The 57,457-nt window shown below is 35.2% G+C and overlaps 4 protein-coding genes and 1 long non-coding RNA gene across 5 annotated transcripts; 2 read left to right on the top strand and 3 right to left on the bottom strand.

The window, feature by feature from the left end:
• Positions 1-18,243: 18,243 nt before the first annotated feature.
• LOC145564025 (uncharacterized) lies at positions 18,244-18,876 on the bottom strand. Its single transcript, XR_014094719.1, has 3 exons — positions 18,691-18,876; positions 18,542-18,606; positions 18,244-18,354 (listed from the first exon to the last, which is right to left on the bottom strand). It is a non-coding gene; the product is annotated as an uncharacterized LOC145564025 (long non-coding RNA).
• A 2,780-nt stretch (positions 18,877-21,656) lies between these two features.
• Positions 21,657-24,042, bottom strand: LOC145564024 (NEP1-interacting protein-like 1). Its single transcript, XM_081624389.1, has 5 exons — positions 23,634-24,042; positions 22,985-23,163; positions 22,397-22,480; positions 22,115-22,282; positions 21,657-22,020 (listed from the first exon to the last, which is right to left on the bottom strand). Exons 1-5 carry the CDS (start codon positions 23,785-23,787, stop codon positions 21,898-21,900), a joined length of 708 nt encoding a protein of 235 aa, XP_081480515.1. The 5' UTR covers positions 23,788-24,042; the 3' UTR covers positions 21,657-21,897.
• Positions 24,043-34,310: 10,268 nt separating this feature from the next.
• Positions 34,311-35,859, bottom strand: LOC145565312 (uncharacterized). Its single transcript, XM_081625358.1, has 6 exons — positions 35,700-35,859; positions 35,516-35,618; positions 35,275-35,429; positions 35,161-35,211; positions 34,872-35,092; positions 34,311-34,661 (listed from the first exon to the last, which is right to left on the bottom strand). Exons 1-6 carry the CDS (start codon positions 35,857-35,859, stop codon positions 34,311-34,313), a joined length of 1,041 nt encoding a protein of 346 aa, XP_081481484.1.
• A 10,640-nt stretch (positions 35,860-46,499) lies between these two features.
• Positions 46,500-47,081, top strand: LOC145565311 (uncharacterized). The gene has a single exon (XM_081625357.1). It carries the CDS (start codon positions 46,500-46,502, stop codon positions 47,079-47,081), a length of 582 nt encoding a protein of 193 aa, XP_081481483.1.
• A 9,426-nt stretch (positions 47,082-56,507) lies between these two features.
• Positions 56,508-56,846, top strand: LOC145565310 (uncharacterized). The gene has a single exon (XM_081625356.1). The coding sequence runs from the start codon at positions 56,508-56,510 to the stop codon at positions 56,844-56,846; it is 339 nt and encodes a 112-aa protein (XP_081481482.1).
• Positions 56,847-57,457: the final 611 nt, after the last annotated feature.

The raw sequence follows: 57,457 nt of genomic DNA, 5'->3' as shown, positions 1-57,457 counted from the left end.
TTTAATTTGTAGATCTTATTCTTGGAGGGGACCATACATGGAATACCTTCATCACATTCTTAACACAAGGACCTGATACCTCCAAAGCCTTTGCATACTCACCCACCAAACCTAAAAGCCTTTAAAAAGGCCTTCAAAAATACATCTTCCACAGCAAAAATTCTCTTCTCAAACAGAAAGACGTTTCTTTTGAGCCAGACACCCCAAAGGATGCACCAGAACAAATCCACCAAGCTTTCTCTTTAAATATTGACATTAGGAAACTGAGCCAACAAAGAAAAGAGCTCGAAACAGTGGTAGAAACTTCCAAGTGTAGTGGGGAAGCGTACCCGATATACGGGCCTCCTGTCAGAGAAAGAGACCATGCATCAAAGTTTCGGGTCCATCATCACAGCAGGGAAAGATCACATCAATAAATATATACACCACGTTTCAACAGCAAAGTCCGAACATCAATGCTATCAGGAAGCAATCTCTGAAGCGTATCCAAGGCATCAATATCATCATTTAATTATTTTCTAATATTATTAGAAGATATATTTTCTATCAGGAAGCATTCATCTATTTATCATGAGGCTGAGTGGCGCCAATCCTAAATTTACGCATGATTAATTGAATTAGAGTTTGAGTAGAAGTAGTAGATTGATAAGATATTATTTTCTAATATTATTAGAAGATATATTTTGTTATTTAGGATTAGTATTTAGTATTTATATCTTATATATTTTATTTTCTCTTTTAGTTATCCTAACGGCATGAGATGTTATAAATAGTCTTTATTTTCATTAATGAAGGTATAGAAGTTTTGAATTATAATTGATCAATCCGTATGAATTGTTTTTGAGCAAGAGAATTTCATATGATATTTGCTGAGAAAGCTACCAATGTAGTTGTTATTAAGTCTTGGTTAGATTAAATAGCTTAATATCCCCGAAATTCTTGAAGAGCCCATAAAAATACGCATCAAATTGGTGTGGCTGGTTCTACTGCTATTAGGTGAGGGAAACGGTGCACTTCTTGAAGTTTCGTGCAAAATTTTGTTGACATCGGGCCTAATAAAAATCAGTTTTGTAGGTCAGATTGTTTGACTTTGTTCTCCTTTGTTTCTAAAGCTTTTGAGGTGATTATTTTTTCCAAATTTGTTAAATTTTTGATCAGTTTTCACCTGAAAAATTTGAGAATTTTTTAGGACAGTAGATATTAAATTGGATTCGTTTTTTGCAACTGGTCAAAAATTGAACTAATCTTGCAGCGTTGAAAAAAAAAATCTGAAACCACTTGGCTTGGAAGTTCTGGCTAATTTTTTGGTTGAGTATTGTAGACATATAAGGATAGCATCATACAAAATTTCAGACATTTTCAAGATGTTTCTATTGGGTTTTTGTCCTCAAACTTTCGATCAATTTCTGGACTGATTTTATGTGTTTTCTTATTCACTTAAACATGGTGAATCAAGCTGAATTTGCGGCATTGTTGGATGAGCTCAAGAAAATTAATGCTCAATTGGATAAGTCGGAAGAAGTTAATGCGACACTCTAGCAAAAACTACATAACCGTGACTCAACTCCACACACACGCAATCACACAGTTGAAGAGATCAAACTTGCTGATTTGCCCAATTTTGAAGGTGATGGAGACCTAGAAACTTATTGTAGACACCTGATTGTGTCTCCCCAAAAACCAAATCCAGTGATGAATATCTTTCACGTCATGAATATCGAACAAAGCGAAATGTGAAAGAGTCTCGTGAATTCCTTTGTTTTTAATAAAAAATACTTCTTTCTGTTTTCGAAAATCTTTCTTTTCGTACCCTGTTTATGAAAAACGTCCAGTCCAGTTTAGTTTGGTCCATGATATGGGTCAAATAATGGTGTAGTTGGATAGTGCTTGAAAATAGATTTCCAACAATATATTATAAGCCCAATTCCGATGAATAATGAGGAAGTTATGGCCAAAATACTAAACTGGGCTCAAACCGGATTTTACCTACGGCCCAATGATCATGTGGAGGGTCCAAAGGTTTAATACCATCCTTAAACCAATTAGGATTAATTAGAAGCTTCTATAAGTTTTTAAAAGATCTTAATTATCCTTTTTTGAAAAGATAAGATCAAAGAGTTTGAAATTGAATAAAACTTCTCTTTTTGAGAGTCCTTGTTCTGTGCGAAATGAAATATGTTCAGATATTATTTTCTTGCCTCATAATTTTTATCTAAATCTTACATTTTTGGATAGATCTTGAAATTATCTTTCCAATGATATATTATATTATTAATTCCGAGCTATAATGGAAAAGATATGAAAGAAATACGAAACTATATCCAAAATTGACACCCTTCCACTATTTCTACCATATCTTTTATTCTACAAAATATTTTAATCTGATTTTAATTGGGTTGAAAAGTATACTTCAAGATCTTTCCAACAACATAATATATGCCTTATTTGGACGTCTAGATCAAAAGTAATGATAAAAACCAAATCTGTAAAAAACTGTTTTTATCGCTCCGCGATAATCCTATCGCGTCGCGATACTTTTTATCTTGCCGCGTCAAAAGGAATTTTAATCCAATTCGAATTCTAACTCTTTTCTAATCGTTTACGGTTGTTTTTCTCTATAAATAGGGTCGATTTCCTCCGTTTTAATCACCAACAATCATCAACAATCATCTTTCTATTCTATTCTCTCTCAAAGCTAGAAGCTTATTCTTTCCCCCTCTTTCTAAGCCTTCCCTTTTCAAAACAACATTCGTCCATCACGAGACTTAGACACACATAGCCAAGCTTGAAGTTGTCTTCGCCCAGACATGAAAGGTTAATAATTTCCGAGGGTTTGGTCCGAAATCCCTATTTTAATTATTTAAATTAATTGTTTGATTTAATATTTCATTGAAATTACTAACGTGTGTATTGTTTTGATAGAAAGAGATACAAGGCAACAAAGTAAGTAGCTTTATTTTTATATATCTTTAGAAAGCATGTTTATATTATTTTAATTCCTAGTATCATGTTAGGATGTTATTTATTGCTTTCTAGTATCATGTTTAGGTTGCTTCTTATTTTCTTCTATCATGTTAGGGTTAAAGCTTTGATCTTTATTTCTTAGTGACATGCTAGGATTTGTTATTAATCTTGTTAGTATCATGCCTGGGATCTTGCTAATATTATGCTTTTATGAGATTGAGATTATTTTGATGATGATGATTGTTGTGTCAATAATTATTATGTTGCTTGATATTGTTGTTATTGCTTGATCACGCCCTCTCTTGCAAGTTTAAAGGGAATTTGTACTTGAAATCACGCTTAATAAGATAATTAATAATTTTATTTAGGCTAATATGATTTTAATTTAAGTGATCGCCAATAATAGATGTGTTTGTGCATTAATATTCAACCAACATAATTAAACAGGTTTAGGATTAATATATTGATTGTATGTTAGTCAGAAAGCGCACATGAATATGAGAAGAATAAAGTAGATGCCTATTTTTAGGGCAAGTTCAATCTCTTTTAGGTTGGATTTGTACCTTCATCCCCGAATATCCATTCATGGTTCATGACCACTATAGAGTTAGCGATCTCATGGATCGTGAAGGGGTGTAACCTTCACCTTGTGAACGGTTTACAAGTTCCTAAAACTTGTTGGCGACTCTTTTGCTCTAGCTTCCTTCCCTTTGGACGCCACCATGCTTAAGTGTATGATCACAGTGGGGCTCAAGTGTGGGATGCTTGAAATATTCCCTACACTTATCTTGATCGGGAACGACCGTCTCTTTAGATATAAGAACCTAAATGATACTAAGAGGTTTCACTATGCTATCCTCAAACTGACCTATATACATCTCTTTGGTTTTAATCCTTTCAAAACCAACGAGAACAAGATAGGAAAGCACAATTTGCAACTTGCACTGAATTAAAGCAAAATATGAAGAAGAAATTTGTGCCACGATCGCATAAACAAGACTTGTTTTTGAGGCTAAACTCTTTGCAACAAGGGTACATGACAATTGATAATTATATCAAGGAACTCAAGTGGTTATATATAGCATGTGATTGTAAGGATGAGGAGGAACAAAAAATTGCTAAGTTTGTTCTTGGCCTCAATGGTAGCCTAAAATTTAACTCACGACGTTCGATGTTCGGCTTCAACGCTCTAATCTCGGAATCCGACGTCGGAGTACGTATCCTTTTGTTTACGTATTAAGACTTTCGGCTTCATTCGTCATCTTAGTTTGGTTGCACGCTTGGGTGTGACCCGTTGGGTTCAGTTGAAGGAAAGCTGTGAGATTAATATAATAATTAATCTCACTGATCGGGGATGGCCTCTAGCCCGACTTTCCGATCACTTAACTTCACTTAATAATTAGCTCCATAATTGATTCCGAACCCTCTATCGGAATAATACACTTGTTCGAAGGACATCAATCCTTTCAATCTCCCACTTGTTCTTCCGGACAAGTGTGCTGATTGTGTATAGCCTATTTCCTATGTCAATTAATGCCTCTTCATGAACTATAAGGTAAGATTCTTCGTCATCCTTATTAATTCTAGAAGTGTTTCTCGATTTCCGAGTTTGACTGTCAATAAATTGATGATTTCTAAAATCCATCTAAGCATGGCTATGCATTTTCACAGTCTCTCTCTTCGAGAGGCCTTGTAAACAACAAAAACATATTCCCTATTGTTAGTAGGGGGACATTCCTGGTCTTGCATTGTTAGCTTCCCTTACTACGAGTCCCTAGCCGCCCAAGTGTTGCCTTTATAATCCCCTTGTATGGTAGACGTTTGACAACATCAAAACAGACTAGTTCTCAAACAAGAGAACTTACAATCCTCATGGTTGAGGAAAGTAGTCTCGATAGCCATAATGAGTAATATACTTATGACGATTGTTAGATCTCTAAGTATTCTCATAGATCGATCCAGTATAGTTCCAAACTAATACATGTGCAAATGATTAATGACTTTCTTGTCCTTGTAGCTCAAGAAACGGTGCTATAAATCATACTACACACTAATCTTGCGCGGTCATTAGTCATCCAACTTTCAAATGACCTTGATTAGGGATGCTTTCAATATGATATTCAATGTTTACTTAATAGGTGTTTCCTTATCCAAGACATTGTCTTGATACCCTATTTTGAATATTCTCAAATTGAATGGACTCATTATTTAATTTTAAACCACAATTAAATAGAATTGGAATAATAATAATTTGCAAAAAATTTAAATTGCAACATAAATGAATGGTTCAACTTAGTGTTTTACATTAAGATCTCAAAACTTAACTAAAACACACAAACAGGGAATTTAAAGCCAGCCTCCGACATGCCTAATTCCCATTGCCTCAACATGCTTGTTGTGTTTCATTTGAGGCAAAGGTTTAGTGAGTGGATTGGCTACATAATCGTTTGTTCCAATCCTACAAATTCTGATTTCACCCTCGTACTTCCTTTCTCTTATCATGTGAAAGCCCCTCATGTCATGTTTGACTTTCTGATGTTCTCTTAGCTCTCTGGCCTGACCAATTGCTCGACTATTATCACAATAAAAGTATATCGGTCCCTTTATTGAGGGTACAACACCAAGTTCACCAATAAACTTACAAATCCAAACTACCTCTTTAGCTGCTTCAGAAGCTACCAAGTATATATTCAGCTTCAGTTGTATAATCAGCATTTGTGCTTTGCTTAGAATTCTTCTAAATAAACTCTCCTCCATTAAGACAGAAGATGTATCCTGATTCCGACTTCAAGTCGTCTCTGTCAGTCTGGAAGCTTGCGTCGGTGTAACCTTCAACAACCAAATCCTTACTCCCACCATAGACCAAAAATTTCCCCTTATTCCTTTTTAGGTAATTTAGGATGTTCTTGACCGTAGTCCAATGCGCCTTTCCTGAGTCTAATTGGTATCGGCTCGTAGCTCTCAAGGAATACGATACATCCGGCCTTGTACATATCATGATCCAATAAGCGAAGCATATGTAATTTGATCCATTCTCTCTCGCTCATTAGGTGTCTTCGGAAACTGTTTCTTGCTGAGAGTTACACCATGAGACATGGGTAGGTAGCCTCTCTTGGCTTCCACCAAACTGAATCGTGCTAATACCTTATCAATATAAGTACTTTGGCTCAATCCAATCATCCTCTTAGATATAACTCTATAGATCTTGATGCCCATTATGTACTGTGCCTCTCCCAAGTCCTTCATTGAAAAACACTTTCCAAGCCAAGCCTTTATATACTCCAACATTAGAATTGTTTCCAATGAGCAATGTCATCGACATATAAGACAAGGAATGCGATGTCACTCCCACTGACCTTCTTGTAAACACAAGACTTATCTGGATTCTTGATAAAACAAAACTCACTAATGGCTTCATAAAATCGCAGATTCCAAATTTTCCTTGCCTACTTTAGTCCATAAATGGACTTCTTAAGCCTGCATACCTTCCTAGCATTGGTCGGATCTACAAAACCTTTGGGTTGTGTCATGTACACAATTTCTTCCAAAGTACCATTGAGGAAGGCGGTTTTGACGTCCATTTTTCATATTTCATAATCGTAATATGCGGCAATTGCTAGGATAATCCAGACGGACTTAAGCATTAAAAATGGTGAAAAGGTTTCATCATAATCAACGCCGTGAATTTGCATGTAATATTTTGCCACCGTTCTAGCTTTGTATACATATACATTTCCATCTTTTTTGGTTTTCAACTTGAAAATCCATTTGCAACCGATAGGTGTGTAACCTTCGGGCAAATCAACCAAGCCCCATACTTGATTTTCAAACATGGAGTTCATCTCGAATTTCATAGCTTCTTACCATTTTGTAGAGTTGGGGCTCGTCATAGCTTGTTTTTAAGTCGTTGGCTCATCTCCATCCATAACTAGGATGTCTTGATTCTTGGTGAAGACAACACCGAGGTTTCTGTCTGATTGAGATCTTGGCCTTTGCGACCTATGCAGGGTAATAGATTGAGCATTTGCATTGTCATTTTAACTTTGAATATTGTCGGTTTGACTATGACCATTGTCAACAGCTGGTTCTAAAGCACTTTGATTGTCAGTTTTATTAGTTTGACTTTGTTGCTCATCTTCTCCAACTTCATCAAGTTCGATTTTCCTCTCACTTATCATTTTGGGAAGATGCTCCTTTTCCAAAAAGACACCATTGATCTCGAGCAACAAATACTTTGTTCTCAAATTGGTTGAAGAACTAATACGTACCCCTTTGTTTCTTTTGAATATCCCACAAAGAAACATTTGTCAGATTTTGGTGCAAGGTTGTCGAACATGAGTCTTTTGACATGTGCTTTTCAACCCCAAATCTTAAGAAAAGACAAACGTGGAGGTTTCTTCGTCCATAATTCATATGAAGTCTTTTTGACAACTTTTAACGGAGCACGGTTCAGTGTAAGTGTCGCGGTTAAAAGTGCATGTCCCAAAAGGAGATAGGAAGATCTCTAAGACCCATCATTGATCGAACCATGTCTAAAAGTGTTAAATTTCTCCTCTTGGAAACTCCGTTCCATGTTTGAGTTCTGGGAGGTATCAATTCTGAGAGAATACCATGTTCTTTCAGATGATCGTCGAATTCGTAGCTCAAATACTTTCCAACTCGATTCGATCGAAGGGCTTTGATTTTCTTGCCAAGCTGATTTTCCACTTTACTCTGAAATTCTTTGAATTTCTCAAAGGATTCAGATTTGTGCGACGTGAAGTAGATATAGCCATATCTAAAATAGTCGTTCGTGAATGTGATAAAATAGTGATAACCATTTCTTGCGGTTGTGCTCACTGGTCCACATATCAGTGTGTATGAGGCCCAATAAGTCACTTGCCCTTTCTCCCAACTTGGAGAATGGATGCTTTATCATCTTGCCAAGTAAGCATACTTCGTAGTTTTTAAACAACTCTAAGTCGAATGAATCAATAATCCCTTCATAAAGAAGTTTCTTGATGCGTTTGATATTAATGTGGCCAAGACGACAATGCCACAAGTAGGTTTGATTCGACACCACAGTCTTAGCCTTTTTGGTGGTATCATTAACATTATAAACCTGCTTGTCTAGTGAAATACATTTAATTGCTACAAAACATATAAGCAAGACTTTCAAAACAACCCATTATTATATTATCATGATCAAATTACCCGGTGTCCTACGCCAAAGATCCAAATATGTTCCATGGTCAACAAAACATAATAAAACAGGTATTAGTTCTATTACAAGACAAACAATGAGCCTACAAACATGGTGAAAATACCAACTTCTTTGTCCAGTTATAGATGCACATCCACTTGTGAAGCCCTCTCACTTGGTTCCTGAAATAGGAGCATAAAGTGAGTCATATATGGTATCCAATACCTATGAGTTTCTTATACCCAAGTGTTAGGTTATGATGAAGATACCTAAGGTGGAAGGTGCATTCCCCTTTTCCTTATCTTCTCGGAAGACATTGCATTCCCTCTTGTAGTGGCCTTGCTCACTACAATAGAAGCCTCGCATCTTCACGTTGTTCTTGAACTCCTTCTTCGCTCTTAAGGCAATCCTGGTAGCCCCACAAGGGTCGGCCCTATGAAGCTCTTGAACAACCTCAATTAATGAGAATTTCTCCTTTTTGGCCGTTAAGTGCATTCTAAATGCATTAAAGCCTAAGTGAAGTGAGCTTAGTAGCATGTTAGTCGCTCTTTTGTCCTCCAACGGCATACCAAGAAACCCCATATGCTTGAAGAGCCTTGTCATTCTAAGCATATGAGGTTGGAGGGGTATATCGGGCTTAAGTCTAGCATTGTAGACATTAGTACATACTTGGTATCTTTCCTTGGCTAGACAACCTTCCTCTGGGGACTTGATTTTTATGTTCGTAAATGACCTAATCTAGTTATGAACACTCAAGTCCCTAGTCTTAGAAGACATTGTGACAAGCTCCTTAAGACTATTAAGAAGCATGTCCGGAAGATATGAGGTGAATTTTTTCTTCCAATCCTCCGAAAGGGAATTCCACATCAATTTTGTGACCTTGTCACAATCCAAAGACCAAGCTTCATGAGTTTCATCACTCATGAATCCCTTAGAGAAAAAGCTTGGTATGGGAGTATCTAGAATATACTCCATTGAACAATTCCATAAAGTTTTCCAGAGTTCCTCTTTCCATTCGTTGAAGTTTACCAAATTTAGACAAATTGCCAACTTCTCTGGGAGTTCTGGATACATGTAGTTGTTATCGGTATTAGTTGCAGACATAATTCTACAATTGAAAAACTATTCATAATACCAATAAGTTTGAAAGTTAAAGCATAAATGAAAATTTTCAATCTTATTAAGCGTTTTATTCACACATTAAAATTTGTCCCTTTAGGCGAGAATAAAACGATTCCAAGACCCCAAAAATCAAAAAGGGATTAAGCATGCTTTGGCTTGTTTTATCATTTAATATTTTAAGGTAAGAAATCCAATTTCTAATAGCTCTAAGCTATTCTTGGTTCGATAAAACGTCGCATCTAATGCTTCCATGACGTTTATCTCCATTGCCACGACATCTTAGGACTCCATACCGATATCATTGAGTTTAACCAAAATCAACTTTTGTGCCTAGTATACCTTATGTTCCTAGGAAAGTAGGGATGCCTTGCTTTGGCATACCCCATCACTATTCTCATTAGTTCGGTAAGTGTTATTTTGGAATGGCAAATTTTAACTCAATTTTATAAGGACCTAGGGTTTTTACGTTGGTTGATTTAAGTGAACTAAATTAATCATTCAACATTCAAAATCCTAAACATGCATATAACATCGCAATTATATATAAGCATAAGCATAAATAAAGATGCATTTGGCAACTAGCATGACCCCTTGAAACTTGAATCTACAAATCTTCAAGGGCCTTTATTGCATCTTCTTGGCTTTGTCTTCTTAGAAACGTTGTCTTCGAGACATCACCACCAATTATGCAACTACTAATAATTAGACTAGGACTAATCTAAATATTAAGGTACAAAAATACTCAACGGCACGTAGTCGGTATTTAGATTTACAAAAATACAAAACGAAACGCGGTCCGTATTTACTATCCTAGTCAGGCCCCACTAGTTGCCATTTTGTGGAACCTGCATTTGAATATCTATTCCATTCATCCATTCACTTCTAAAGTGAATGGCCCAGGCATTTTACAAAATAAATCAAGCAACAATGCAAAACATGTGCAAACTAGTAACTAACTTAGGTGGTTAATCTAATTAACGCGCCTAATTAAAACTAGTCAAAGTTGTTATCCGATTATGTGAATTAATGCAATAATAATAGCTCAAACGATTAATGAAGCTCCCACTAAATTCCACATCCAACTTAATTACAATTAATCCAATTAAAATAAATTAAGCAGGTTAACCCATAATTTTGCCAAATTATTTTGCAAGTGCCGGGAAAAATCGAGGCCTAGCCTTGCTTTAACTAAAACAAAAATCGCCAAAAAATTGCAAAATAATAGCCCCTCAACGGCCGAGTGCACAGCATCCTAGCCTTGAGGCTAGGCTTGCTAGGCACCCAAGGCTCGTAGCCGTGCGAGGGTGCTGGTCGCACAAGCACAGCAGCGTGCAAGCCACTTGCTAGTCACTGGAAGCGTCGCAGCAAAGCCACCTGCTAGTCACTGGCAGCGTCGCAGCACTTGCATTACGCTGACGCTAGCAGCGTGCTTGCACGCATGCATGTACTAGCCGCAGCCTTGATGTGGGCTGGCGCTTGGCAGTTGCTCTCCATGCACCACACGCACACCGTCACACACACTCGCACACACACAATCACGGACTCGCAAGCACCAACTACAACAGCCACATGCGGGCTGTTCGAGCAGTCCAGCTAGCCGAGTTGGTGCTTCGAAGCTTCATGCTTCGATTTTAATGCTCATGCTTCGGAATTAATATTGAGCAACATTGAAAATAAAACAAGTCCAACTTAATTAAATTCAATTTTAGTGTGTTAAAAAAAAATCAATTTTAGTCCACAAACCAAAATTAATTCAAGAACCATTCTTTTAATTAAATTATTTTTGGCTCAACTTGATGCTACAAAAATTAAGGGCTATTCTCACAATTAATTTAACTAACATAAATTAACAATGAGATTTGACAAAATGTTGGAAAAATAAATAATCATCCAATGCAAAAATTTATCCAACAATTATGCACATATGAATATTGAAATCTTCCGAAGAACAATAATATTTCGAGAACAAGTATGAACATTTAAGATCTTAATCAACTGAAAATGATTAAAAGCAAAAATTAGTTCATTATGGATTTTAGCAAGTTAAGATCCAACCAAATAAATTAAAGATTGAATCTTTAACATTTTAGGGGCTTCAAAAATACATATTCAGCATAAACATTCACAATCAAAGAAATTAATTTGCAAAAATATAAAATTGAGAATTTATGTGAAATTCATAACTCGCCAAATTAAGCACCAATTATGACTTCATAAACATGCTTAATAAGGGTTAAAGCTGCAGAAGATTATTGGTATAATCAAACACATAATCCAACAATTACATGCCATAATTAATCAAGGTTTAAAGATTTAAAAAAAATTCATTAAAAACAAAAAACCCCTCGAAAAACCACTTTTTGGGTGGATTTTGGCTTCTGTAAGGTCATTTTTAAATACTTTGTGAATAAAGAATGATTAAGAACATCAATTCCACACAAAATTCACTAATTTCAGGTCAAAATCAGTGTTCTTTGGCCAAAAATAGCATAAATACGATTTTAATCTAATTAAAAACGAGCTTCAAATCTAATTAGGAAGCAAAACCAAAAATTTAATTCCATTTAAATCACCTTATTTACTTAATAGTCACAATAACTAAATGCATGCGGCTCAGATCGTTGTTGGGTTTCGCGGTGTCTAACACCGCGCGGAAAGGAAACCCGCCCAAAGATCCGTGCATAAATTAAAGCAACTAAACATGCATACAATTATTTAAATAACAAACACTTAATTAATAACAAAGAAGAGAAAGAGGAAAAGATGATCATACCCTTGATAAGTGTTTTCCATGCCCTTCGCACGAACATGAAGTCACGGACGGAGAAAGAGCCTCAATCGCGACCCCTCCAACGTGGTTCACCCACGCGCCCAAACTTGGCTAATATTACCGGCTAGGGCAATATTAACACCACTAAACAAGAAGATCTCTTTTGAAGGTTTTCTCAATAGAGATGCCTTTTATAGAGTTTAACTTTTACAACAATTCCCAAGGGAGGCCTTGGCTATTTATAGGAGAAGCATCTCCATCCCTTTCATTTCCAATCAATGCGGGACTTTGCAAAGTTGAGAAATAAATGCGTTTAATTTAATTCTAGAATAAATTAAAATGCAAACAACAAATAATCAAACAACAAGTGGCACAAACATGGGGGGGGGGGGGGGGGGCTAGGTCAGGACCACAAGGCCCTCCTTGCTCCCCAAGAAAAAATCGGGCCCTATGGGAAGCGACCAACAAGCGGCTTGCCTTGCTGGTAGCCTTGTGCTCTCGAATGGGCCTGCCAGCCAAAGCCCATCGCAGTGAAGCAAGCCTCGCGCGCTTGCGGGCCGCTGCTGCTGGTCGCAGCACTTGCTAGCGAGGCCCAGCACATTACGCTAGCTGCTGGCCTTGCTAGCTCGTGCTAGTGATGCCCGCACTCGGCCAGCACACCCATGCGTGGCTTGCGGACAGTGCTGGCGCCTAGCGTGCACTCGTCCAGCAAGCCTAGCTAGTGCTTGCTTGTGGTTGCTAGTGCTAGCCTAGCCCTTACATGGCTAGGCCATTTGCGAGGCTAGGGCTATGTACTTTGACTGTAATTTTGAAGTTTGACTTATTTGTACGTCTCGTAAATTCCTAGAATTTAACTCGATGTTCGACGTTCAACTTCAACGCTCTAAGCTCGAAATCCGACGTCGGAGTATGTATCCTCTTGTTTGACGTATTAAGACCTTCGGCTAAATTCGTCGTCTTAGTTTGGTTGCACGCTTGGGTGTGACCCGTTTGGGTTCAGTTGAAGGAAAGTTGTGAGATTATTGGAGATGACCTCTAGTCTGACTTTCTGATCACTCAACTTTTCACTGAATAATTAATTCCATAATTGATTCCGAACCCTCTATCGGAATAATTCACTTGTTCGAAGGACACCAATCCTTTCAATCTTTCCTCACCAAGGGTGAAAGGATAAGTCTCTAATCTGTTATTCTATCTTATTAAACACTCATAAACTCTCATCTTATGTGCATGCATATAAGATGATGTTTATTTGCAAGATCGTATTTTGGAACATGTGCTCACAAGGTCAACTGCATAGGCTAATAAATACGAATAATATTTGTTCAACTATTCAAAAGATACAACCAATAGTACATGGAAAATTGTTCACTTGCTTTGCCATGAAAGAGAATGATTTACAATTATCCTCATGTCCAAGATTTGCTTAAAAAAATATATATTTTTATCTTGAGGACATTTCACCAAAAAAAATTAAAATTAGGAAATAATTAAATTCAAATCAAGCTAATAAACTCAAGTATTCTCAAGTTTAACACGCACCACTAAATATGGAGCACAAGTTAAGTTCATAGTTTTACCGTTATCAAAACTCAAGGCACTACATGTACATTAATTGTTATGCTAACATACATGATACATCTGTAGGCCCAGATACATCATCATTATGTGAATTTGACATGTCATCACATAAGTGATTACATAATGTATCACTGGATTTCCAAAATATGATATACATAATAAAAATAAGTAAACAATAGAGAAACTACCACTAAATCAAAGTTACATATACTACCCCCGTTTTATATTATTTGCAACGATTTGATATAAAATAAAGAGGAAAAATATCTAACCATTGCAAATAATATGAAACGGAGGTAGTATTTAAGTTGAATATCAAAACATATAAAAGATGGATAAAATACTAATATCTCTAACTTAATTATTGTTGGTTTTGAGTTCGAACACTACATATTGAAAATCATTTGAAATCGTTATATTCTTGAAAAAATACACTTTAATAATCTTAATTTTGACCGATTTATTTTGAATAATCCCCACTTTCACCACCGTTTTCTTTCTTCGATCCCAAAAATCGGTTACCTACTGAAAAGGATTTTTTTTAAAAAAAATTCTTAATATGCCACGTGTCTCACTTTAATTGTTCCAAAAAAACACAAGTTCAAAACAAAAATCATCCTGCCACCCCTATTCCGACCTCCGACCACCGTAGTTCACTCCCCCTTCTCAGCCACATCCACAGCCCCATCGGAAACCAGTCGTCCCTCCTCCACCTCCAAAACCAACCCCAACATCCACCTTCTCCATCCCCAATCACCACCCCACCCCCTTGCCGCACTACCCAAAGGCCCAAACCACCCCTTCTCGACCCACCTAAACTGGAAGCGACTCCCCTTCCCAGCCTTACCCCGAAATCGGCCATAACCCTTAACCCTTGCGGCCATGCCCTTAGAAACCACCCCCACCCTCCAAACCCGTTTTGGGGGGTAGGGGCGGTTTCACGAGCAATGTTTAAGGTAATGGCCAGATTTGAGGGTGGGATTAGGGAGGGGGCTTGTTTCCGATTTTGTGGATGGAGAAGGGGGTAATTTGGGGTTGCGGTAGGAGGTGGGGGTGGCAGTTGGGGTTGGAAAAGGGTGGCTGCCATATTTTTTTCTTTTTTAAAAAAAAAATTGAACTACTCACACGCTGACACGTATCAAACAACCTATAATAATACGTTGTTGACTTTTGTTAACCGATTTGGGATTGAAGAAAGAAAACGGAGATAAAAGTTGAGATTATTGTAAAATAATTGATAGTTGGGATTATTCAAAGTAAATTGGCTAAAATTGAAATTACTAAAGTGTACTTTTCCATATTCTTTATATGGCCATGTTTGGGTAATTAGTTTGGTAGTTGACTGATATAACTAGTTGTATAATTGGTTTGATAGGTTGGTTGTATTACTTGTATATAGCTAGTTGTATAAATGTATGAGGATGGATGTAAATTAATTGTTAATTGTTTCAGTGTATGTAATTATGTAATAACCAACAAGTTAAATGTTCAAAAAACTCTTACTATGAGGTTTTTCAAAATAAGCTTTTTGGGCATAACAAATCTTTCAGTAAGTTGTTTACTAAATACCAAATTAGCTTTTACAAAAGAGTCAAATTTCTAATAGGCCTCAGTAAGCTAATAACTCTATCTCAAATAAGTTGTACAGCCCACTAGGGCATCACCTAAACCATGACTAGGATAATTAGGTGGAAAATAAAGCAATGTATGTATTATAGAGCTGTCAATTCATGACCCGACCCAAAAATTCAACCCAGCCCGAAGTAAACTAAACTAAACTTGACAACGAAGTTACTCTAAGAGAACTAGAACTCGGCCCAAACGATCCAAACTCAATCTGATTTGACCCATTTATCATCTTTTGAAACGATATTACATCGTTAACACTATTTGGGAGATTTTTTTTAACACAATTCGAAATCTAACCCGAATCCAACCTGTTGACAGGTTTAATGTAGTACGAAATATAATATTTCCTCCGTTTTTATTTTATTGCACCATTTGGATTTTTACACTATTCACTTAATCTTCTTTTACCATCATTTGTGATTTATACGTTAGGAAAAATATAGTCATGTGGGATCAAGTTAGATTCGTATCGAACTCTACTTTTCAAATATCAAATTTTTATAATTTTTACAAAAGTATAATTGAAGATATTAATAGCTAAAGTAATGCATTGGTAAGCGTGAAATCCCTTATGGTGCAATAAAAAAAGAACGGAGGAAGTATGATAATCTCATTAAGGAGAGAAGGTTTGTGTTCTATGTAGACCTGGAAATCCTGACCCAAACACGAATGACCCGACCCATGACCTGAAATTTCCCCAAAAACATCGACTCGAAATGACCCCAAATTCGAAATCAACCCGACCCGTACCCGACCAAAAAATGGAGTTGACCGGATCCTGACCTGACACCCGAATTGACCTGACATGAAGTGTTCGATCCGAACAAACCTGATACCCGAACAGACCCGATGTCCGAAATGTCCTGAACCAAAATTACTTTATAATTGAACAAAAAATGTCTGGTACCACAAATAACTCAAATTGTTCATCTTTAACTGTAACTAAGCTCATAAACCGATTTGATAGCTTATAACAATAACAAAATATAAAATTATTGATTTAAGCTTGATCCACAAATGGAACAATCTAAACATTACCTAGCCTGATTTTGACCCGACTCGTATATGATCAAAACATATTTGTTCCGAAAATGGTTTAACCGGAAATGACCCAACCCAAAATTGCCTAGAATTGAACTCAACCCAAATCACACCCAAAATGACCCAACCCATACCCGACCAGAATGTTAACTGATCTGAAATAACCCAACTCGAAATTGACCCGATCCATACCCATTCCGAACGACCCATTTGCCAAGTCTAATTGTGTCAACTAACATCAACTTCTTAGTCTTGTCTTATTCCAATCAATGGTGAACTACTAATTTGTCCCGTCACTCAGAGCCTAAGTTCTACAAAACGACACTTCTGAAAGAATTTTGGCTAATTTAGCAAAGAGAAATATGTAGTTTTTATATTATCATATACTCCGCATTCCATATATAGGAATTGATAGGGGTGTTAATTCGGGTAAACAGTTTGGGTTTGGGTTGAGTTTATCATTTTTGGGTTATAACGGGTTAAAATGATTAGCGGGTCGTTTTGGTTGGTTTTGAAAATCGTCGAGTCAATTCGGTTTGGTTTTTTTTTATTGCGGTTTCTATTTAGGTCGCGTCTTAATCGGGTCGGGTTGTAGTTGGTTCGGGTCATAATAATCAGTTTGGGTTGAATCGAGTCAGTTTGAAAACGGGTTTAGCCAGTTTAAAGTGGATTTCAATTAAAAATAGTTTGGGTTCTAATCGGGTCGGGTTGTAATCGGTTCGGGTTATGATCAATTTGGGTTTAACTGAGTCGGTTTGAAAATAGATTTCGGTTCAAAACAGATCGGGTGAAATCGAGGGTGCAGTCATTATCGGTTCAGGACATAATCGGTTTGGATTGAACTTGGTCGATTTGAAAACGGGTTTACCCAATTTAAAGCAGGTTTCAGTCCAAATAGGGTTAAAATCAAGTCAGATCATTATCAAGTTGAGTTAGTCAGATAATGGGTAGAAACGGGTCATGTTATAATCAAATTAAGTCATAAATAAGTTGGGCTTATCGAGTAGTGGGTTGAAAGTGAGCAGATCATAAACATATTAGGTCACGGGTTGTAAACGACTCAACCATTATGAGTTACGAGTCGTAAACGGGTCGGTCTCAACGGGTTACGTGTCGTCAATGTTTCGGTCTTAACGGGTCACGGGTTGGAAACGGTTCGGTCATAACGGGTTACATGTTATAAATGGTTCGATCAACGTGTTACGGGTTGGATTGGTTCAGGTTTATCGGATTTTTGTCAGGTTTAAACGGTTTTTGGTTTAGAATGGGTCAAGTTACTATCGGGTTCAGACGTAATTGGTTCGGGTTGTTTTTAGTTTCGAGTTGTAACAGTTTAGTTCAGTTTTGAGTTAGAAAAAATTAGGTCAGGTTGGTTTTCGGTTTCCAAAAAACAGGTTTTTAACGGTTCAATTCCTTTTCAGATCGGTCGATACAATCGGGTCTAACAGTTTGGGTTAGAAACTGACAGCTCTAGGAATTGACTATCAGTATTTTCCCTATAATGACAAGATGTTAAAATCAACCACAAATTATTGTTACTACTCCCTCTGTCCCATAATATAGTTCTTGTTTTCCTATTTTAAAGATCCAAAATGTTTTTCCTATTTCTATTTTTGGATAGTATGTAAAAGACTATTATACCTTCACTTTTTTAACTTTATTTATGTATTATACTTTCTAAATTATCCTTTAATTTTGCACATGTCTTATACTTTTTTTTCACTTTATCTCTCTAACTTTTGTCTATAATTGTATTTTTCACTTTTATTAAGAGTAAACACAAATAGAGAATACTAATGTTTGGGAAAAGTCTTGAGGGAAGGTACTGACTCTTGAGAAGTTGGAGGGAGGGTACTCATCACAAAATCAACCTACAACAACAGATTACCAAACGAAAAAAGAAAATAGGAAAATTAAATTTCTAACATTTAAATCAGAAAGTACTAATGTTGTTCTTTGTTCAATGTTTTTAGCAGTTACAAAATAGCCGTTAGAACTCCAAAAATAACTGGCTTCCATTTATATTGTTCTCCATTGCCATCTTTTCTACTCACAGACCCTGCCGCTATTCACAAAAAAAAAAAAAAAAAAAAAAAAAAAAAAAAAAAAATCAGAAGAAGCATTTACAAAAATTTCACAGCTAATAAGTCTAATTATAAGTTTCAGTAACAAATCAAAATTATCCTCAAACAATTCAAATTCAGAAAACAATTTGAAAAGATAAATTTGTAGATAGTAAGAAATCAAATTACCAGAAATAGATGAATAATCACTGGAGTAATTGGATAGTACAGAAACAATCGATTTACTTGAGCTTCTGCAATTGTAAATCAATGAATTAGAAACTACATTAAAAATTTTAAAAATGCAATAAAATTAAATAAGGTGAAATTAAAGATACCTTTGGGGGAGTAATGGAAATGGGGAGGTTTTAGTTTTCTGAGAAGCAGTTGAAGAACAAGTAAAATAGGTTGAAATTGAAGCTGCCACCATTTTCGTGATTCCTAGGTGCTTGGAAGAGTGAGTGCGTTGAAGAGAGAGAAAGAAGGTGTTAGCGAAGAAGACGACTCTACTATTCAGATTTTCAAAAAAAAAAAAAAAAAAAAAAAAAAAAAAAAAAAAAAAAATTAAAGGGAATAATAGGGGAAACCAGTATTAGCAAGTTCCCACCTAAAGTATTACCTGCAGACAAGGTTTCACTACCCTCCCTCCAACTTTTGTAACTCCAGTCCCTTCCCTCCAACTTTTCCCAAACATCATCACTATTCATTTGTATTTACTCTTTTTATTAATGCACTTCATCCACTTTTTTCTCATATTTCTTAAATACCGGGAAAAAACACAAATAAGAGCTATATTATGGGACGGAGAGAGTACTTTAAAATGTGAGGTGACGTTTACAGAATATCATAAAAGTATGGTCTCTTATTTAAATACAGTACATGTAACGTTTTAATTAAGGAAAATTTAACAAGAAGTCTTCCAAAATAATCCAACTTTTCGATTAACCCTGAATATTCCTAAATTTACTACTAACTTTCTCATAGCAAGAGTCAATTAATACAATTGAAAGAAGAGTGAAGCCTAATCATCAAGAAGTGAACTCTAAATCCGAATTAACCCAAAAGATGAAGTTGTTGGAGCACCAAAAAAACATGTAAAGTAAAACAATTTAACAACTATGTGCACATTAATATTCATTAATTTTTAATATATACTTCCTCCGTTCTTTTTTACATGACCCGCTTTGATTTTCACACTATTCACCACCCATCCTTTGACTGTCTTTTATAAATAATATATAAGGAAAATCATATTTATGTAGGATCTTTTTGAATTCGTCTCAATAAATGTTATCATAATATATAACTTTTATAATTTTTACTTGTGGAAAATTGAAGTTATTGATCGTTAAAGTTTTGTGGAAATTTTGCGAATAACTACCATTTAAATGACGAGTTTGAACAACTACCATTTAAAACTTTCTTTTTTGAAAAAACTACCACAAAAACATAAAAAGTTTTAGTAGCACTACCTTATCAAGTTTTTCGGCTAGAATCTCCTAGGGCTCACCAATTAGTATTTCCCTCCTAAAATTAATTCTCTTCCCTTTATATATAACTGCTAATCTTCGTTGCCTCCTTTTTGCTTATGTTAAAAAAAATTAAAACCTAATCTCTTCATGGTTGAAGTCAATTAATTGTTGTAAATACATATCAAATAATGAGTAATGAACCCTAGATTGAATAATACCGAACAATTGCCTCAAATCCCCCTATTTCAAAAACCCCCAATTTTAATTTTTTTTTATATTTTAATCATTAACCCTAATTTGAAGATTCAATTCAGAAATCGTGTCAATTACAAGGCAAATTAGATATACATTATCATCAATTGAGTTCGCCAATCAATTTTGCTTCTTCTTTCGCCCTGAATCGATTGAAATGAAGAGAGTAGGGCCACAGATAGCCGAAAAACTTGATAAGGTAGAGGTACTCAAACTTTTTATGTTTCTGTGGTAGTTTTTTTTAAAAAAAAAGTTTTAAATGGTAGGTGTTCTCAAAACTCGTCATTTATATGGTAGTTCTTCGTAAAATTTCCAAGTTTTGCATTGACAAGCATGATAAAAAAAACAAGTCAAATAAAAAAGTACAGAGGAAGTAATAAAAACACAATAAGATACTTCTCGTATTGAGGGAAAAATACCAGGTCATTATACTTGACTACTATCTCCGTTTTTTTTAGTTGGCACGTTTTGACTTTAGAACTATTCACACATTTTCCTTTGACCATGTTTTGTGATATATACGTAATAAAAAATATAGTCACGTGGGGTCTTGTTAGATTCGTCACGATATATATTTTTAAAATATCATTTTTTTTTATAATTTTAGCTTTTCAATAAATAAAGATATTAACGATATAATATGTGCATTGACAAACGTGACTTAAAAAATGTGTCAACTAAAAAGAAACGGATAAAGTATTATTTAGCCTTCCTAACAGAGTTTTGGATATATTTGTTTAACGATCATATGTATTTACTAGTTTAAGGCCTGGGCAAATGCACAAACTCATAATGGTAAGATCCCGTCATATATATATATAAATAAATAAATTATTGAAGGTATATCCTTAAATTTCTTGTAAGTTACATAAATATTTTTTTATATTTTAAAGTAATTTCAATTTTTTTCATACAAATTCATTTAAAAAAAAAATATTATTTTGAAGATAAATTTTTTCATATAATTGTGCCAAGTGTCTTACTTGGTAATTACTTTAGTATATAGTTTAGATACTAGATGAATAAAAATATTACTCCCTCCGTCCCTTAACACAAAACCTCTTTTAGAATTAATTACTCACATAATAAAGAGAAAGAGGATTTGTATTAAGAGACGGAGAGAGTACCTAGTTATTTGATATTGCAATTCATGTCGACACATAAGTTGTACTCCCTCCGTTTTTAAACACTTGCTCTATTTCTCCATGTGCGGAGTTTTATAAGAAATTGGAGAAAGTAATAAAATATAGAGGTAGTTGGGTTAATGGAAAGTAAATTAAAGAAGAGAAAATCTAAAAGTAATAAAATTAGATCCCACTAGGTAAGATAAATGAATTAAATATTATAAAAGCTTTCCAAATAAGAAAATGGAGCGAGTATTTAAAACGGTTACAAAAGAAAAGTGGAACAAGTATTTAAAAGCGGAGGGAGTATATTTTTTTTTAACAATTATGCAATCAATAGGGCCAGAGTTAAATTTTAGCATGTGCAAGTCAATATGAATAATAAACTTAAAAAAAAAATAGTATGAGTAATAATAATGAAATACCACAAGGGCAGTGGTTGGGTCAGTATAAGGGAAAAAAAAAAGAGCATGATCAACTCTCGAGCTTTATACAAGATCATTAATGCAAATACAACGCCATAAACAAAGGAGGCACAAGCTATAATAACTAATCTATTTGAGGGTGTTTTAGAATAATAATGAACAAAAAACACTACCTCAACATGTAAAGATTAGAAAGGAAAAAAAAAAGACCTACTAATTATCATACGGTGTATAAGTTAACAGGGGTCAAAATTTGGACACGGGTGAATACATTACAGATCTCTTCGGCACAAGGGGCAGGAAGCATGCCTCATCAACCACTTATCGATGCAAGGAAGGTGAAACAAGTGATGACAATCGGGCAAACTGCGAGCTGTTTCGCCAATTTGGAAATCCTGAGTACATTTAAAAGGAAATTTGTAAACGTTGTTTCACAATTGAAGCCAAGAATCTAATCAAAGTACAATCAGAAAGATTACAAGCCCATACCTGAAGACAAACGGAACAGGAAACTCTTTCTCCTGAAGCATCTTTATTATTCTTGTTTGTAATATTGATCTTAGGTATCTTCTCTACTAAATCCCCTGGTAAACCCTTCACGCAGCCCGTGTCAAAGATATTTGTGACTTCTTCAAAGTTTGTTTCTGTAGCACCCATCTAATGCACATAGCAAATGAATACAATTAGATTTCATCAAAATCAGTAAACCATCGTTGTAAAAGGATACACAGTATTATACAACTTGCAAGCACAAAACAACCGCAAAATTACCTGACTCTGAACTGCACTCAGCATCGCAGGACCAATTCGTTCACGAACAAGCCTTCCACTCAAAAGACTCGCGATGACATCAATCTGTAAAGTCCATAAAAAATTATTCATACAAGGCATAAATACATAACATTAAACAAGGGTGTTTGTAAGAAACATTGTAACACTTTGCTATAAGTGTAGATAAGGAAACAAGTCCAAAACTCAAATTCGGCCATTTTAATGAAACCCATGTTAGAATAGCAATTACACAGCCCACCTACTAGTGGTTAAAAGCTTCACATGAAAAGTTATCACACACTTTAAGTGACAAAAAGTAAATTAACCAACACCAACCAAAAAACTGATTGAATCTATCACTATTACTCTGCTCCAAACCACTAACCTAACATTTTTAAACCCAAATATGCACAAGAATGCAAAACCGTGCAGTCCATTGCACAATGTTCTTGTTTTGATCTCATAATACAAAATAATTATTGTTGTTTTGCTGCTAGTTATTATAAGGCTAACTACATAATAATGCATTAAAATTCAAAAAAGTACCAGAAATCAAATCAATTAAGCAGCAAAAAAAACCTCTCATACCAAGTAAAGAAGGCAGCCAATGCCGGATTCATCCGATCGCCAAAGAACAACCGACGATTCGAAAACCTCGATTGAGAAAACAGCACCAGAGATAGCTCCAATGGCAGCTCCTCTTACAAATCCACTCTCTGTCTCTTGGCCTATTAAAGCACCAGTCATGGCTCCCAAAAGTGTTCCAACTGCATCATAAACCATTACATAAATCACATAATTCCCTTTATTCTTCTTCTCAAAACAAGAAATTTAACTACTTTACTATAATCCTCCTGCCAAATCCAATACAAAAATAAAAAGGAAAAAAAATAAAACGCGTAATTTGACTACTTCCTTCATCTAATACCATAATTGAAAGTGATCAGACAAAAATACACAATAAATCAAGTCAAATCTAATGAAATCACCCCATAAAATAAATAACTCCGTTGTTCATTTTAAAAATAATTATGGAACAAAAATATCTGGATTTCCCAGAACCCCAAACAAAGGCATAAATACCAGATCAATTAAAATATCAAATACAGATAAAAATGAAATACCCAACAATCAAATTAACAACAAAAGGAAAATTAACGCAAAACCCACATCAAATTATGAACAAAACAACAATAAAATCAAACAAAAAATGGCAAAATTGAGAGAAAAATCAAACCTAAAGCAAAACAGAATGTGAAGAAGGCAGAGAAAAGACTTCCAAGAGTCACAGAAACAGCAAAACTTAGGGTTCCACGAATTTTTTCGCCCAAATTACATAAAATTGAGGAAGATGAAGCCATTTGTTGAGATGGGTATGAGTAAAATTCCATTTTAAAGATTCCCGAGAAACAGTTATTTACTAAAAACTAATCGATCAATAAGGGTTTATAATAATAATTAAATTTAGGGATTTATAAAGAAGAAATGAAGAGGAAAAATCAGAAATCTTAGTAGCTAAGGGAAACCTACGTCCACCAACTCGAATTTATAGCCTCTCTCAAAATTGAAATCTAATAGCCTGGGAATTAATGAGGGTATCGCTTTCATTGACACGAGAAAAGAAATAGAAAGAGAAACGTTCAAAGAAATAGGGATTTGGGATGAATTATTATATTATAAATAAATAAATAAAATATATACTTGTATTATTGTATAAATGAATAACTGATGTCTTATTTGGGTTAGCTGAAATATATATAGATTGTTGGATTGGATGTCATAGCACCTATTTTGGATCACCGATCCAGTATATATGTGTCGGGACTTGGGATATGGTAACTACTTAGATAGTTGGCTACGTTACAAGCACCTATACTAAATTGACCCAATGCTCTCAGGGATTGTTTGGTTAGAACTTTTGAAATCAGTTGAAATGCATCTCGTGTTTAAATAATTTTTTTTTTTTTTTTTCTGACCGTATTTAAATATATAAAACGTTATTTTAAGTAACTTTTTTCTATTTTTTTTTTAATAATATTCTCTCTAGTTTTAGTAAAATTCTACTAACTAATGGTCCCCACAAAACCCCTTGCTCTCTTCTCTCCCCTCAATTTATACCAACCTACCTATTGTTTTAATAAATTCAACTAACCTTTCCTAAAACTCCGTATAATTCAAAACTTTTTATTAATTTAAACACGGAGAGAGTATAATCTATTTCATTTATTTTATTGTCTAGTTAGAATTTTTAGGCAAAAATCTCATACTAAGAGGACTCTGATTTTACATTTACCTCATCTAGAATCTCATACTTATTTCACTATCTATTCCATTAATGAATGTTGAGACAATTCCATCAAATAAACCAAATAACATCATACTAGTTAAAGATTTAGAATCCATACCACTCTAATAAGATTTCATATATAGATCTATTCCATTTAGCAAACCAAACGATCCCTAATGAGGTTTTGAGTTAGTAGTTCAAACTGAGAGCATGTATATATTAGGTTATATGTTTGAATCTCCCACCTTCATTGGTAGCTTTTGTTGCTCATAATTTATTCGGACAAAATAAAAGTTTGTTGTTAAACTTAGATTATCATTTGAAATTAGGCTCTGTTTAGTTCGCTTATTTTGTATGAAATTATTTATTTTAATTTAAATTTGCTTTGCATTGTTTTATATCAATTGAAGCTAAATCATCTATCATCCATGGTTGTAGGTTGATTTACACCAGCTAAATGTTTCCTTGGTTGTTAAACATTGTTAAATCCCACCTCAAAAGATGTTTATAAAAGTGAATGACTTTAGTTGTTGAAATGAGACAACTTATATTCTACTTGACCAAATTAAAGGTTGAATTCATGAATTGCATTGGCTAAGTATCATTTTATTGTTGAAATCTTGGAAAATTCAAAAGAGTTAACATGATACAAGTTACTCCATAGTTTGGGTGATTGTTTTTTACTTTAGTTGATGACATTAATTATCTAAAATAATCTATTAAAAGGCGTTTCTAAAATCGTCTATGTGTCACGTAGACTTCTTTTCATTATACCACGTCACTTACTCAACTTCTCTTTATGTCACATCAGCACTAGCTTAACCTTAATCATTATACCAATGTCACCTACTCAATCTCATATAAGAAGAATGGTTATTATTTAACCATCTAAGACAATTATCAACCAAGTTATAAACATGAAAATGATGTATATAATTGCAAATTACATGGTTTAATTAATAAAGAAAAAAAAACATTAATATCAAATACATTTAATCTCAAGAAATAATTAGAGTAGCAATCGGTGCAACACTCGGATTACAAATTAGTTGTCTAATTATATTAAGGTTGATTACTAAGGCATGTAATATCATTTATATTAAACCTATTTTAAACTTAATACAAAGGGGAAAATTACAAATAGAAGCAACCCTTATGAGTATATGAATGAAGAGCCAAAAGTAGACATGGTTAAGTTGAATTATATTCTAATTACACCAATTATTCCATAATTTTATTATACGAAGTTATTTCTAAATAATTTATAATTTAGAAAATATTTATGAGTTATGTATTAGTAACCTAAATTTCAATGAAATTTGCATAGTACACCAGGGTGTACCATGCTCACGGTACATCCTGTAAAAAATAAAGGCATTTTTCAATTCAGCTTTTTTTTTCTTTAAAATGATTCCTCCTTAATTTAAGGGATTGGTTAGTTATTCCCTATATTAATAGTTTTCAAAAATAGATTTGATATTTTTGGAGATATATAATTACAATTTCGAAATACAGAGAGAATTTCTAGAGAGAGAAAACTTTTAGAATAGAAAATTAATGGCGGGGTGTAAGAAATTCGACATGATTACATTACAGATTTGTTGATAATACGTATGAGAATGAAGATTCGGTTAATAATGAAGATGAATTTGAGGATTTCATAATCAAATGTGAAGGTAATTTATTTTTTTTAGGTTTTTTCGTATTAAAATTTATAATTATAATTACGATGTTGATGCTAGTGATAATGTTCTTTTAAATTATTAAATTTCATAATTTGTAGATTTCGTAATCAAAGGAAATTGTTTTTTTTTAAATGTTTTTGTATTATTTTCAAAGGTTGAAGATGATGTTCTTCTGATTATGATGAATGTTCCTTTATCATGCATTCAATTTGTTAATTGTAATGGAATATGTTCTTTAAGTCCGATTAATATATTCTTTGAGTCTAAACTATATGTTCTTTACATTACAAAATTATGTTCTTTAAGGTATAATGTTCTTTGTGTTTCAATAATATGAACTATGTTCTTTTTACTTGAATAATATGTTCTTCTATTTTCATGTTGGTTTGTTTTAACTCTTATGTTCTTTTGGCTATTGAGTGATATAGCACATATTATTTTAAAATGAGTTTTTACATCATTTTTAATTATTAAACTATTCATCTTGAATATTATTTTTTAAATTTATATTTTTATATGTTAATAACATTAAATAATTGTGTACATTATTTTTTTTCAGGATCATGATGGTTGATGGAGATATTCTTTTAGGACATCATTTATTGATGATTGATTTTCAGATCCAAAGAACATCCATAACATTTATAAATAACATGATTATATTATGTAATAAGCAATACTTAAATTTAAATATTAAAATTTAACAAGGATGGTCCAAACAAAAATTTAATAAACATTTTCACAATAAGCAATGAATATTACATGACAACAAATGTTCATTACAATTACAGTTAGAGAACATGGACATTTAAAATATTTTATCAAAAGGTCTAATAAAAATCATAATATTAATAGTGGACATATGGAAGAAAAATTGTGTTAATAATTAATACTCCGTAGTACTTTACATACAAAATAAAGTTCATCATATTTTCTAATAAAGAAGCAACCAAAAAAAAAAAAAATTTCTAATAAAGAACATTATAAAAATATATAAAAAAAAAAATATCACAAGAATTACACATGACCATTATTATTATAGTGAATATTATAATAATTACATTAAAAAAAATTGCTGAAAGAATATGATTGATTTTGGTAGAGATTTTTTAAATTAAAGAAAATCAAATTAAATATTGGTAACTGAAATTTTAAATATGAAATGAATTTTTGAATTTAAATTTTGAATTTTGAAAATAAAATCTTGAAATATTTTTAAAAAGAAAAAAATTATAAAATGAAAAAATTATTTTGGAATCTTAATTTTTCTTGAAAAGATTGTATCAATTAATGTGGGATTTGGTTGATTCCTTTCCGAAATTTACTGAATATACCTAAAAAAACTCGCATTCTTTGCTTTACATCTACATGTTCTTTTTTAGCAGAATGTTCTTTGTTCCAAACCACTATGTTCTTTCTGCGTTTTTTTAATTTGTTTGTTGCCTGCGTTTTATTTTTTGGACAGTGTCGTTTTTGCCCGGGTGTACAGATCAACGATTAAATTTCAAAGGGTTACTGCACCCTTTATTCGTTTACTAATAAGCAATGATTAAAGACGTTAAATATCGACTCGACTAAACTAATCTGGCAACCTGTAAATGACCCGATTCGGATCTGACTTGTATGGGGACAATGATTAACATGATTCTAACCCAGATTTGATCCGATCTGACTATACTTAACTGAATTCAATATAGTGACGTACTCAAATTGACACCTCTAAGCATGATAGGTATGATACTTGAAGTGAATCATCATATGGAAAAGTAGAAAGTAAAACTGCTTTTATTTGCTTTTTTAAAAATCATTAATCATTTGTGGTAGTTGCCACTCCATCCCCATGCATATATACGGGTAATATTATGTTCATGACTTTGGATAGTTGAATGATTATGAAATTATGTTAAATTAATACGTATATATTCAGGAGCGCATCCTCATTATACTCGATGGCTAAGCTAAGTGATGAGACTTACAGATGTGTAGTTTGTTACAACTTACAAGTATATTTTAATAATTAATTTTTCTTTGTTCCAATATATCTAATTAAAGTCAAAAAGTGCAAATAATCTGAGGTCCTTACACATATATACCCTCAAAATATCAATGGCTAAGTGATGGGTACGTATTAAATTTATAGTGGCTTCTAGTATATACTTCAAATAATATCTTTCTAATTATACCAATAATATTGTTCAAAATATCTAAGTCAAATACTCGTATACGTAGTACAGATGATTTGTGATCCTCACACAAATAAGTATTTTTAAAATGTTTCTACAAATATTTCTAAAAGGCCTATAGGGCTATAATGTGATATATTTTCTAGGTTAAGTCTTGTGTAAAATGGTTGTACATCAATTTTATTGTCAGATAGTCAGTTTAAGGGTAATTTTAACTATTTTTATGGTAACTTTAACACTTTAAAGAATAACTTTTTGTGTGTGTGTGTGTCTGTTTTTAGAGAGCCACAAGGACGGAGGTGAGATATGATCCCATGATCTCTTGAAATTGAGAGGGAAGCTCTAACCAGTTGAGCTATCCTTCACGGTCAAAGAATAACTTTTAATTTGTGATTGGTTTAAATTTTATTTTAATGTGTAATTTCTTATAGATTTACGATTACATACTGTAAAGGCTACTATGATTAATCTACTACATTATACTAAGTTTTTGTAAGATAAAGTTTGTTATTAGAAAAGCAGAATAAATGATAACTATAAATATTTTAATGATAACTTTAACCCGTCCTACAATAAATTAAAATACATCCATCTTTTTGGAGAATTTTTGTATTTTCTAATCTTGAGGTTAATATTATTAGGAGAATTGAGGATATTATTTAGTGAATAAATCTCTAGGATTTATGATTATGTCTTTTAGGAAGATTATTTTCTGTCTTATAATCGTAAGCTTTGTATTAATATTATTCTACCTATTGATGAATAATAAGGAGGCCATACTAATATACTATTAGCTCTTTAATTTATCCTTAATTTGTCAAAAATTTATGTATAAAAGGTTGCATGTTCTTATCTTCCATTTTTATTTGTAATTTGTATTGATACCCTTTCGCATCCAAAAAAATTTATTGTATCCTTTGTCAAAAAAAAAAATAAAAAAAAAAAAAAAAAATTATTGTATAAAATCTTGTTGCAACATGTGTCAGATTATTAGTCAATAATCCGGTTTTTTCACTTTTGTGCTAATTAGAAATTAAATTATTACTCCGTATTATATACTTCCTCTGTTTTTTTTAATACTTGTAACACATCTTTTATCACGCTTTTCGAGAAGGTGATTAAACTAGGTAAACGAATGAATTAAAATATAAAATTTAAACCGTAGCAACTTATCCCTTTCTTCTCACAGGTTGTAAAATTTTGTAAATTAATTTATCCGTTTACCTAGTCTAATATCTTTCTTAAAATACGTGTTAAAAGGGTGTGTTGCAACCAAATAAAAACGGAGGAAGTATGACGTACATAAGAATGATGAGATACCATACTACTCTAAATTAAACTATAGTCATGCTATTTTGGATTTTTGCGGCAAACCGACAACAAATATCTACTCTAAAGTTTGTGAAGGAAAAAAGGCAATATCAAATTTAAATCCACTAATCCAGCACACAGATTAAGCAAACATAATTGGTGATCTATGGTTGACCGAGAGGGAGGATTTGCGGTCTTCATCCTTAAAACAAAAATTGATTTTGATACAAGTTTAAGCTAATGGTTAATTTAAGTTGACTAGATCACTAGGTTTCATAATAATTCAATTAGCTTACCAGCTTTAATTATTTAAAATTACCGATAATGCGTCTTACGAGGGGCGTTTTTAATGTATCACAAGAAAGAATAATAAATAAGCTAGAGCTATTACAAACACCAAAATCCATATTATCATATACTAAATGACGGCCTAGCGATCAAGTTGATCTGCTGCATAATTTGTCTCGATAGATGTCTTGGCCGGATACTCCATTTAAGAAACTTAGTAGGGTAAGAACGAGTGCCTTTGATAATTTGCTCGATTTACTAAGACACTGCCCAAACATCTTTTCTTGAGTTGATGACTAAAAAATTATTATTTCAATTTGAATATTCTAAATGCCACATTGGAAAGCTAGTTGGATTCCTTTATAAAGAATTGTAACTTCTGCTATGAACACTTTTGTGTACTGAGATTGAATGTATAAGCCTTGATGAGGGCCAATTGCTGGCTATCATTGATATGATGATGATTCCTTGTGCTACTGAGTTATTGCGAATCAAACCATAATCGTTGAGTTTGAAGAAGTTGTTAGGGAGGAGGGGTTGGGGGGAGCGAGGTGTACGTAAGTAATTATGAGGAGAATGATTATGGGATCTTAGAATGGGAGTTCCCTTGGAGGAAAAGGTGTCTATGAGATGAGATTTCAATCTTTGTTGCCACTACTAAAATGCAAATTGCGCTTGGTAGAAAATCCTAAATCCTACAGATATTAAAGGTCTGATTGTAGAATATAATAGCATTTCGCCTTTTTCAAATATTCCAAATAATAAGGAGGATAAGTTTCCTTAATTTGTTTGAGTGTTTTAATTTCTTGAATATTTGTCATGAAAACCCTATCTCAAAGATAGATTGATACACATACAATATTGAAGTCTTAGAAGGTTTTTATTTTTATTTTTATTTTTTGGGTCTTAGAAGTTTTTCTTACAAATATCATATAAATCTATTTTAGAGATCCAAAAATGTTATAAATCTTACAAGGTTTTCTTCAAAATATTTTTTAGCACAAAGTATTGGATGAATCTGCTTCACGATAAGTGCATTACTCACACAGTACATAAAATTCAAAACTTTGATTCATGTCCAACACTTCCTCCGTTTTGTAATAATCACAACGTTTTCCTTTTATATCCGTTTCATAATAATTGCAACACTTTCTTATTTGCTAAGCACCCACTACTATTTAATATTTCTCTCTTCTACCCACTTACACTACAGAGTACTTTTTTATTATCTCCCTCTCCTATTAACAATTAAATATATCCCCACTAACAATATATACTTTATATTATAAAACTCATTTTTTGGTCACCATCTTATATTATTTCTCCTAAAATTGTGCAATATCTAATGGGAAAATTGGCTTAAAATAATACCAACTATCAACAGTGTATGCAAAATAATAAGAACTCAACTATTTGTTATTAGCGGTACCACCTTTTACACTATATGTGCAAAATAGTACTCTGGTTAATGAAAAAGTATTTCGAGGAATATTTTGTCTGTATTTATTATTACTTTATGTTATTTTTATTAATTTTCTATTTATTTTCAAAATAAATATTATGTTAACAATTTTTATTTACAATCCAAATTAATAATGCCCTACCCACCCCTTTGTTTTTTTTCCAATATAAATTTAAATATTTTTTAATAAAAAAAAAATACATGTAGTAATTTCTAATATCATGCAATAGTAAATAGGGTATTTAAATGCATTATTATGTTGATCTAATTAGTTCAAAAATCCAAAATTTCCCCAAATTCACCAACCAAAATAAAGAGGGGAATTTTTTAATTTATTTAAACAATTTTTAAAACTAATAATATCAAAATAATAATACATTTAAAATTTAAATACCATTTTTACTATTGTGTGGTAGTAGAAATTACTATATGTATTTTGAAAAAAAAAAAATTAAATACATATTAACAATTTAAATAAAAAAAAGACTAGGGTAGGGCGTTATCAATTTGGATGTTAAAGGAAATTATTAACATAATATGTAGTTTGAAAGGAAAACAGAAAATTAATAAATATAGACGGAATATTCCTCGAAATACTTTTTTAGCGTACTATTTTGCACATATAGAATAAAGGTGGTACCACTAATAGCAAATAATTGAGTTCGTATTAATTTACACACACTGTTTAAAGTTGGTATTTTTTTTTTTTTTTGGTAAATAGAAATTTTATTACCAAAATGAGAAAGAGTTACAACTTACAAAGGCAAAGCTATAAACAACAAAACAACACCAAAACACCACAAGACCTATAACAGGCCACTTCCAACCACCCAAAGTTCCAAACTCAGGCAAGCCACCTTCTAGGAAGGGTTCTTGAAAGAGAAAGGAACAGACAAGTTGGACTCAAGAACCCTGACCACCTTCTAGGAAGGGTTTCAAGGAACAAGGACCATACAAAACAAAAAGAAGCAGAATTACATAAAAAGAAAATTCTTATCACTAGCATTACATCTCTATGCAACTAAAAAAACAATATCTCAAAGAACAGCCTCAGGAGTTTTTCAATCACCAGTAAACATCATAGCATTCCTATGCATCCAAATATTGTACACAGCTTCAGCAAACAACATAAAAATCAACCTGTTTTTGACAGTTGACTTCCTGCAACACTTGGCAACCCACTGTTGTTCAGCAACAAATAACAAAATAGGTCTAGAAAAACCCAGAAGCAGCAGCACAGAAGACTAGATACACTTAGAATAGGGACACTCAAAGAATAAATGATTCACAGTTTCATTAGCATTTGCACACAGAAAGCAAATAGGATCACAATCAATAGAGCCTTTTAGGAGAAGCTTGGTTATTGCAGATGATTCTTTTCCAAGGAACTCTAGGACCTTGAGGTCTGATCAGATTATAGAGCTTTTTAATGCTCATTTTGCCTCTGAAAATAACAGCAGACCATCCCCCAATATCATTGATTATATCCCTACAAGACATAATCTTTTTAAGAACCCAGGAAGCTCTCTTTAGGATAGCAGCAGACTAGAAATCTTTCCTAGCAAAATAGTGAATGTGAACCCATTTTACCCACAAATTATCAGATTTGTGAGCAATGTCATAAAGGATCTTTGTGATAGCAGCCTTATTCCAATCTTCCAAAGAAGTGATATTCCAGCCACCACAGGTTTTAGGTTAAGACATAAACTTCCAAGCCACCAAAGCTTTCTTAGAAGGATGAACTTTTCCAGTCCATAAGAAACACTTGAATTTAGACTCAATCTCTCTAAGAATCTTCTTAGGCAATATGAAAATTTAAGCCCAATAGGCTTGAATTCCAAACAGAACACTCTTTACAAGCTGAAGCCTACCTGCATAAGACAAGTGTTTAGCTGTCCAAGTGTCAATCCTAGCTGTAACCCTCTCAACCAAAGGCCTACACTGAGAAATAGTAAGCTTTTTAGCCGAAAGAGGCACACCAAGATATCTTAAAGGTAAAGTGCCAATATTAACACCCAAAATACTCTAAAGAGAAGCTTGTTCACTTTCAGAGATGCCCCCAAAATAAACATCACTCTGTTCCAGATTAGCTGAGAGGCCAGAAGCCAAAGAAAATTTCTGAAAAGCCTGAAGAAGAAGCTGAACAGAACAAGTATCAGTTCTTGAAAAGAGAACTAAGTCATCAGCAAATATCATGTGAGTAATCCCCAATTTTTCACATCTAGGGTGAAAATTAAAATTGGGGTTAACAGTCATTTCAATCAAGCATCTAGAGAGGTACTCCATACATACAGATAGCAAAAAGAAAGGGAGACATAGGATTACCCTGTCTCAAACCCTTCTTACCAGAAAAGGGAACAAAAGGATACCCATTTATCGTCACTGAGTAAGAAACAGAAGTAACACACTCCATAATCCAAGTGATAAATAAGTTAGGGAAACCTAATTCTCCAAGAACAGATCTCAGAAAGCCCCATTCAACGGAGTCATAAGCTTTCCTCAAATCAATTTTCAGCATGCACCTAGGAGTTATGGACTTATGAGAATAACCTTTGATAAGCTCTGTGGTTAGGAGAATATTATCACCAATGTGCATACTTGGGATGAACCTAGCTTGAGCATTACTGATAACGGAATCAATAATCTAAGCCATTCTAGCAGTGATAATTTTTGAAATGAGCTTGTAAACCATTGTACATCAGGCAATGGGCCTATATTCTTTGACATAGGAAGGATTTTGCACCTTAGGCACAAGAGTAATAGTGGTACAGTTCCATTGCTTGGCAACAATACCATGATCAAAGAAATCCAGAATAGCCCTATACACATCACCCTTAATATGACTCCAAGCAGCCTTGAAAAAGACAACATTAAAACCATCAATACCAGGAGCCTTATCATCATCAATACAAGCCAAAGCTTGATCAATTTCAACAAAAGTGACAGGTTTGGTAAGAAAAGAACAAGCATCAGCATCCAGTTGTTTCCCAGCACTAAGAGTACTAATATCAGCAGCAGGAAGAGAAGTAGCAGCAGACCCCAAAAGCTTCTAATAGAAATCTAAAATTTCATTCTAAATCAACTCAGGATCCTTCAGAAGAATATCATCATCAGTATAAATGGAGTCAATCTTATTACTACTTTGTCTTTGCTTTAAGATATAGAAGAAATAGTGGGAATTAGTGTCCCCTAACTTAATCCAGTCAACCCTTAATTTTTTCTTCAAAATACTCTCCTAAGTGTTTATCCAATATTTCACTTTCTCAACAGACTCAGACTCCTGAGCATACAAGCTAAGATTAGTGTAATCAGTAGCAAGTTGAGACTGAATATCATGTAAAGACTTCCTGGCATCATCAAGAAACTCAGGAACTTTAGAAAAGTGTTTTGCAGATAAATTCTTCAACCCAACTTTAACAGATTTCAACTTATTCCACACTGAAACCATAAGTTTACCAGTAACAGAACATCCCAATGAATCTGCACAGTATCACTAAAATCAGCATGAGAAGCTAAGTAGTTCATAAATCTAAAAGGCCTATCCTTACCAAAAGTAGCAGGACCAACATCAATAAGAACAGGAGAATGATCTGACAGATCTGGAGGAAGATACTAAGGTTCTACATGCCCAAAGGACAGCATCCAAGTTTCATTGACCAAACCTCTATCAATTCTAGAAGCAATTTTATCAGAGCCATGACCTTTATTATTCCAAGAGTAAAAGCAACCCTTACTCTTAATTTCAACAAGTTCCAAGTCTTGAATAAAATTCTGAAAATCCTTAACTTCATAGTCAGTAACTGCATTACCATTAATCCTGTCATGAGAAAGGAGAATAGTATTGAAATCACCTAAGCAGAGTCAAGGAAGTAGAATCTGCCCAAGACCTTGAATATTCTATACTGAATAGAATGAAGACCATAAACAAAAGTGCAAGCAATCTGATGTTTCAGATCCTTAGAGGTAATTATAGTATGAATGAATTGCTCATAAACAGCATAAACATCTAAATTAACAATATCACATTTCCACCCAACCTAAATTCTTCCTTTAGGGGAGTAGGTATAGTTATAACATTATCTCCAACATCTTCCAAACTTTTTCTGCATTGAGAGTTGATTATGCAGTTTCACTTTAGTTTCCAAAGTAGCAATAACATCAATAGCCTGATCTCTAAGTAACTGCTTGACAGAAGTCACTTTATTGGGGTCATTAAGACCCCCAATGTTCCAGGATGTGATAATCATGGCACTAAAGGGGGATTACCATCACCCCCGCTAGGAATAGCAGCCACCTCATCAGCCAATAAAGCATTATAGGCATTCACCCTAGTCACAACCTGTTGAGTTTGTCTAGTATCCTGAGGTTTGTTCTTTTTTCCCACCAGTCTCCACCCATCATTAAAATTAACCAAATGTTCTTGAGCAGGGGTAGTGATATGAGGGTCAGCAGGTTTAACAGATTCTGATAGAACATCAGTTCCTTGAGGAACAACAGTCTGGACCTTTGGAACCCAGACTTGCTTTTATTTATGAGCAGCCTCTCCCTTTGGATGACCAGTCTGCTTGGCCTGAGGAGCCTTAGGGGCAGAGCAATCATGGCCAACAGGGAAGAGCAATCATGGCCAACCTTATCACACTTCTTACAAAATGGGGGTTTCCATTCATACTGAACCTTTAACTCAACAGTATCACCAGCAGGGCTTTCAATCCAGACAGAATTAGGCAATGCCTTAGTCACATCCACCTCAATAAGAATCCTAGCAAAAGATACCCTAAGTTGTCTGGAAGTGCACTCATCTGCACAGATAAGGACTCCTAATAAACTACCAATTTTACTTAGGGTATCAACACCCCAACAATTCAAGGGTAAGTTAGGAAACTTCACCCAAAGAGGAACTGTTCTAAGAACCTCAGAGTGAAAATCAAATTTCTCACTCCAGGGCTTAACAATTGCAGGTTTTCCATAAAACATGTGGGGTCCAGAACACAAAAGAGTATTCAAGTTATCATCAGCAGAATGAAGATTGATGATAAAATAACCATCATCATGCTAGAATATATCTGGCTTAGCAAAATCAGTCCAATTCTGAGCTATATACCTATGAACAGCAGTAATTGTAGAGTAGAATCCAACAACATAAAAAATCACAGCATTACACCACTTCTTATTACCCTCCAGCAAATCAGCAGAGTCTAATTTAGTAACAGGCTTACCTTCCTTAAGGATTAGAGCTACATAGGATAGGGAGGATCCTTTTGCAGCAAGTTTCCCTCGAAATATGGCATCCCACTTAGAAGAAGCAGCTACCACATTCTCTAATCGGTTAGGAAGACCAGCATTCAGCATAGCAGCACTCGGGACTGGCAAAGTAGCAGTATCAAGCTCAGGATCCAATGGAACAGTAACTGATGAAACCCTAGTTACTGTTCGATTGGAATCCTTCGAAATTGAGCCAAAATTGAGGCCATGGGTTGCAGCAATGGCCTCAGCGTCACTCCGGGGTATTAATCCAACAAATGGATGCACTGTTCCAGAAACTGGCGTAACCAGTTCATCAACATCATTAATTGAAGAAGGATTGAAAAGAGTTCCAGAATTCCTCAAATTTTCCAGAATTTTTATCAATTGGAGCTATATGATTCGAATTTAGAGTATTTTTGGGGAAAATGAGTAGTTTGTTTCTTCTTTTTCGCCATTGCTAACGATCTCAAGGAAGAAAAACCATCAAAATCGAGTAACCATGGAGAGGAGAGAGAAGAGAGAAAGTTAACGCCCCCTTTAAAAAAAAGTTGGTATTATTTAAAGCCAATTTTCCATATCTAATGTTGCAAAAAAAAAAAAAAAAAAAAGTAAATAAATAAATAATATTTCCCAATGTATGCGGGAAATATATGATAGCAAATGTTTATATTTCTAACGGAAAGATTATTAATCATAAATTCATAAGTAGTGATGGCAATGGATCGGATTCGGATTGGATGGAGCTTCACCCACATCCATTCATTATTTTAATCGCTCCATCCACATCATTCTGTCACCCGCTTCATCCATCATCCATATCCGTTTGTCCATCATCCGCGGATGAAACGGGTGGAGTGGATAACTAATGGATGAGTATTTAAAGTAAAAAAAACTCACATAAACTCTAATTTTCGGTTATTTATACAATATTTTTTTATTTTATTAATAAAAATGGAAACAATAATAATATAAAGTAATTTTCTTGCACATTTCATATTTTTTTATTATTAAAATTCTTAGATAAAATATTTTAATACTACCTCCGATTTTTATTATTTGCAATTTTGGTATATTATTGTGAGAGATAAAATAGGAAAAATACACTTTAATAATCCCAACTAAGGTTTTTTTTTTATTTTTTTTTTATTTTTATTTTTTAATAATCCTAACTATGCCCCCACTTTGCCTCTAACAGTCCCAACCGGTCAACACCAAGTCAATGACTTGTTGTAACATGTAACCAATAAACGTGTCAACACGTGATTGGTCTATAAAGAATAAATAAATAAATAAAACTGAAAACCCTAACAGCCACCCCCCCTCCCCTTATGCCACCGCAAACGCCAAGGCCAACCCCCTAACCCCCGAAAACGGTCGGCCGACCCCTCCTAAGCCCAGAAAACCAGCCTAGCCAGCCAATTCCTATCGTCAAACCACACACCATCCCTCGAAACAACCTCCCCCACCGTTGAAAACGACCCTCCTCCCTTCCCCAACCATCAAAATCGGCCCCCTAGGCGATTTCGAGGGTGTGGGAGGGCTGGAGGAGCGGCGCTAAAGGTTTATTTTTTTCTTTGTTTCGAGTTTCTGGCGAAGGGGATGGGGATGGGGGTGTGTTAATCGAAGGGGGTGGGGGTGGGTCGGCTGTGTGTGTTTAGGGGTTGGGAAGGCTAGCCGGCCATTTTCAGGATGTTAGAGAGGTGGCCGGCCGGTATCTGGTGGGTTGTCGATTGATTTGTCTGTGGGCTGTGGGTTGATTTCACGGTGGAGGGCTGCTGGGATTGTTTTTGTTTTTAAATTATTTTTTTTTAATATTAGACTAATCATGTGTTGACGTGTGACATTTTAAAAGCAAAAAAAAAAAAAAAAAAAAAAAAAAAAAATACCCTTTCAGCAGGTGGTTTTTGGGACTGTTGGAGGCAATGTGAGGGCATAGGTAGGATTATTGAAAAATAAACCTTAGCAAGGATTATTAGAAGTAAATCGGCAATAGTTGGGATTATTAAAGTCTATTTTTCCTATAAAATATTTTAAAGTTGCAAATAATAAAAATCAGAGGTAGTACATGTTAAACGGGTAGGTGAATGGTTAGCGGGTAATGTTAAGTTTCATCTACATTCGATCCGATCCATCCTCCACTTCATTTAATTTGTCGTCTGCTTCTTAATTCTCATGCATTTAACTCGGGTTTTCGTCCTTATTTTAAATTCGGGTAGAGTGGGTTAGCAGAAACTCATTTAATATTGCTTTCCCTATTCATAAGTCTTATGGAGTCATATACTGATTATGATTTGAAAATCAAGAATTAAGAGAATTAACATGATATTCAATGTATGCTTGAACCCAACTCCAACTTCAATAGCTCACCTGCTTCATTCTATATAATTGCCGCGAACAATGTTCTTCAATGTCATTTTACATCATTCCAAGTAAATTGAAGGCCTCAAAATCTGATTTTGTGCTATAATTATTTGGATTGAAAATTAATACAAAGACCTAAGCCATTTTGATGATTTATTAAGATCATCATCCCAATAATTGACGACCTGAAAAGACGAAGGAAAAAAACCCAAAAAACCTCACATTGTATCTTTTATAAGAGAATTAATAATCCACAAAATGTGTAGAATATTCTAACACTAGTTTAGTTCCAGTGCGATACACGATTTTAAACAAACGCATTGTGAAATTTGTTTACAATATGGAGAAATAAAGTTATTTACTCCGTAAATTTGTTTGTATACATGGTAAGTAATTTCTATTATATATACATATATATATGAGGGCTTTCAGACGGAGGGTTGTCTCGCAAGGACAATGTAGGCATTTCAGACGTCATTTTAGAGATGTTTTATTGAGATGCTTAATTGTATCACTGGAGCTTTAGTGGAACAAAATACATTCTCAGTGGTATAAAATATAGTATTATTAGTGGTTTTAAAAAAAAAATTCAACTGAAATTTCAGTGGAACAAAATATAGATTAAGTGGTAGTGATCCCTATAAATTTTTGTCTGTTTTGCACGTGAACATATGTCTGAAAAGTATTAGTGGGGTCCACATAATCTTTTTCACTCTTCCCGTCTCTCTTCTCCTTTCTCTTTCTTTATTGTACCTTTTTATTTTTTTAATATTTCCTAAGTCCCGTAATATAGTTCTTGTTTGTGTATTTTCACGGTATTTAAGAATTAGGAAAAAAAGTGGATGAAGTACATTAATAAACGTGAAAAATACAATTATAGACAGAAGTTAGAGAGAGAAAATGTAAAAAAGTACAAAGCATGTGCAAAATTTAAGGGTAATTTTGAGGGTATAATGATTTTTACATACTATCCAAAAATAGAAACATGAAATTTTGGATCTCCAAAATAGAAAAAGAACTATATTATGAGACGGGAGAGAGTAGTTGTGAGACATTTCATCGTGCCTCACAATACTATATATATATATAGAAAAAATTCATGTGAGAGTGACTTGTGTATAATTTGGAAAAGGAAGGATGTCAGCAACGTTTTATTTTACTATTAGTTAATAGAATAGATGGAGACTAAGCTATGTTAACCTTATTTTCACTTATTTTGGGAAAAATAAGGGGTCGTTTGGTTTGCACAGGATAAACGGAATAGAATGAACAAAGGGAAATAAAGAGAATGGAATGAAAAACCATTCCATATACAATGTTGTTTGTTTTACAAAAAACAGAAAGAAACAAACCACCAATCGAACCACCATACCACCACCACCACAGAACCATTAATATCCTTCACTTAGAAACCTTTTTCAGCAACCCCACCACCCAGCCTCACTCGTCGTCCCTCGCCGCACATCCCCTACCCTTAACCGCCCATCCTCTCTCCCCGAAAAGCCCTCCCCCTCCCCTGAAAACATTCACCACCAACCCTAGAAACCCGCGAAAAACCGCCAGGGAAGGAGTTTATTGACGGTTTTTTGTGGGTGGTGAATGTTTTCAAGGGAAGGGGAGGGCTTTTCGGGGAGAGAGGAGGGGCAGCGATTCATGGTGGTCAGCGGAAACGTGCGCGTGTAGGGAGCGGTAGTGGTGGTCGGGAAAGTGTGTTTGAAGGAGGGAGTGGTCGAAGGAGGCTAATCAGTTAATGGTTGTTGCCGGTGGCCTTTAGTGGTTGTTGCCGGTGGTTCTGGTTTTCTAAGATTGAAGGTGATGTCCATGGAAAGGAAATGGAAAAGGCTAGGGGGGTGGGGAATAAGTGTGGAATAAAATTCGGTAAACTCAAAAATAAAAATGGGTAAAGGGAATGAGAAAAAGTGACAAACAAACAACAACAAAGGGAATAGGGCCTATTCATTCCCTTTCCCTTTGATTATTACCCCAACCAAACAACCCCTAAGTTTAGATAAGGGTTAATAAATTCAGATAAAATAAGTTCAGGAAAAATAAGTTCAGATAAGTTGTGATAAGGGTTAGTCAGAGCTACGACCCTAGTTCAATTTATAACTAAAATAAGTTCTAATCTAAGTTTAGATAAGTTCAGATAAGATTAGATAAGTTCAGTAAAAATTGGGTGAATAAAACACACCCTAAAAAAAACAATTGAAAGGAGAAAACAAACCTATAAAGTAAGGTTAAAGGGTCGAAAACTAACACTGTAATTTTCAAAGGGGGTTGAAAACAGTGTAGTTTTCAAAGAAATTCAACTATACAAATGAGGCAAGAAAAATAAAATTTTACAAGGGAGAGTGGAAAGAAGACAATTCTAGAATAGACTCATAGAGCACATTTAAATTGGTTAAAACTAGAATAACTATTTTTTTTCTTTTTTTTTTTACAGGAAGAAGAATATTATCATTAATAAATAGCCATACAACATTTACAATAATAATAAAGATTTGTAAACTACATATCTAGAGTAAATAACATAACTTTTACAATCAAATCATAACTATATTGCATATCAAGCATAGCTCACACTCCACCGCTTCAAACTTGATGCAAGTAGTGATTTTCGATGTCTTTGTATCTTTCCAAGTAGAGAACTTGGCAGTCTGCGTTGATGTTTTGATCGTAGAGTTGATGACGAACCCTGAACCCATATGAATCCAAATCACCTTTTCAATTATTATTAAAACCCTAAAAACAAAATTCTCACCCATAGACGAGAATCAAAATCCCAGATTGGGAAAAACCCAAAAAAAATGGGATAGACGCCCACAAACAGAGAGAAAAAAATAAAGCAAAATAAATCAAATAACAAATAAGCGAATTAACAAAGAAAAAGGGTCGAAAATAGTCTAATTTCCGAATAAATTAAACTATTTTCGACCTAAACGGCCAAGAAAAATAAAAACCCTAGAGAGAGGAGAGAGCCAAGTTTATGAGATGTAAATTATCATTTATTCCTTATAAATGGATCATTGATCTTAAAAAAACTAGAATAACTAGTATTAGTAAATATAATTGAAAATTTAACTTTTGAAATTATATGTTGAGATTAGGAAAGCAAAAAAATAACAAACTTTTTTTTTTTTGGGGGGGGGGGCATAAAAATTTTACTCCCTCCGTCCCTTAATTACATTCCTATTTCTAAATTTACACGTGAATTAAGGAACTTGGAGTAACCTTAAAACCCATGATTAGAAAGTACAATGGGAATTACAAGACATTTATTGTTGTCTTTGAATAAAACAAAGATGAAATGATATTAAATGAATTACGTGTCACCAATCCTTTAAAAAGAAAAAGGACCAATCACATTTGTTTATGAAAAATAAAAGGACCAACCATATTCAATTATAGTGTTGCACATCAGAATGTTATGAGTGAGAAAATTATGGTTTATGTGCAACCATTAATTGCAAAACAGAAAAAATAATAAAAGTAATGTCACATCATAACTATTTAGGGATAATTTGGGGAGATTTGGTAAAAATTCACTTACTTAAAAGGGAAAGTAGGAATGTAATTTTAAAACACCCAATAAGAAAGTAGGAATGTAATTAAGGGACGGAGGGAGTATGTTACTTTTACATACTTTGTATAGAGTATTTATGTAGTACGAATATATGGTCAATGCTTCATTTAAAAAAAATGTTCGTCATGCTAATTAAAAAAAATGAAGTATATGAAATAAAAATTTTAAAGTTATACTCAATAAGAAAATGATTAAATGTTTAAATATGTACACAAAATAGAAGTTAATGTCTTGATAAAAGATAAAATACTACGTAGATAATGATGGAAATCCTAATGTAATCTTATGACTTATGACTACCATAATTTTTTAAAATAGATGTTAATTAAAGATTATTTTTTTATTATTATATATTTATTTTTTTTATTCAGAATTTCAAAAATATTAAAAAATAATTTCTGGAGATAAAAATATATTTTAAAATGTAAAAAATAATTTTTTTCACTAAAATTACTAATTAAAAATAAATAAATAAAAATAAATAATTTCAGTCGTCTATTATAAAAAATTGTGGTTGTCAAAGGACATATAAGACTACATTTTAAATGAGACTTTGCGGGTTCAAATCTACAAAATAAACATGCATGTGTTTAATTTTTTGTTATCATAAACCGAAGTTACATTATCATCAAGGATATCAAGTGTATGCCTTAAGTTATAAGATCATCATAGACATATTAAATCAATTTATTGATTAAATAAATAAATACTCCACATAAAACCTATATGAAAAATTAAATTTAGTTGAAGAAAATGACCTTTTTAACCTCATTTTGACATTTTGTGGATATAGACTAATAGACGTCAAATGTGGAAATTTCGAAAATTTTAAATAAGATGACCAATTTTATTAGACAAACAAATTTGAAAAGAAGACATCTTAATTCATACTATAAAGTAGAGCAAGTTTAGCCCCAAATCTTAAGACTTGAAGTGATATCATCATCTTGAGTCTTAAAACTTATGTGTAAGACTTACCCTATTTTTCTTCTTAAATCTCCAAGCAAGTCTCAAGTTGAGTCTTGAAATTCCAAGATTCAACTTAAGACTTGAGATTGAGACTCACCCCAAACTTTGTTCATTAATGTTGTTATTATATAAAAATATAAAGAGATAAAAAAAAATAATAATATGCCATATATTTCAGTTTTAGGGCTAAATTGATAAATTTGGACAAATCTTAGTGAGTTTTAGGACATCATTTTCAATGGGAACCACCAAAAATGACGTCACATCCAAATCTTAAGACTTGGGGCTAAACTTGCTAACTTTATACTACCTCCGTTTCATGTTTTTTGCAACTTTGGCCATTATTTGTGAGATATAAAATATTCCAAAGTTGCAAAAAACATGAAACGGAGGTAGTAGTATGAATTACGATGTCTTCTTTTCAAATTTGTTTGTCTTATAATTCAGAATTCAATCAAACAATGTCCATAAAATTCAACGTTTATCTGTGCTATGCCTTAAACCTAAGGGAAAAAGCAAGCCATAGTGATTTGTAGTAATCCGGAGAACAATTTCCAGAAAATTGTGATGGTTGTAATCACGATTAACTAATGTAGTCTTGTTGGTTAGTCTACATCATATGATCTAATTACTTAATTAAATTTGCTAAATTAGTTTCTTTGATAACAAATTAACAACTCCATTCATTAAAAGTAAGCTTAATTAGTCGTTATTGGAAGTAAAGTTTAGTAGTATTAGACCAATGACGTAGAATTAAGGATTTTGATTTGTTGGGAAAGATCTTGCATCTTGAAACTTCTATCTTTTGCTTCTTGACTTCTTGTAGTTACTTACACTACTTGCTTAAAATCATTATCACTAAGATTTTATCCCCAATACCCCACTGAAATGTGTAGAAGTTTATCCGATCCGATCCAAATTCATCAGCTATTTGAACAATTTTGAGGTAACTATTGTATGGGAAGATATCGATATCTGGTACAGTGCCGATAACTACTCTTTTGCAGTCTAAACGGGTTTGGATTTATAATGATAAAACCCATATCAGCGACATCACATAACGGCATGGATATCGGCACCTCTTAAAACTGAGCATGTGGCGTTGGTTAATCGATACTTGGCATAAAGTGGTTTGCATGGCATCCAGCCACCTAGCAATTGAAGTCATTATAAATAGGTAAGATTCTCCAAATTAAAAGGTAGCTTTTATTACTCTCTCTCTCTCTCTCTCCATTTTTCTCTCTTCATATCGTCTTCTCTTTTCTCTCAAACACTTTCTAACTTTATCAACAGAGTGGTTATCCCCGGATTCACCCCCGGGGTTAGCTAATCCTCTCTTCTTATGTAGGTGCTTAGCCAGACGATAGGGTCTTCACGGATCTAGGATACGGGCAATCGGATCGGATCTGAATAGGAATAATTTGGCGCTAGAAGGAGGGGGTAGTGATTACTTTTATCGCCTAAGGACCTTACGCAGAGAAATCATGGCTGGTAACAAAGAAACACCCGGAAGTAACAATGGAGCAAGTAGGATAATCAACCCTAGGACTGGAACGCAACCAGAGGTGGAGATAGAGGATGAAACCCACACTCTAGAAGGAAATCAGTTTAATATGCCGATAACCCCAGAGCGGCATATTGATGCAGTGGCAGATCCCATGGCCGAGTTTACCCCGGAGGATTTGGAGATAGCGGCCAAGGTGAGGTCAGCTCTGAGCAAGAAGAGGAAGGAAGCCGAGGCTGGAACTACCACGGCAGCAGGAGGGGTACCCATTGTAAATCTTGATAGTCAACTTAACCAAGCGGTGAGCTCGCCGAGGCACCCGCGTAGAGAAGTGTCGCCGCCAAGGACGCATACAACCTCCCAAGAGATAGAGGCACAATCCTCTAATCGTGCCGTTAACACTAGAAATCAACGGCAGAGAAGCTCGCAGAATGTGGGGTAAGGGGTGATCCAAACAACTGTTCAGTTAAGGGCATCGCCGTTTACACAGGAAATATTGGACTAGCCAATGGAAAAGGTTAAAATGCCGACATGAAGATATGATGGAAGAGGTGATCCAAGCAGGTTCATAACGTCCTATGAGGGGCACATGACTTTGTATACCAATTTGGATGCGGTTTGGTGCAAGGTCTTTCCGACCACCCTATCCGGAGCAGCAGCAGATTGGTTTAACAACCTGGGAAGTGGTACAGTGGATAGCTTTGAGAAGCTAATGGAGATGTTTGTGGGGCAATATATCTGTAATAGCGTTCGGCAGAGAACTTATGGGGAGTTAATGGCCGTAGGGCAGAAAACAGATGAGTCTATAAGGGACTACATCAGAAGGTTCAATAATGAAGCAAATACAATTCCAAAGTTACAGCAGGAAATAGCCGTTATGGAATTAATGAATGGCCTAAAGACTTTGAGTTTAAGCGGTACTTAACAAGAAAAAACTTGTCAACACTAGCAGCAGCTTTTAACAAGGCTCACGACTACATAAAAAGCGAAGAGCTAATGAAAACAAGTAGCCGGGTTGCCCCAACAGACAGAGTGAAGTATTCGTTTGAGGGAGCAGCCTCAGGAAGTGGAAGGCCGAAAAATCCGGACCCAATGAGGGGAGGAGGAAATCGGCAGGAGGTCAGGGGTGCTAAGCGCCGATGTGATACAACACATATACTCCGCTGAATACGCCTAGAGCCACCATATATTCAGTCAACCAGAACAGGGAGGGATGGGTGAGACCCATGCCCATGAAGGCCAAAGGAAGAGATGCCAAGAAGTATTGCATATTCCATCGAGATGTCGGGCATTATACTGAAGAATGCACGCAATTGAAAGACAACATTGAAGAGCTGATAAGGAAGGATCATTTGACTCAATACCGCCTGCATACGGGGGGAAATCAACCACCACTGTATCGGCAGTTGGAACGTCAACAGCTAGAGGCAAGGCCTGAAAGGCAGAAGGTACAAATAAGCCGGCAAGGAGATGGTGGGCAGCCACCATTGTCAATAGGGAAGAAAATTGATGTGATAACCGGTGGGCCAATTCACGGAGGAACAATAAGTGGAGCACGAAAGCATTTGTCGGAGCACCGCCATATAGTGAATGCGTTAGATGCCGATAGCTACCCCCGATCGGCAGATATACCTGATGTGATGTTTACAAGAGAGGATGCTAGGGGAATTGTCTTTCCACATGATGATCCCTTAGTGTTGATAACAACAATTAACGGGGCCGACATCAAACGAGTCTTGGTGGACGGAGGGAGTTCGGCCAATGTCCTGTTTATGCAGGCATTCAACGAAATGATGATAGGAAGGTAGTATCTGACGCAAGTGTCCTATCCACTGATCGGGTTTAATGGCTCAACTATGAGGCAGGAAGGCAGTATAGTTTTGCCGGTTAGATTCGGTGATGGCGCAGCTTGACAGGCTAAAGTCATAATCACCCAATCAAAAATAATACCTAAATCCACTAACTATGCAGATAGGGAAGAGGAGTCGAACCACTGGGAAACGAGTTAATTTATTCCTAATAAATCTATATAATCTAGATTATCAAGTAACCAATTTGTTATTATAAAATGGAACTAAACTACTAAGAGTATAAATGGGAAGGAATAAAAGTAGGAGGAAAATCAATGAATAAAAGACCTAGGGCATAGGTTCACCAATAAATAATATTCCAGGGTAAAACATAATAATCAATCATCAATGCATCAATTAATCAGATCATAAAGGGCTTTCGCTACGTATTACAATCACAGAGTTAATTTACCGATATTAAATGTCATCTCTCGAATCTCGACCTAACCATTTATAAATTAGTCTGCCTATTGAAACTAAGCCTAAACATCAATTCTCATCTCTCGAATCTCGAATCAATATTGCTAAACTCATACGAATTAAATCTGGCCAAATCTAACCGCATAACATTAAATCAATCAATAGGAAATTAATCAAGCATTGACAATTAACAATAATAAATTACCCCTTCATATTATTTATGGATCCCCATAAACCCTAGAAAGAAAACTACTCATACATAATTGAACATAAACTAAACAAAGCAATTAAAGGAAACATGATGAAAGAAATATAGTAAAATAAATGAGATTAAAGTAGAAGAAATCGTTACCAAAGTTGAAGGAAACAAGAGATGAAATTAAACAAAGAGTTGTAGAGAAAGAAAATAATACTAGAGTTTAAGAGGAGAGAGAGAAAAAAGTTAGAGAGAGAAAGAGAGAGAGAGTAAGGGAAGGGAGAAAAGAATACTAAACTCGCTTAACAAAAGCGTATATAAAACTAAGCTCGAAAATCCTAAATTAAAACAACTTAAACGACGCTTAAACTTCTCCTCAGAAACACGTGCCCGATCGGGCGAGGCATCGCCCGATCGGGCCCGCCTTTTTTTCTTCGTGAGCTTCTCTTCTCGCGCCCGATCGGGCGCGCCTTCGGGCGGAGACCCTTGCACCGAGCGATGACACTTCGGGCTACTTGGACTCTTTGTTTAGGCTTGTAACTCGGCCCAAACCAAATATCCTCCTTGGGGCTTTAATCATTCGGTCCAATGCCTCATCTTCTCATAAGTCGAGCCCTTAATCACCGGTTCGATGACTCTAACCGATCTTGGGCTACGAAAGATGGTCGTGCTCCTCCAATGCTCGTAGTCGCTTCATAAAATCCCGGGAAAATGCTCCAAGAGTGCAATTCCCTATAAAACTCAACCAAAACTACGAAAACACTAGAAAACACATATTAGTAATAAAAGTGGCCCTAAAGAGCCAAAAACACTACTAATTATGACCAAGGGACGGGGGCAAAACACTATATAAAATGGACATATCAAACTCCCCCAAGCCAAACCTTTGCTTGTCCCTAAGCAAAGATCTCATCAATGAATAAATAAATACATGCCTCACCCCAAATAGTCAAAATCAAGACCAAACAATCCAAGAAAATCTAATAAACATGCTTCAACATCAACCAATCTCATCCATCTAATCACTCGTCCTCCTTAATCAATTGTCAAGTAGAGCTAACCACAAGAGCATATAGAATTCAAGACTAGTGCTCACACACTCGACTCTCATTTATGTGGCGAGTAAAAGATGTACTCGATCGCTCTCCATCCCAACCCCTTTATGTGAACAATGCCCTCCCAACTCACACTCTCGTGTGTTTAAAAAGACAAGCACTCAACCTAGTAGTCGACTCGGAATATGTCAAATCATTCCTTGCATTGATAGGCAACACTTTCACATCCACACAACTCTATGCACAAGGTCGGAAGGTCTTTAAAGCTTGTAATGTAAGGTTAGGGTAAAGGGTAGAAAATATTTGGGAAATGTAAGAGAAAAGCTATGCTTAAGGGAGCAAAAACCTAATAAAACCCAAGGTCAAAAATAAATAATGACTAATCATCTCCAACATACTCAACTCCAAAAAAAAGTTCACCAAATATAACTCCAAACATATCAAACAATCCCAACACTTACAAATTTCACTCATAAAGATATGATAATATAGAACTAGAGTGAATAAACAAACTTTGAACTCATTCTTCGATACTTTGACTTGATTTTTTTAATTCCTTTTTTTTTTCTTTTCTTTTTTGAGTAACCCTCACATAGAACACTTGAACATTGAAATATTTTTTTCTTTTGTTTTTTTTTCATCTCACATTGGAATTTTCAACTTTGAAACACAAACTACCAACAATTTTTTCCAATCACAAAATCAAAAGATTATTCACTCTTCTTTTATTCCCACATTGTGCTAATAATATGCATACCACAACTCCCTCACCTCACCAACTAATAGCTCCCCCAAGCCAAGCTTCGGACTAGTAACCAATGGGGCTAAATAGGCTCGTAATGTGGCTAAATAAACAAAAAAAGGGCACAAGCAACAACATGGGTAGCAAGAAGGGAACAAATGTATCTAATATCGTCTGAAGGCTACCTAAAAGAATGAATGCCTTCATCCTCCACATTGTGCATAATAGTGAATCATATAAACATTACTCATAGTCACAAGTCAATACTCAAATTCATTGACATACCAGGAACTATCACACATTCCTAACCAAATCAACTAGTCAAGCACTATATTCACAAGCAGTTGGACAAAATTGACGCATGTTAAAGCATCCAAGCAATCAAACTTCAAATCATGATCAACAAATCCACAATATTCATCGTCATATACCAAGAATCAAAACAAAATTTTCAAGTATGGGGCACAGGGAAGCATGATTCACAATTCATTGGAACGTATTTTTGGATTTTTTTCAATTTTTTTTTCAATTTTTTTGTATTTTTCATATAGGAAAGCAATAAAACTATACTAGAAAGCAATAAAAGAACGAAACCATACCTCAATCCGAAATCTCCCCCAAGCCAGAATTAGACAATGTCCTCATTGGCTCAGGAATTAGCCTAGCATGGCTAAACGTCATCTGGTTTTAAGAAAGAGACAAGGCAAAGAGGCAAAAGATAAAAAGAAAAAGGAAAGAAAAGGAAAAAGAAAAATAAAGCGGGAATGGGGGGAGGGCGCGCCCGGTCGGGCGATTTTGTGTCCTCAATAAAGTTCTTTCACGCGCCCGGTCGGGCGAAATTTGTCGTATACGAACCTCTTCTCCCGCCCGATCGGGTGAAATTAAGGCCACAATCTTTCTTCTTTTCGCGCCCGATCGGGCGGATCTTCCGTAGCTTGTACTGGAGGTTCTTTATCATTAATTGCAAGGGGCACTTCCTTAGGCTCAAATTGCCTTGGTTCCCCACTCGACTGAGCCACTACTACTCGATCAGGTGGGACTCTCATTAAGGGCTCAATTATCGCAACCTGATCACCTTGCTCCTCGTCCTCATCATCAAAACCAAGCCCTTCACAATATAGAGCTCGTTCTATTGCATCCACTTCTTCCGTCCATGTCTTAGTTTTACCTGTAGAAGATGCAACACAAGATACCGCCACCAAGGGATCTTTAACAAGAACTTGGGGCTCATTAGAATAATTGTTTTCAACCACATCAATGCTTAAACACTTCTCCTTAATCATGGGGCTTTAGGGGCATTATTTAAATTAAAAACAGTATTGTCGTCCCCTATTGATAGTGTTAATTTGCCACCTTATACATCTATAATTGCTCCCGCAGTATTAAGGAATGGTCTACCCAAAATGATTGGAGTTTGCAAATCCTCAGCCATATCAAGAACAACAAAGTCAACAGGTATAAAAAATTTACCTACTCTAACGGGAACATCCTCTAAAATACCTAGGGGGTATTTAAAAGAACGGTCGGCCATTTGCAGAGTAATATTAGTAGATTTTAATTTACCCATATTTAGCTTTGAACACACAGACAATGGCATGATACTAACACTAGCACCCAGATCACATAATGCATTATCAATCTTCAAATTGCCAATATGACAAGGAAAAGAAAAACTACCGGGGTCTTTTAGTTTAGGTGGAGATTTATTTTGTAGTACGACACTACATTCTGCAGTTAAAGCGACAGTCTCTACCTCACTAATATACCTTTTCCTAGTCAATATTTCTTTCATAAATTTTGCATATGCAGGAATTTGTGTAATTAATTCTGTGAAAGGAACTGTTACCTGTAAATCTTTCACCATCTCCAGGAACTTACCAAACTGCTTATTCACTTTAGTTTTCAAATGTCGATTGGGGAATGGTAGTTTGATAGTTGGCTTTGGAGCATTACTGCTCTTATCTGGAGCTGCTATCTTCCCTGGAGTTGTACCCTGCAATGTATTATCAGAAATATTAGTACTACTCTTTAGCCCTATAGGGCTATTGAGGTGGTAATATTTTTGCTGGGGTTGTTGTGGCGCCTGTGATTGTTGTGGAGGTGGCAGATTTTGAACATTGGTGCTCCGGTAAGAAAGATATGGATGATTCCGAAACCCAGGATTATAGGTGTTGGAGTATGGGTCATTCTGCCTATAAGCTTGAAAGGCATTGACTTGCTCCACGGAACTCCTGCAATCTTGCTCCCAATGACCTACAATTCCACAGTTTTCACAGAAAGCCTCATTAGCATTATTTTTAATTGCAGAAACATTAGCTATATTTGCAGTACTAAGATTATCTAATTTTTTACAGATAGAGGTTAATTGAGCTTGTAAAAAGGATAAAGAGTCGACACTATGTTTCCCTTTGTTAGCAAAGCCTCTAGGATTCCCATATTGGGAATTGTGGATTGCCATATCTTCGATAACTTGACCTGCATCATCAACATTAAGGTTCATAAACCTCCCACTAGCTGCAGAATCCAATATTGTTCTAGATGAATTTCCAATCCCATTATAAAAGGCTTGGATTAACTGCCATTGTGCTAAATTATGGTGGGGACACTCCCTCTGCAGATCCTTGAATCTTTCCCAAGCCTCATACAAAGTCTCATCTGGCTCTTGGGCAAAGTTTTGAATTGCGCTTCTTAGCAAAGCTGTCCTCTCTGCAGGATAATATTTATTATAGAAATTTAAAACAAAAGTCTCCCAGTTAGTTATACCAAGTGCAGTTCTATTTAATCCATAATACCATAATTTGGCATTTCCACATAAAGAAAAAGGAAAGAGAATCTCCCTGATTTGGTCCTGTGTGACTCCAGCTTGCCTGATGGTATTGCAATATTGACAGTAGTCTGCAATATGAAGATTTGGGTCTTCACCCTTAGCTCCACTGAATTGCTTCCTTTCTATCATCGTGATAAATTGGGGTTTATTCTCGAATTGCACCCCATCAAGAGCCGGAGTGGGGGTAAGATGTGGAAAATCTGTAAGCGTCGGCTGCGAATAATCACTAAGCTTCTTAGGTGCCGTCATCTCTGATTCTGAATCTAAAGGATCTTTTGAGTCACTGGAATCAGTTGGAGGGTTTCGGTGATTATTGTTATCCCCAAAACCCGCTAGGATTTGCCTGTAAAGATTCTTTTGTCTATGAAAAGAGCATTTGATCTCAGGATCGAATGGGATATAACCTGATCTAGAACACCTGGGCATACACAAAGAACTAGACGACAAATATGAGAACTGTCCCAAAGAACTTACGTTCTCTGGGACGGAAGAAAATAATCTAGACTATAAAAACAATCAGAAATAAAAATAAGACCGTCTCCCCGGCAACGGCGCCAAATTTTGACAGGCTAAAGTCGTAATCACCCAATCAAAAATAATACCTAAATCCACTAACTATGTAGATAGGGAAGAAGAGTCGAACCACAGGGAAACGAGTTAATTTATTCCTAATAAATCTATATAATCTAGATTATCAAGTAACCAATTTGTTATTATAAAATGGAACTAAACTACTAAGAGTATAAGTGGGAAGGAATAAAAGTAGGAGGAAAATCAATGAATAAAAGACCTAGGGCATAGGTTCACCAATAAATAATATTCCAGGGTAAAACATAATAATCAATCATCAATGCATCAATTAATCAGATCATAAAGGGCTTTCGCTACGTATTACAATCACAGAGTTAATTTACCGGTATTAAATCTCATCTCTCGAATCTCGACCTAACCATTTATAAATTAGTCTGCCTATTGAAACTAAGCCTAAACATCAATTCTCATCTCTCGAATCTCGAATCAATATTGCTAAACTCATACGAATTAAATCTGGCCAAATCTAACCGCATAGCATTAAATCAATCAATAGGAAATTAATCAAGCATTGACAATTAACAATAATAAATTACCCCTTCATATTATTTATGGATCCCCATAAACCCTAGAAAGAAAACTACTCAGACATAATTGAACATAAACTAAACAAAGCAATTAAAGGAAACATGATGAAAGAAATAAAGTAAAATAAATGAGATTAAAGTAGAAGAAATCGTTACCAAAGTTGAAGGAAACAAGAGATGGAATTAAACAAAGAGTTGTAGAGAAAGAAAATAATACTAGAGTTTAAGAGGAGTGAGAGAAAAAAGTTAGAGAGAGAAAGAGAGAGAGAGAGTAAGGGAAGGGAGAAAAGAATACTAAAATCGCTTAACAAAAGCGTATATAAAACTAAGCTCGAAAATCCTAAATTAAAACAACTTAAACGACGCTTAAACTTCTCCTCAGAAACACGCGCCCGATTAGGCCCGCCTTTTTTTCTTCGTGAGGTTCTCTTCTCGCGCCCGACCGGGCGATGACACTTCGGGCTACTTGGACTCCTTGTTTAGGCTTGTAACTCTGCCCAAACCAAATATCCTCCTTGGGGTTTTAATCATTCGGTCCAATGCCTCATCTTCTCATAAGTCGAGCCCTTAATCACCGATTCGATGACTCTAACCAATCTTGGGCTACGAAAGATGGTCGTGCTCCTCCAATGCTCGTAGTCGCTTCATAAAATCCCGGGAAAATGCTCCAAGAGTGCAATTCCCTATAAAACTCAACCAAAACTACGAAAACACTAGAAAACATATATTAGTAAAAGAGCCAAAAACACTACTAATTATGACCAAGGGATGGGGGCAAAACACTATATAAAATGGACATATCACAGCTGCAAGGGATGTGATGGCAGAATTCCTGGTGGTGGATGTACCGTCAACATACAATGCAATCCTTGAAAGGCCGATAATACATGATGTGCAGGCAGTGGTGTCAACTTATCATCTCACCATTGCATATGTCTCAAATTTGGGGAGAGTAGATAAGGTGTAGGGGGGCAGGTAATGGCAAAATCCTACTACGTGACCACTTTGAAGAATCCAGTGCGAGAAAGCCCAATCGTGAATAGCCCGAAAAGGGACAGAGAACCATCGGTTCGAGATTTGTGAATGGAAAACTTTGATACGAGGCCGGTAACAGTACCAAGGCTTGAACCAGGAGGTGAAACGGTGCAAGTGGAACTTTGTCTTGGTGATCCTAGCAGGACAGTGAGAGTAGGTGCCGACATGGATTCGGAAATGAGTTGTAATCTGATCAGTTTGCTGCTGGAAAATGCGGATGTGTTTGCTTTCTCGGCAGATGAAATGCCTGGGATACACCCCGATGTGATGGTGCACAAGCTAAATGTTGATAGAAAATTCAGGCCAATGAGACAAAAGAAGAGGAACTTCTCAACAGAAAAAATTGAGGCAATACAGGCCGAGATTAACAAACTCCTAGCGGCAGGCTTCATAGAGCCATGCACATACCCTGAATGGTTGGCTAATGTTGTAATGGTGAGAAAGCCGACTGGAAAATGGCAAATGTGTGTGGATTTCACAGATTTGAATAAGGCGACCTGCCCCAAGGATTGTTATCCTTTGCCCCGAATAGATAGGCTGGTAGACTCCACATCAGGCCATGCGATGCTCAACTTTTTAGAAGCATTTTCGGGATATCATTAGGTCAGTCTTCATGGATCAGACAGAGCAAAAACGACGTTCATAACGGATGCCGGAGTTTACTGCTACAAAGCCATGCCGTTTGGGTTGAAGAACGCAAGGGTGACTTACCAAAAGTTGGTTGATAAAATCTTCGAGAAGCAGAAAGGGCAAAATGTAGAAGTGTATGTGGATGATACTATTGTGAAGAGCAAGGTGAAGGAAGATCACATAGCTGACCTAAAAGAGACCTTTAATACTTTACGGCAGTACCAGATGAAGCTAAACCCGGAGAAGTGTGTACTCGGGGTCCGATCAGGAAAGTTCTTGGGGTTTATGGTGAGTGAGCGAGGTATTGATGCAAATCCTGACAAGTGAATGCAATCCTCGAAATGAAGCAACCAAAAACAATTCGTGATATACAGAGGCTTACAGGCAGAATGACAGGGTTGACTCGGTTCATAAGCAAAAGCTGACACAACACTCCCATTCTTTGTAGTCCTGCGGCAGAACAAAACTTTTCAGTGGGGAAAAGACCAAAGTGAAGCTTTAGAAGTGGTAAGAGAGCACTTGAGAAAACTTCCAACAGTTGCTAGGCCAGAACGGGGTGAGCAATTACAGTTGTACATATCAGCTTCACTGAAAACAGTGGCTGCAGCGTTACTGATAGAAAGGAAGAAGCAGCAGATGCCGATGTATTTTGCCAGTCATGTGTTAAACGCAGCTGAACGCAGATATCCAGTGATAGAGAAACTAACACTTGCTGTAGTGATGGCGGCAAGAAAGTTGCGCCCTTACTTTGATGCTCATCCGATAGAGATACTAACCAACCATCCACTGGAGAGGTCATTGCAGAAAATGGATACATCAGGTCGACTGCTAAAATGGGCAGTTGAATTGTCGAAATATGAGTTGCATTATAAGCCAAGGGTGTCGATTAAGGCGCAAGCCTTATCGAATTTTATTATGGAGACATCCTACAATGATGAAGAGGAGCTGTTAGGACTTGGCAAGTATCAGTAGATGGATCGGCAACATCAACTAGGTCAGGGGCCGGTATAGTGATAACAGCGTCAGATGGAACTGTCTTTGAGTATGCTTTAAAATTCAAATTTAAGGCTACCAACAACGAAGTGGAGTATGAAGCGGCCATAGCTGGAATTCAATTATCCATAGCGGCAGAAGCTAGGCGTATGATACTGAAAACTGACTCCTAGTTGGTATCAAACCAGCTCAGTGGAGATTACGAAGCGCGAGAACCGGCAATGATAAAGTATCTTGAAAAAATCAATCAGCTAACGACACAACTATAACATTTCAAGGTGCAATTGGTCCCAAGAGCGTAGAATGTGCAAGCTGATGCCTTGGCAAAGTTGGAAAGCTCAAGTTTCAATGATCTAGAAAGAACAGTAATGGTGGAAATCTTGAAGCAAAGGAGTATAGATGAAACCTCGGAGCAGGTTCTATGTATGGATAACGGCAGTCAATGGTATGATAAGATCTTGGGGTATATCCTTTATGGGGTTCTGCCTCTTGATAAAGGAGAGGCAAGAAAACTGAGGAAAGATAGTGTATGGTTCATTATACATCAAGGGCGGCTATACAAAAGAGGATTCTCGCTCCCTTTGCAGAGATGTATAACAGATTATGAAACCGCAAGACTCATTGAAGAAATTCATGAAGGCACTTGTGGAAATCATCTTGGAGCCCGTGCTCTATCCCGAGAAGCAATGAGACGAGGATATTACTAGCCAACAAAGAATGAAGATGCTATCCAATATGTTAAAAGGTGCGAAAAATGTCAAAAGTTCGCCCCAGCTATCAATCTCCCTCCGAATGACTTGATGCCGATACTTAATCCAATTCCGTTTGCACAATGGGGGATGAATATTGTAGGGTCGTTTCCGTCAACTACAGGTAGAAGGAAATTCCTTTTGGTGGGAATTAATTATTTCACAAAATGGTTAGAGGCAGAACCAGTTGTTAAGATATCGGCGTCGGAAGTGAAGAAGTTTATTTGGAAAAATATCTTCACAAGATTTGGATTGCCAATGGCAATGGTTTTCGATCATGGATCTCAGTTTGATTGTAAGCTAGTAAAAGACCTTTTAGCCCTATACAAGGTTAAATTTGCATATGCCGCGGTATGTCATCCGCAATCAAATGGCCATGCAGAAGCAGCAAATAAGCAGATAATAACGGCAATCAAAAACAAAATTGAAGATGCAAAAGGGTTATGGGCAAATCTCGTGCCAGAGATACCGTGGGCAAGCAGAACAACAAACAGAGAAGCAAGAGGTGAATCCCCTTTCAAACTGGTATTTGAAACAGAAGCTGTGATACCAGCTAAGGTTAGGCTGCT

This window comes from Chenopodium album, chromosome 10, assembly GCF_948465745.1.
Source record: "Chenopodium album chromosome 10, dcCheAlbu1.1, whole genome shotgun sequence".
Lineage (NCBI taxonomy): Eukaryota > Viridiplantae > Streptophyta > Magnoliopsida > Caryophyllales > Amaranthaceae > Chenopodium > Chenopodium album.
Note: the sequence above shows the minus strand (reverse complement) of the source record. Positions and strands in the feature narration are given on the sequence as shown.

Coding starts and splice junctions, on each gene's coding strand:
- LOC145564024 (XM_081624389.1), bottom strand. CDS start 23,787: ATGGAATTTTACTCATACCCATCTCAACAAATGGCTTCATCTTCCTCA. Junction 23,164..23,633: donor CACATTCTGTTTTGCTTTAG/GTTTGATTTTTC, acceptor TTTATGATGCAG/TTGGAACACTTTTGGGAGCC. Junction 22,283..22,396: donor TGAGTGCAGTTCAGAGTCAG/GTAATTTTGCGG, acceptor TATGTGCATTAG/ATGGGTGCTACAGAAACAAA.
- LOC145565312 (XM_081625358.1), bottom strand. CDS start 35,859: ATGATTATCACATCCTGGAACATTGGGGGTCTTAATGACCCCAATAAA. Junction 35,619..35,699: donor GCAGAAAAAGTTTGGAAGAT/GTTGGAGATAAT, acceptor TTGTTAATTTAG/ATGTTTATGCTGTTTATGAG. Junction 35,430..35,515: donor TATGGTCTTCATTCTATTCA/GTATAGAATATT, acceptor TTCTCATGACAG/GATTAATGGTAATGCAGTTA.
- LOC145565310 (XM_081625356.1), top strand. CDS start 56,508: ATGGTGGAAATCTTGAAGCAAAGGAGTATAGATGAAACCTCGGAGCAG.
- LOC145565311 (XM_081625357.1), top strand. CDS start 46,500: ATGCCCATGAAGGCCAAAGGAAGAGATGCCAAGAAGTATTGCATATTC.